The sequence below is a fragment of the Mercurialis annua genome, linkage group LG1-X (genome assembly GCF_937616625.2).
Source record: "Mercurialis annua linkage group LG1-X, ddMerAnnu1.2, whole genome shotgun sequence".
NCBI classification, from domain to species: Eukaryota; Viridiplantae; Streptophyta; class Magnoliopsida; order Malpighiales; family Euphorbiaceae; genus Mercurialis; species Mercurialis annua.
In genome coordinates, this window is record NC_065570.1 from 8,948,046 (window position 1) to 9,008,137 (window position 60,092).

Here is a 60,092-nt window from a genome sequence, read left to right on the forward strand (position 1 = left end):
GAAGAAGAAGAAGAAGAAGAAGAAGAAGAAGGAAGAAGAAGAAGAAGAAGAAGAAGAAGAAGAAGAAGAAGAAGAAGAAGAAGAAGAAGAAGAAGAAGAAGAAGAAGAAGAAGACGACGACGACTAATATTAAAAAAATTCTTAAATTCTAAAATAATACAAGAAGCTTTTGTATAGACTAAGTTAATTAGATAAGTAAAAGATTAGACTACCCTTACATAAGCATAATAATTACTTTAACAAATGCATCCCTGTAAGTGTAGCACTGGTTTGGGTTTAGTACTTTAAAAGAGTATATCAAAGGAAGAAACTGAAACTAGAGCCACCAGCTGTGCTTTAAGGCTACTGAATAAAGAAGATGTGCAGTATATTGCTTTTTTATCCTATGAATGTGTGCCAGAAATGTTAATTAATGTGACAATTCATATGACTCATAAATGGAGAATGGGTTTCGTTTCAGAGCTTATTTAAAATTCAAGTCAATTCTGCCATCTAACACTTGCATGGGTTTCATTTCAGAGCTTAGGTTTTTGCATGAACCCACTGCCTATAGAAAATGACAATGCTTCAACTGCGTAATTGAAGATCGAAGTGTGTGCCCTAAATTTAATCGACAGAATGCATGCATGCATGCAGTTGACATTTCCCTTCAATTCCCAATTGGCATAGCATGGATCGTGCATTGTTTGGTAAATGAAAAAAAGTAGTGATAGATTCATAATTATGGTGACTTCCATCAGAGAGAATTCTGAAAGTTTTGAGAGCCCAATAAATGAGAAACGGTCGAGAAATGGAATGTACACCAGCTTTACTTAGTGACATTCGATACTTTTCTACTCAATTTCATCATTTAGAGCTTTTTTAGAAAAAATGTTTTGTAATTAAGTTTGAGATATTTTTATTTATCAATATTTTTATTTTGCAAATAATGTTAGATTTGGACAAATTTTGAACTTTAATATATAAGTTAAAAACTTTATGTTTAGTTGAGTCTTTTTTGATAAATTGTGATTTGAGAGTTTTGATTATGTTTGTTGGTCGACAAAACTTAAATACTCCTGTATAATTTTTTATAAGAATTAAAAAACTAATTAATTTATTGTAATGTTTTTTAATACTTTCAATTTTTTTAAAGTGAATAACTTTAGATTATATTATTGATTTAAAAAATAGAACTTAGTATATTTAAGGCTTACATAATAAAAATATAAGGGTGATTAATAATTTTATTTTTGACTAATATTAAAAGGACTACTCTATATGTTCCAAATTGATAGACATTTTTTTTCCAAATTATAAACTATTTTTTATAACTTTATTAGTTATAGTAAAATGAATTAAAAGAAATAACGTATACTATAAGATAAAAAAATTAAATACTATTTCAAAAAAAGATAATTGTAATTTTTTTTAAAAAAATATTAACTTGTTTTATCTAGATAAATATTTTTTATATATATTCATGTCTTGAACTATCTATCAATTTAAGATGAAGGAGTAATTGTTTCTATAGGGGACACTAGAAAAAGTAATTTTTTTATCTTTCAATGACAGAGAGTATTTATTTGTCCTAGCAATCTATTAATTAAACATTGATATCCGATGCATAAGGTTTTAAATTACTTAATTGAATGACTAGTTTCTTTGACGTTGTCATTATGGCTGCTGATATATCTATAAAACTGAGATGAAGTAAGGCATATAGAAACATAAAGCAATGGAAGAAGATATCTACACTAAAGATGGAACTACAGATTTTCAAGGCAATTCCGCCATCAAGAAAAGAACAGGAACCTGGAAAGCCTGTCCTTATATTCTCGGTGACTATTCTGTATATTTTTACTTTTTCTGATGCTATGTTCTTGTTTTTTTTTTTTGCAAGTACTTACTTGAACTTGGTGTGTAGGAAATGAATGTTGTGAAAGATTAGCATACTACGGAATAAACACAAATCTTGTGAATTATCTGAAATTTAAACTGAATCAGAGCAGTGTTGAAGCTATCAACAATGTCACCAATTGGTCAGGCACTTGCTATGTTATGCCTTTGCTCGGTGCTTTTTTAGCTGATGCCTACTTGGGAAGATACTGGACCATTGCTAGCTTCTCTATTCTTTATGTTTTTGTAAGTTATCTTCAAATTTATCGCATTATTAGTTTATTTTTTACTTTTAATTCGGGAGCTCAAACCGGAGATCTGACAATCCTCGAAGACCAGCCTATGTAGCACGAAATCGCTTAAATGAGAAATGTAAAATGACTATAAATATGGAATTTTAAACTTTTTTGTTCTTGAAAAAACTCTGAAACATAGGAATCGAGGAGTTTTTGTGCAACATTTTTTATATACGAATTATAGTGATGAGAGAACAGATTACTAAATAAAATAAACTAGTTTAACCGATCTATTTCGGTCAAATTTGGTTATAAGTTTTTTTCGTTCAATTATTTTTGTTTGGTCAATAACTATTTTAGTTTGGTTACAGTTAAACGTTATAAAATTTTGGTTAACTAAATTAATCAAATATTTTATAAATTTTATTTACTTTATTTATTACTCTTTATATTTCTATCGTTTGACCGAAACTTTTGGCCGATTTGATTTTATATTTTTTAAATTTTGAAAAACTTGGTTAAATTGGTTCCTTCTAAATTTGATTAATTTTATTTAATTAAATTAATATTATTTAACTGAACTAACAGTTTGCTCGCAGGGCCAATTGGTACGAATTCTTTAGTTAGCTGTAACTGTTTGATAATTCCTTGGCAATTTCTAAAGCTTTGGATTTTTGTTTCAGGGAATGACATTGTTGACACTATCAGCATCTCTTCATGAACTAAAACCATCATGCGATGTTCATACAAATGTCTGCCATCCGACAGGACAACAAACAGCAGTGTTCTTTCTAGGGTTATACCTCATAGCACTCGGCACAGGAGGAATCAAGCCGTGCGTTTCTTCATTCGGAGCCGATCAATTCGACGATTCTGACGAAACCGAGAAGAAAAAGAAAAGCTCATTCTTCAACTGGTTCTACTTTTCGATTAACATCGGCGCTCTTGTTGCTTCTTCCGTGCTCGTTTGGATACAGACGAATGTGGGCTGGGGCTGGGGGTTCGGGATTCCGGCGGTGGCGATGGCTATTGCAGTGGTCAGTTTCTTTTCAGGGACGAAATTGTATAGAAATGTAAAACCTGGGGGGAGTCCGTTGACTCGGATATGCCAAGTGATTGTTGCGTCGTTGAGGAAATGGAGTGTTGAAGTTCCGAAGGACGAGGCGGTTCTGTTTGAAACTCCTGATGAGGAATCTGCTGTTAGAGGAAGCCGGAAGCTTGACCACACAGAACAACTCAGGTGAAGTATTGTATAAAGTTAATGGTTAAAAAGTCTTTGCGGTATCAAACTTTTATCGATCCTATGTTTCAATTTGGTCTAGAATTTTAATTTTAATTTAATCTTACAATAAAGTTTTTAGGTCAAAATAAGTTGATGTGGCAATCAGTAACGCCTAAGATTATGATGCTACGTAAGGCCCGCATTACATGACGGGTGATAGAAAATGTGCATTTTGGTTTGAACCGAACCTAATGTTTTTAAAAGAAAATCGAATGGAATCAAATTTATTTAAAGATTCATAATAACTAGAGTCGAACTAGCCGGTGCAATTGAATTTTTTAATTGGGTTCAGCTTTTTAGATTCAGTTTGGATCAAGACGCAATTTTTATTTTTATAAAACTGTAGCAACACGATTTCTTTAATAATGTCAAACTGGATGAATCAAAATTATTGATTCGGTTTTTGTACACCTAGCGACGTGATAATATATTTTGTTTGATTGCTATATAAAATTGAAAAGTGACGAAATACCTTCACCTCACTGAAAATGAAAATTTAATATTTTGATATTAATTTGATACGAATTGAATTTTGGTATCAAACCGAAACATAGGGAAAATATTAAGTACCACTGGGGCTTTTAACCCTACATTCATTACAAGCTTTAATATAATCTTGAAATGTGCTCACTGTCTGCGACTGCAGTTTCTTTGACAAGGCAGCAGTGGAGACTCCATCAGATCGAGTCAAAGGCTCAATAAACAAATGGACCCTTTGCACTGTGACTCAGGTCGAAGAGCTAAAATCCATCATCAGATTACTTCCGATATGGGCAACAGGCATAATATTTTCAGCTGTATACAGTCAAATGGGAACCTTATTCGTCTTACAGGGCAATACAATGGATCTTCATATGAACCGCTCCTTCGAAATCCCCTCCGCTTCCCTTTCGCTTTTCGACACCATCAGCGTGATCTTCTGGGTACCCATTTACGACAGAGTCATCGTGCCAATCGCCAGGAAGTTTACGGGACATAAAAACGGGTTCACCCAACTCCAACGAATCGCAATCGGCCTTGTTATCTCCATATTTGCAATGATTATAGCAGGGACACTCGAGCTTATCCGCCTCCGCGAAGTTCGGAGACATAACTACTACGAACTCAAGCACATTCCGATGTCCGTATTCTGGCAGGTTCCGCAATATTTTATCATAGGATGCGCCGAAGTTTTTACTTTTATCGGACAATTAGAGTTTTTTTACGAGCAAGCACCTGACGCGATGAGAAGCTTATGTTCTGCTCTATCACTAATAACTACTGCACTTGGAAACTACTTGAGTACACTTCTGGTTAATGTTGTTACAGGTTTGAGTACTAGACATGGTAGCCATGGATGGATACCTGACAACTTGAATTACGGTCATCTTCATTATTTTTTCTGGCTTTTAGCTGTTTTGAGTATGGTAAATTTGATGTTTTACCTTTTGGTTGCTAGGGTTTATACTTATAAAAAACCTGTGATATGATCTGCTAGCTAGCAATTGACAAGAATCTCTAAATTTTATTTGTTTTATCTGATTTATTAAGTCAATTCTTTTCATAAACACTTCATGGGCATGGAGTAGTTTAGTTGTCTACCAATTGCAATGCTTCTTTTAGACCCCATATAATAACAGGCATGATTGTAATATTGTTTAAGTGTAATGCAATTAAAGTTTTTCTTCATTATATTGTTAGATTATTATTATAAATTTACTATATATTTATTTGCATTATAGTATCATATTTTCATTCTAATAGTTATAATTTTCAATTTTTAATGTTCTCTTTCATTTATATTTTTTTTCTTTTGAATTAGATATTGATAGCGTAGTGGTAACACGTCATAGGGGCGAAGCAACCTCACCTGTGTAATGTCACTAAGTCAAACGAGTAACCGGCATATTCTTGATAGAGGATATTAAACTCCCTGGGTCACTAGAGTTACCTCGAATTACATAATGATCATTAAACTTGATTTTGTTACAAAATGGTCACTGAACTATACCTTTTGTTACAAAGGGGTGTCACTCATATAAAACGCAACGTTTTTGCTTACATGGCAAGCTTTAATTACAAAAAGGTACATAGTTCAGTGACCTTTTTGCAATAAAAAGTATAACTCAATGACTTTTTTGTAATTCATGAAAAGTTTAGTATTCTTTTTGTAACAACTTAAGCATGAAAACGATGCGTTTTATATGAGTGACACCCCTTTGTAATTAAAGGTATAGTTCAGTGACCATTTTGTAACAAAATAAAGTTTCGTGATCATTATGTAATTCAAGATAACACTAGTGACCCAGGGAGTTTAATATCCTCTTGATAGATCTACCGAGATACCTCACATAGCTAGTATCAAGGTGAAGGTCGTCCGAGACATACCCTAAGATGACCGAGATATAACGCGCAGCTATCATCACGTCATCATAAACCGAGCAACCGAGACATAAGAGAATAACAAATGTCTTGGTAAGAATCGTATCTCGGGTAAACATGCGTCCTAACAACTTTTGGGGACCACATAAGAATCTCTGACACACGAGCATGGCTCCTATATTGTGCGCATTTGACATTCCACTCGAGACACAACAGAATGTGCCACCTTAACTAATAGAATGTGGGGAACAAAGAGGAAGAAAAATCTCAGCTCAGGTTTGCACGGGGCATATATAAACCAACTTATGTGCAAACACTAAAGGTATTTCTTATTTTTTAAATTTTACACTCTTTTTTTTTTCTTCTTCTTCGTTTCCTCCCTTCAACTGATTTGAGCGCCACCACTAGAGGTGGCCATGGGCCGGGTCAGCCCGTAAACCGGCCCGGTCAAACCTGGCTCGGAAACGGTCAAACCCGGAACCGGACTAAAACCGGCCCGAAACCGTATAAAGGGCGGTTCCGGGCCGGTTCCATATTTGTTGAACCGTGAACCGGCGGTTCCGGATCAGAACCGGCGGTTTAAGGGTCGAACCCGTTAATAAAAAATATATATTATATATTTAAAATATATACTATATCTTTATCATCTAATATACTTACTTTTGCAATAAAATATATGTTATATTTGTTTTAATTAAATTTTTGGTTAATATTTGAATTTAAAAAAAAAAACTTTAATTTCTTGTATTATCTTTGTGAGTTATTTTATTGTCAAATTATATTTTTTAGTAATTAAATTTTAATTTTATTTTTAATTTTTTTTCTAAACCGTCCTAAACCGGAACCGGAACCGTCATAGAACCGTCTCTTAGGCGGTTCCGGGCCGGTTCCACTTTTTCTTGAACCGTGACCCGGCGGTTCCAAACCGGAACCACCGGGTTATGAACTGTGGCCACCTCTAGCCACCACGAACGGCTGGTGTCCTCTAACCGTGTTCCTTCTAATTTCTATTCTCGTGTGCTCTAGGGTAGCTCTGAGCTCGGTTTCATTTGGTGATTTATGACATGGCGTCGTTTGTGAAAAACGTTTTTCATTCCCAATTTTGTTGGTTGTGTTTATTTTTCTTTTGAAGTTTGGAGGAGTAAGATAGAAGACGATGATCCAGTGATTGAAAGGGTGGGTTTACTGATTTCTATCGGAGCATATAGTACTAGGGTTGTTGCTGATGATGAACAACAGAATGCCAGGCTACCTAGAGTAGTTGGTATTACGCCTGTTGTTAGTCAACAAAGTTAAAAGATTTATGGGTAAATTAATTTCAAATTTGAGGGATGAAACGGTAGATAAAAATAAAAATGGAGGACCAAATCGTTTTTTGTAAATTAATTTTTTTTATTTAATCCTATGACTCGGTTGACTAACACCAAAAATGGACAGAATGACTCAACCATTGACGAAAACAAAAATGAGAGACCAAATTATTTGATTTTCAAACAAGAGGGACTAAAGTATGAATTATGACATATGTTATTCTCTTATGTCTCGGTTTCAGAGTAATTTGCTCTAATATTTTCAATAATTTCCAAATTAAACCTTTTAAAATTTTAAATCGGGAACTCAAATACACTTTTACCTTTTTAATAATTAAAATTTTCTTTTTTTAAAATCATCTTCTCCGGCAACCTGCTCCACTATCGGCCGGCGAAGGGACTTCATCGGGTCTATTCATTGAGAATAGACCTACGGGTCTTTTCTCGCCAGATTTGTTCTCTAAGAAGAAACGTGTCGAGCTGGTGGTTTTCGGATCGCCAATGGTTTCGGGACCGACGATGGTTTTAAGGCCGACGGCGGTTTCCGAAAAAGGCTGGTGGTTTTCAAAATAGATTTTAATTAGATTAAATTTGGTTTAATTATTTTAATTTGATGTAATTAGATTTTTATTGATTAAATTATGCTTAATTAGGTTTTATTAATTGAAATTTGATTAATTTAATTAGATTTAATTAATCTGGTGTAATGATATTTTGATTAGTTTAATTGTGTTTTATTAATTGGTTTTTGTAGTTAATTAGATTTAGTTAGATTTAACTTTAATTTTTTTTTGGATTAATTGGGTTGAGATTGGCCTAATTAGGTTTGATTAAATTTAAATTGGGCTAATAATCACCCATGGCACCTCAACTTTAGGGGTACGGGTGCTAAACCCCCTGATGTTTAAAAACGGGCGCTAAACCCCCTAAACTTTTGTCACGACCCAAAATATTGAGCCGCAACCGGCGCTAGGGAACGGGAGTGGTAGCTCCGGAACCCGTAGCAAGCCTAAATTCACAATTTATTTTTCGCAAATAATATAAACAAACAGCGTAACACAACAGAAGCAAATGTATAACACATATAAATATTTACACTAACTGTTCCGTTAACCTCGCGGGCTCTAGTTACCGTACCCTGTACGAACTGGCCTCGCGGTACTATATACATCAGTTAGTGTCTCAAAACATCACACCGGCATCTGGGGCCGTGGATCATATACAAAACACGTAGCCTATCAAGAAGCATATAAACAAATACAGCAGTTGATATATACAATCAAAATGAACTGCTGACTAGGCTACTATTCTGTTGACACAGGACCACTACTGCAGCATTAACAGAAGTCATAAACTAACATATACAGATGACTTCTGCACTCCAAAATTGGCCTCTAGCTAAGTCCACAAGCTAAGCACCTGAAAGACATCAAAAGTGAGGGGTCAGTATTTGGGGAAATACTGAGTGAGTTGACATTTACTAACAGTATTAATATAAAAACATAGCATCGCATCTCAAGAAAATGTTAATATAAAACATATAACCATGTATTTGATCCGTACGAAACTAATATCCTAGCATGCGACACATCTCTCGAATAATCATATATCATTCAACCCAATCGTAAATATCAATTGCGAGTCCAACTCGCTGGTGGCCCAGCCACTCGATACGGGGACTTCCAGGCTACACCGTAGCCGAGTTCACTCTGCGTATCGAAATCACAACCCAATTGTAAATATCATATTCATCAACAGCTCCCAGCTGTGTCAAGTCATTTCTCAATGCAAACATACTAGACTGACTCGATACTGGTGATCACACAGCCTATTGACACCCAATAGGTAGCTAGTTTCTTCGGATCGCATACTAGTTCTCATATATAGAAATTAAATAAACCTATAACATCCAATCAATTGTATATAATGCGATGCGTGAAAACAATATATATATAATTTCATAAAATAATTTCAATATATATAATACATGAAAGTAAAAGTACAACTCACAGTGACCGCAATCCAAGAAATGATGTGATCGATCTGATAATACGCTCTCGCTAGTCTGCCTCTACTGACTCCACTACTTGCTGACACGTCTGATAAATCGTTAATAGTTAGACGTGATTCTCGCATTCTTATTCGTATAATACTTTTAAGTTTTAGGATTTAGTTTTGTTTTATACTTGTTTACGTATTCGATATCTCTAGTCGTATAGACGACTTAGTGAATACTATTTCTCATAATTGAGAATTGCTTAACGTCCTCGACGTTTTCCATTATTATAATTCATTTAAAACGTCGAGCTAATCTCGAGATTAATGATTCTCAAAGTCCGAAACCCGTCCTTTAGAGTCAAATTACTCAAAACGTCAAATACCTAGGTCAATTACAGTTTGTATACGCGTGGGGGCGAGTTGGGGTGCACGGGTGTGCGATTTGGTGGGTGCATGATCGTGCAACCAAGTACACGTTCGTGCACCTCAGGGGTACACGTTCGTGTACTAATTGTACACGTTCGTGTACCATGAGAAGTACACGTTCGTGTACTTCAGTACACGATCGTGTACCTTGTTAGGTGCACGTTCGTGTACATCAGTACACGTTCGTGCACCCGTGGTACACGGTCGTGTACCACGTGCACAGCCCCGGAAATCAGATTTTCCGGGGTTTCGCCACAATCCCGACGTGCTAAATATACCCACGCTCAATACCCATATCCCGGTTTCTGCATAAACGCTATAATAACCTCAAAACATCAAAATTCAATCCAAAATCATACTCCTATCCAAATCAGCCAATAAATCCCATTTTTGACCTAATTCTCGAGATATTTACCTCGAAATGAAGCTTAGGATCGATAGAGGGCAAGATTCTGGAGAGTTTGCCGCTTGAATCGCTTGAATTGGACGTCGGACGGAGAAACGGCGGCGAAACAAAGTTGATCGACGGAAAATGAAGCTTCTGGACTCCCACCCTCTGATACTTTCCTTCATTCAAATGGTTTTCTCTTATATTGAATGGCTAAAAGTCCGATTTAGTCCTTTCTTTCTTTCCTTGTTACAATTTATCTTTCAAACTTTTCTTTCTGACGATTTAGCCCATAGCTAAATCGTTAAACTCTTTTATTACGACTTATACGTATTATTTATATCCTATAAATAATACAAAACTCGATATTAATACTTTCCCGTCAAAATCCAAAATTTCCATTTTCGACGCAAAGTGGCTAAATTACCACTTTGGTCCCTGTACTTTATTTTGGACTTTTCTCGACACTTTTCTTTTAATTCCAATTCTAACTTTAGAATTGAAATATAACCTTAATTTCTTCATAATAAATTTCCCGAAACCGACCTATTTTAAATTTATTTATCTTATCTTTTCAGAAATTCTTCTGAAATCACCACTCTGGCGAATCAAAACGGGATACGTGGTCCAATTAGCTAATTAAATATTTTGGGGTATTACATTCTTCCCCCCTTATAAAAATTCGTCCTCGAATTTTCATAAATCTTGTTGGGATCTTAACTTATCCTTACAGTTTCCTTGACGTCCATTAATACGTTTTGATCACAGCTTTTCTCTTTATTTAACTCTTAGTTTTCCATGCACAACTATAACTTTATACTTATTACTGATTGTGATCTTTCTTCTATTCCTCATTAGCGTCGATTAATCCTCACTTGATACTTTCCCAGTCTACTGTTTCATTCTTAATCATTATCGGGTCGCTACTTGTCTCCTCTGTACGTGACTAGTCACGACGTGTCAGTTACATCTTTAATGATGTACTTACCTTATTCATACTCCCTATGGGTATTTTCTCTTGTAATCATAATTTACGGTTATGATCCTTACTATCGTCTGTATTTGTCGCTTTTCTTTCCTAGCGGGTCCTCGTCATTTCTTACTCCTTTTTATCATTATCTGGCACTTCGTTCCTTTCACGTTACTTTCGGTTATATAGCTTGTACAGTTGCCCTTATTACTAATACTATTCGTATTCTTATCCTTTTCAGTTCCCTCTCATTACCCTTTTGAGGTACGTCTCGAGTCTTTTATTGACTTTCCAGTCAAATCTATCTTACCTTTGCGTTACCATTCCTTTTTCATGATGATCTCATAAGAATCTTATATATTTCTTTAACATTTAACTATTTCAAGAATCCTTATCGTTAGTTAACCTTCGCTTAATTTCATCTTTACCTTTAATCTTTAACAAATTCAGTAAATCCTTAATAACTTATTTACTTTCTTTATCGTTATTCTTCCTTACTGTATAAACAACTTTCTCTTTCGTCTCACATTTCTGTTTCTTACTTTCAAATAAGTTTACGACTTTATTCACACTTTTCAAGGTGTCGTCTTAATACTAGTCATGATAATTTCTTAGTTTGTCCTACATTCCTTATGCTTCTTTAGCACTTATATCCTGATTTTAATTGTCTCCAAATAACTTGATCCCTTTATATTAGTATCAATTTTTGTCTTGTCTTTTACTTGTTATATTCGTTACGTCTTTCCTGCTTTTATAGTAGTTCCATTGCTGCTGTTCTATTCTGACAATCCTTCTGACGTATCTCTAAAACTTTCCTCTTCTCTAGTCATTTTGCTAAATCTTAAGGGTATATGAGCTTCCTCATTGTACTTTCTTTCATATTATCCACCATTCTTACATTTACTGACACGTATGCCTATACGTGTGCCTTTCTCCTTATACTAGAATTTTACAACTTAACTTTTCTCCTTTTAATTAACGCAATCTATAGCTCTTAATGTTGATATTAGTAACTTTACTTAATATCAGTCATATAGCATCATTATCTCTTTTGATCTATCAAATTTCTAACTTTCATATCTTGCAAAATCACCTTCACATTTTACAAAATCGTCTGCCTCATCATTTCGTATCCTTTCTCTTTCTACTTCTGTATTTTCGAACACTGATATTGATAAAGTTATATCCTTTAAATATCACTTCATGTTCATCACTCATATTATCGTCTTCTCGTCCCTTATACTTTCAATTTCTTTCTCTAGTATATTTCTCGTTCGCTACGTTACTTATTTCAACATAGAAATAATCCTTATACTCTTCATCCTTGCGTATTTGTTACGTTTCTTTCATCTAACATGACTCTCCATCATTTCATCCTTTATTTTATCATAAGGATATTTACTATATCCTTAAATATTGCCAGCGCATTGCATCTTGACTGCGTTCGCTCTCCGGCAATAACTCCTCGTTCACATTTCACTGTAGCTCCCTTAACATTATTGCAATTATCGTTAACAAGGCTTTATTCTGTTATTGGGATTTGCTTTTAAATTTTATTCTTATTTACTACGAACATTTTATTATTCGTCGCAGAGTTTCACATCTGAGTTCACTTACTAACAAAAGATTTCAAAACATCCTTTGGCTGGCCAGCTCTTTTAAATCACTTTTCATAAATCGTTTGAAATCATTAGTACAATTGTTGCTCAGAGTGATGATATCTCTCATCACTAAGGAGTTGCTCAAAATCGCAGTTTCTTTTTCCATTACAAAATTATGATGCATGATCTAAAATTTTGAAAATCATTCTTTTATGCATTCCTATCGTGGTTATGCAATGTCATATGCGATGCCTGAGCACAATTGTACCTTGAAAAATCATAAAAACTGTTAAAATCTTCATAAAATCGTAAGTCTTACTCCAGATTATACGCTCTGCGACTATTAACGGCTTTCTTTATACTTATTGAGTATATTTTAAATTTTTGTACTGCTGTCATATTTTTGTATTGCTGTCATTTACAGACTGTTCGTCTGTCACATCACTTCTTTCTCCATATCTCCGATAACTCAATTAAGTTCAAAATTCTATATTGCTGTAATCATTATATCCACTTCTGCAACATTCTCTTCTATGTCAGATACAAACGCAAGTGCCGATGTTCCACATCGACTTCTTGTAAGCAATCCATTTATTTCTTCAAATACTAAAACGTAATATAGGAATTACGTTTGCGATAATTATGTGTTGTGATGTTTATTGTATTATTGTTTTTGTGTGTTATGCTTATATGTTCTTTTATTAGGCGCGTGTTTAACTACAACGCTTCCTATAGGTTCTCGCTTTCCGAGGTATTATTCTAAAGGCAAAACCTATTACTGACATTCCACTATGCAATGCAGCAATTATATAAACACAATAATGCAAACACATAAACACAATACTTAAAGCATATAAATTGCTAATACCTGGGGGTGCCTGACGCGGAACGTTAGGTTCCCTAATAACTATGCCTGTATGACGGCCCCTAACTGTTCTACCTGAGTTTCGTCCACCTCTTTGCACAAAATAGGGGTTGGTTGTAGTTCTGGAGGACGTACTGACATAATCTGGGTGGTACTCACGTCTAAAGTAATAAGGTCGTATCGGATCACCCGACCATTCATGCTCTGTTTCAATCCTACGGGCCATTGTAGTAAGCGTGCTGAAATGTTCGTCCACGTGCTCATACAGCTCATCAAACTGAGGTCCTAAACCCCTGACATATCTACGATTAATGGTCCTATTGTCTTCGTTCAGATTAGGGACTCCCTCTGCCATCCGCAGAAAATCAGTAGAGTACGCTCCTACAGTTAACATCCCTCTAGAAAAAGAACGCATTTGCCTCCTAACCTGATTTAGGGCTATCTGCGCCTGACCATTAGCTATGTCCGCATCTTCCCTCAAATTGCGGTATCTCCGCACACTTGACCAGAAATAGTCACCTCTGTATTCCTCAACGTCTAACTCATCTAACTCTTCTTCTTCATACTCTTCTTCCTGAGGATTTTCCTCTTCTACTTCTTCTTCTAATTCTTCTTCTGGATCCTCCTCAGGATCCTCCTCAGGGTCTTCCTCAGGATCTTCTTCAGGATCCTCTTCCGGATCTTCCTCCGGTTCCTCTTCCTCTTCTTCGCCGTATTCAATCTCCGGCGAATGTTCTCTAACTCTGTTTCCAGAAGAACTACCTATCTCTGACACGGACATAAAACCATTTTGATATATCTCTGGTGATGCTCTAATATTTGCGTGGAATCCATTCTGATGGACCCCAGATGGTTCGCCTACTTCATTATGAAACCCGTTTTGAAATATAGGAGGCGCTTCCTCCCGTTCTTCATCAGCATGCGACTGAGCTCCGTTTTGCCCAGACATGCTGAAAAGAAACAATTTCAAACGTGAGCGACCATCCGAGTTCCTTTCCACACGCAATTCCAGTCTCAACTTATAAAATGCTGTAAACATTTAATACTTAATCCAGCCATACGTCATTTGCGATCAAATAATTACTTAACAACCTCAGTGCAAGTATTAAACACTTAACCATCTCAATCGTTCATAATTTGCAAACATATCATCACTTTCTATTTCTTAGTGCAAGCAACAAATACTTAGTTGCCTTAATCGTCCATATAAACAATTACTATTCACTTACCAACTTAACAGTCCTGGTTCGCGCGCGTCATACTATATATTACCAATGCATATATCACACAATAACAGACAACTACGGTCTGACTCTTGCTGCAGCAGTTCCTAGGTATACTTACTGACAAAATACTTCCAGTCAAACAGACAATCAGACAAATTTAGCAGTGGTAACTGGACCAAACTGCTCTCAAACAAACGCTGAAACAACTTGCAGTGGTAACTGGACCAAACTGCTCTGATACCAACATTGTCACGACCCAAAATATTGAGCCGCAACCGGCGCTAGGGAACGGGAGTGGTAGCTCCGGAACCCGTAGCAAGCCTAAATTCACAATTTATTTTTCGCAAATAATATAAACAAACAGCGTAACACAACAGAAGCAAATGTATAACACATATAAATATTTACACTAACTGTTCCGTTAACCTCGCGGGCTCTAGTTACCGTACCCTGTACGAACTGGCCTCGCGGTACTATATACATCAGTTAGTGTCTCAAAACATCACACCGGCATCTGGGGCCGTGGATCATATACAAAACACGTAGCCTATCAAGAAGCATATAAACAAATACAGCAGTTGATATATACAATCAAAATGAACTGCTGACTAGGCTACTATTCTGTTGACACAGGACCACTACTGCAGCATTAACAGAAGTCATAAACTAACATATACAGATGACTTCTGCACTCCAAAATTGGCCTCTAGCTAAGTCCACAAGCTAAGCACCTGAAAGACATCAAAAGTGAGGGGTCAGTATTTGGGGAAATACTGAGTGAGTTGACATTTACTAACAGTATTAATATAAAAACATAGCATCGCATCTCAAGAAAATGTTAATATAAAACATATAACCATGTATTTGATCCGTACGAAACTAATATCCTAGCATGCGACACATCTCTCGAATAATCATATATCATTCAACCCAATCGTAAATATCAATTGCGAGTCCAACTCGCTGGTGGCCCAGCCACTCGATACGGGGACTTCCAGGCTACACCGTAGCCGAGTTCACTCTGCGTATCGAAATCACAACCCAATTGTAAATATCATATTCATCAACAGCTCCCAGCTGTGTCAAGTCATTTCTCAATGCAAACATACTAGACTGACTCGATACTGGTGATCACACAGCCTATTGACACCCAATAGGTAGCTAGTTTCTTCGGATCGCATACTAGTTCTCATATATAGAAATTAAATAAACCTATAACATCCAATCAATTGTATATAATGCGATGCGTGAAAACAATATATATATAATTTCATAAAATAATTTCAATATATATAATACATGAAAGTAAAAGTACAACTCACAGTGACCGCAATCCAAGAAATGATGTGATCGATCTGATAATACGCTCTCGCTAGTCTGCCTCTACTGACTCCACTACTTGCTGACACGTCTGATAAATCGTTAATAGTTAGACGTGATTCTCGCATTCTTATTCGTATAATACTTTTAAGTTTTAGGATTTAGTTTTGTTTTATACTTGTTTACGTATTCGATATCTCTAGTCGTATAGACGACTTAGTGAATACTATTTCTCATAATTGAGAATTGCTTAACGTCCTCGACGTTTTCCATTATTATAATTCATTTAAAACGTCGAGCTAATCTCGAGATTAATGATTCTCAAAGTCCGAAACCCGTCCTTTAGAGTCAAATTACTCAAAACGTCAAATACCTAGGTCAATTACAGTTTGTATACGCGTGGGGGCGAGTTGGGGTGCACGGGTGTGCGATTTGGTGGGTGCATGATCGTGCAACCAAGTACACGTTCGTGCACCTCAGGGGTACACGTTCGTGTACTAATTGTACACGTTCGTGTACCATGAGAAGTACACGTTCGTGTACTTCAGTACACGATCGTGTACCTTGTTAGGTGCACGTTCGTGTACATCAGTACACGTTCGTGCACCCGTGGTACACGGTCGTGTACCACGTGCACAGCCCCGGAAATCAGATTTTCCGGGGTTTCGCCACAATCCCGACGTGCTAAATATACCCACGCTCAATACCCATATCCCGGTTTCTGCATAAACGCTATAATAACCTCAAAACATCAAAATTCAATCCAAAATCATACTCCTATCCAAATCAGCCAATAAATCCCATTTTTGACCTAATTCTCGAGATATTTACCTCGAAATGAAGCTTAGGATCGATAGAGGGCAAGATTCTGGAGAGTTTGCCGCTTGAATCGCTTGAATTGGACGTCGGACGGAGAAACGGCGGCGAAACAAAGTTGATCGACGGAAAATGAAGCTTCTGGACTCCCACCCTCTGATACTTTCCTTCATTCAAATGGTTTTCTCTTATATTGAATGGCTAAAAGTCCGATTTAGTCCTTTCTTTCTTTCCTTGTTACAATTTATCTTTCAAACTTTTCTTTCTGACGATTTAGTCCATAGCTAAATCGTTAAACTCTTTTATTACGACTTATACGTATTATTTATATCCTATAAATAATACAAAACTCGATATTAATACTTTCCCGTTAAAATCCAAAATTTCCATTTTCGACGCAAAGTGGCTAAATTACCACTTTGGTCCCTGTACTTTATTTTGGACTTTTCTCGACACTTTTCTTTTAATTCCAATTCTAACTTTAGAATTGAAATATAACCTTAATTTCTTCATAATAAATTTCCCGAAACCGACCTATTTTAAATTTATTTATCTTATCTTTTCAGAAATTCTTCTGAAATCACCACTCTGGCGAATCAAAACGGGATACGTGGTCCAATTAGCTAATTAAATATTTTGGGGTATTACAACTTTGTGTCGGCGCTCACAAAACCCCTTTTGGACAAAAATACCCCTGACGCCGTCTTTTGTTTGGCGGCTGTCTTTTGAAACAGAAAAAAAAATTGACAGCACCAAGTGTCAGATGACATGTCATCAAAAGACAAAAAAAAAATGAAAATATCTAAAACACCCCTTAATATAATATCTGATAAAATGAAAAAACCTAACCCAAAATCCAACCACCCATTTAAATCCAAACCGCCACTGATCTAACCGCCGCCACTCCACCACCACCAGAAAATTTTCCGGTCATCTTCTCCGAGTGAATGATGACCGGAAAATTTTCCGGTCACCAAAATTTTCCGGGGTCTGAGGAACGGGTCTGTTCCTCAGAGGAACAGAGCGGCATCTGTTCCTCTGAAAGGCAGACCGCCGGATATGTTCCTCTGAGGAACAGACCGTCGCGATCTGTTCCTCAGAGGAACAGATCGCGAATCTATTCCTCTGAGGAACAGAACAGACCGCCGGATCTGTTCCTCTGAGGAACAGGTCCGGCGATCTGTTTCTCAGAGGAACAGATAAAGATGACCGGAAAATTTCCGGTCATCTTCAAAATGGAGAAGATGACCGGAAAATTTTCCGGCGGTGGTCGGGTGGCGGGTCGGTTGGTGGGGTGGTGGTTGGGTCGGTTTTTGGGTTGACAGATTGGTTTATATTAAATTGGGTTGGTTTGATTTTTTTTCTAAATTAAATTAGGGGTATTTTGGGTGTTTGAAATTTTTAAGATATATTTCTGACGTGTCAGATGATATGACAGTGTCAGAATTATTTTTTTAAAATGTCAGTTGACTGAAAAAACGGCGCCAGGGGTATTTTGGTCATATTTCGTCCAAAAGGGGTTTAGTGAGCGCCGACACAAAGCTTAAGGGGTTTAGCGCCCGTTTTTAAACATCAGGGGGTTTAGCGCCCGTACCCCTAAAGTTGAGGTGCCATGGGTGATTATTAGCCTTTAAATTGATTTGAATAAGAATCTTAATTAGTGAGGGCTAAGTAGGAAGAGGGGTGAATAAGTGTTAATTTTTTTATAAATTTAAAATTAGTAAATAATTTAAACATTAAAATTATTCTTAAACCTTTTTCCTAATGCCGCATCAAGTAAACGGAAGTTTGTCAAAAGTATGGACGGAAAGGCTTCTTTTGTTCAATCTAAATAATAGAAGGGCTTATTTATATTCAAAAAGTTTAAGGGTTCATTTATTTTTGGAGAAATATTGAGGATTTTTTGTACCTTTTTCTTGATTATTTGATTACTTTGTTTTCCATAATGTAGAACCGCGGGTACTAGTGGAGTCAAGGGAGTAGAATCAAATTGTTCAAAATGAAACTAATTTTTGCATGCTAATTTTAAAAATATTACTATAATTAAGTCATCTTGAGTATAAATTACTCAGATTGTAATGGAGTTAAATTTTTTTACTTGATTTAATTATTTATTAAATAAAAAATTAAATTATTTCAATTCTATGAATTAAACTTCTGAAAAATTATTTATTCTTGTAAAATTAATTGCTTTCGTGCTGCATTTGAACTAATTTAATTCACATTGGTTACACGAATATGATGTATACTAAATTCATCTCATAAATTCATTTATCATATATTTTATTTTTTATTTATCAAACCTTGAGAATATTCAAACTATCGGTTTTTTTATATTTTAGTGATTAAATTTTGATTTTTTTTATTTTGGTTACTAAACTTTAATCTTATTTAATAAAAATTCCTCCGGCTAAAATGCATACGAGACAATCAGATTTCGCTACATGACAATCAGATTTTGCTAGTTTTTTTTTTTAAATTTGCTACGTAAAATAATTTGGCAAGTTTTCACGTAAAAAAGACTAGTAAAATTCAATTGCCACGTATGTGTGGTTTTTCGGAAAACCTCCTTTTAAAATAAAAAAAATTAAAATTTAATAATCAAATCGAAAAAGAAACTAAAATTTACTAGCCAAAATAAAATAAATCAAAATTTGTTCGCTAAATTGTAAAAAAAAAAACTTCAGATATTTTCAAAATCAATTACACCCCAAATTAGAGTGGAAGTGTTGGGTTGGTACTATAATACATACAGAAAAATGGCACAATTCATTGATTCATCTCCCTATTTTTTCTGATAATTAAAGAGTACCTACACGACTCGACTTCTTCTCACCATACCCTATACTTTTGCCTCCCTTTTGGCTTTCTCTACCTCATTATCACATCTCTTCCTTCCTAGGTATTGCTATATTCTATGATCCATCATTTGTTTAATGTAAGAAAACCAAATATTTTCTTTTTTGCATGTTCAATGCCGATCTTGAATATTAATTTTCTCCTTTTTTGAGTTAAAACTATATACAAGTTTTGGATTCTTTCAACTAATTGCATATCTACCATATACGGTTAATTCTGATTCTGAGTATCTTGTTTGTGCTATTTTTATATCTTTATGTGGAATCTTTTTGTTTCTTTTCCATTTATGTGAATCTGCCAGAATTATATAATTTGTCTACTACGTTACGTCCGCTAATAAAATATGACCACATTATTAATAATTTTTGTTATTTAATATGGTAGAATTCAATTGATATTGTATGAAAAAATTTACTCAAATCTGCTTATGAGAGTGAATCGAAACCAAATTTGCTTTCTGTTTTAGAAAAACTACCAAATTTGCATTGTTTTGCTCTTTTTGTTAATAAAATTATGAAGTTTGCCGTATATAATTATTTCTAAATTAGCTAGTGTTACCTGCTCAGTACTAGCTGGATACAACCAACCTACAAAATTATTTCTATGATAAATGTGATATGATTGATTCATTATGCAGTCACATGAACCCCTAATATGCATATTTTTTTTTCATTTGTTGGTGAAGTATTGAAGTGAATTTCAAGTGTCATCTTGTTCTGTTGGTTCTGCAGAAATTATGACGGAAGACAACGTCTATGCGCAGGATGGGACAGTCGATTTCAAGGGAAATCCGGCAAATAAAAAGGAAACTGGACACTGGAAGGCTTGCCGTTTCATTCTTGGTATGATTATCTTATGATGAGTGTTTCTTAAAGTTTCGGAGTTTGCGTTGACGTAGGACTCGACAAGTTTTCGCTCAATATAGATCTAATGTATTCAATTCTGTTGTCGTAGTCATAATCTTAGAGCTTGTTTTGATCAAAATCAGCAGTGAAAGGGACTCTAGAGTGTCTGAATTATTTCAGAGTGAAATCTAAAGAAATATGAGTGTTTGTTTTAAGAGAAAATGTGAGAATATATGAAAGATAATTTTTTTTCTTGTAGGTACTGAATGCTGTGAAAGATTGGCATACTATGGAATGAGTACCAATTTGGTAAACTATCTTCAGGAACGTCTCCACATGGGAAATGTCACTGCATCAAACACTGTAACCAATTGGTCCGGAACTTGTTACATTACTCCGTTGATCGGAGCCTTTCTCGCCGATGCATACTGGGGACGATATGGGACAATTGCCACTTTTGTTATGGTGTACATCTGTGTAAGTGCACTTCATCTTACTTTCTTATTATCCAACAGTATTCAACAGCAAATTATCTGAAGTATTTTTTTTTTCTTGTAGGGGATGACACTCTTGACAATTTCTGCTGCAGCCCCTGGACTTAAGCCAATATGTGATAACAATAATTCTTGCCACCCAAAAACAATGCAAGTTGTGTTAACCTATATTGCACTTTATTTCATTGCTCTTGGAACCGGTGGAATCAAGCCGTGTGTCTCGTCCTTCGGTGCAGATCAATTCGACGAAATGGATGATGACGAAAAGAAGAAAAAGAGTTCCTTTTTTAACTGGTTTTACCTCTCAATTAACGTTGGTGCACTTGTTGCTTCTTCTGTTTTGGTTTGGATACAAATGAATGTAGGTTGGGGCTGGGGATTTGGGATCCCAACGGTTGCAATGGCAGTTGCAGTTGTGTTTTTCTTCTTAGGAGGCAAGCAATATCGACGTCAAAAGCCGGGAGGGAGTCCCATTACGAGGATTATACAAGTTATAGTCGCGTCGTGTAGGAAATCGAAGGTTCAGGTTCCTGACGACAAATCTCTACTTTACGAAATTGAAGATGAAGAAAGTCATATCCAAGGGAGTCGAAAGCTTGAGCACACCGACAAGTTCAAGTAAGTAGTATGCATACTGATCAATTTTTAATGAGAACCGTTCTTAACAATATAAATTTTCAGGTTCTTCGACAAGGCCGCCGTAGTGGAGACTCAATCCGACATTAAAGAGCCGACAAATCCATGGATGCTTTGCACAGTGACTCAAGTGGAAGAGCTTAAGAGTGTTATCAGGTTACTTCCAGTATGGGCAAGTGGGATAGTTTTTGCTACTGTCTATAGTCAAATGAACACAATGTTTGTTTTACAAGGCAATACCATGGATCAACATATGGGTCCAAATTTTAAGATTCCATCAGCATCACTGTCCCTGTTCGACACTCTCAGTGTTATCTTTTGGGCTCCGGTATACGATCGCCTCATCGTAAAATATGCAAGGAAATACACCGGAAACGAACGAGGATTCACGCAGCTACAGCGTATGGGCATTGGTCTCGTCATCTCGATTTTCTCCATGATCGTTGCTGGAGTGTTAGAGGTGGTTCGGCTTGGTTATGTTCATAAGCATAATTTCTATGATCTTGAGTACATTCCAATGTCGATATTCTGGCAAGTTCCGCAGTATTTTCTGATTGGATGTGCGGAAGTGTTTTTCTTTATTGGTCAGATGGAGTTCTTTTATGACCAAGCTCCCGATGCTATGAGAAGTTTGTGCTCAGCTCTATCACTTACGACCGTTGCGCTAGGAAACTACTTGAGTACCGTGTTGGTTACGATAGTAACAAAAGCGACGACGAGTCACAGAAAACTTGGGTGGATACCGGACAATTTAAATCGGGGTCATCTTGATCACTTCTACTGGCTATTAGCGATCCTCAGCTTGTTGAACTTCCTTGTGTATCTTGTGATTGCTAAGTGGTATATTTACAAGAAGGCGACGGGAGTAGCTCGTTGAGACGACGAAGAATGGTTAGTGACTGTTGATGAATTCTTGCAGTCAATTAGTGATTTCATTTTCTAGGAAATGTTTTTAAGAATTTTTTTTTATGTTCAGTTTGGTTGTGTTGGTTGGAAATAGGAAGTGCATGTAAATACAGATGAATATTTTTTAATGCGGTTTATGATTATGATTTTTAGTTCTGCTCATCAATAGCATCAATCTGAGAAATCATTATCTAGTGCTCCATAAAATTGTCTAATGTATAAGGTTTTCAATTAGTGGGATGGCTTGCATCAATTTGTGAAGCTTTGAGGTTTCAATATCAGAACTAAACTTGGAACATTTTCTGTGCTCAAACTGACTTGACATCGTAAATTTTCTGCAATTCGTTTTTTGGTGAATTTTTATGCAGTAATTGTCTTAGAAAAGCATACTCATGATGAATTTCCAATTTAAATAAAATATTTATTCAATTTCTATAAAAATTATTAATACATTATCTTTTATTAATTAGTTTTCAACTACGATGAAATAACTTATTTAATTTCTAAAAGCTACTATCAATAGATAATTGTCATTTTATAATAAAAATTTGTAGTATTATCAGGTTACTTTTTAATTTGCTGAATTTCTATTATAAAAGTTAGTAATTCTAAGAAGTTATCATTCATAAACTATTTTCATAAGTTTCAAGTCTTGTTAATTTTAATTTTTTTTATTATAAATTTTGTTCATCAAAAATTATTTAATATCGAAATTAAATCAATATTCTTGCGCTTCCAATCAGCATATATAATTGTTTCAATTTATTTTTAATTTCAATACAAAATTTATTATTTCTGTTAAGTATATTCTATACAAATTATTTATTTAATTTTTTTATAAAAAATCATTTTTAAAAATTAATGTTTCTACATGTATTATTAAAATAATAATAAAAATGTATTTAAATTCATGAGTTTATAAATTTGTAAAAAAAATTATAAAATTACTTAATTTTAAAATTAAATTAAATTATAACTATTAATAATGAGCTAATCAATAATAAATTATTAATTAATTAAATTTAAATCCGAGTTTATAGAGAGAAAATAATGATTTCGCACTAAGACTATTAATATAATAATATAGAAGCATGCACCTTTAACTCATAAAGATTAAAAATAAGAGAGAAAAGAACATGATGGAGTAAATAGATGGAAAAATGAAAAATTTAAAGTAAATTACTTGCAGTAAGGACCTAATTGTCTCAATTTATTAAAACTGACATTAAAAAGGGATAATGCCCACTAAATGAAAGGCTGACAATTTATCAATTTGTCCATATAACTAAACCCACCAGCTTCAGCACATCCTTTCTTTTCCTTTTCCCTTCCCTCTCTCACTCTTTGAACTACTAAGGAGAAGAAGAGTAAGAAGAACATGATATCACTCAAAGCCATTAACACCTCCTATGTCCCTACAAAACATGCCCTTTTCCACACTAGAAGAACACTCAACCCGAAGAACCGGAGCATATGCCTTTGCAAATCCAATAATGATTCTAATTCTAATTCCGAGGCTTCCCTACCTGAAGGCGATATCAACAAGCAAGAACTTCTTGCCAGAATAGCTATGCTACAAACTGAAAAAGTCCGTCTCACTGATTACATAGATGAAAGTTCCAGAAATCTAACTCAGTTCACTGAAGAAACCAATGCAGAGTTTGATAAAATTGGCGAGGACGCTCTGAAAGAACTAGATGAAGCTAGTGCCAGGGTCTGTTCCATTAATTTATCATCAATGCAGTCATGTAATGTATGGAGAGTGAAATTCTCATTATAGCCCCCTTATTGTTTTGCTATTTTTTGTTAGCAGATAATGGAGAAAATAGAAAGTCAGATGCAAGCTTTTGAAGAATCTGCGGAATTAAACAGAACCGAAATTGAGATGAATGAAGATAAACTAGCAGAGTTTGAAGGTCAAATAGTGGAAGACAGAAATGAAGGAATGTTCTTCAAGAACCTAGGTCAAAAACCTCCTATTATTGATAAAGCCCAAGCTAAAGTGGAAGCAGAGAAGGTTAAAGATTTAATGAAAGAAAAGGCTGGTTCCAAGAACAGAAAGAACATTTACCTTGCTTTAATTGCTGTGGTAGTCATTTCGATTGCTGATTCTTTCGTCAATTCACCTGATTGGCGGAAAGTTGCTGTTCTTGGAGCAATTTTAGCGGGTTTGATCACTCAGTTCAGCTACGAGCAGAAATTAGCATCAGAGCTTGAAAGTAAAGAGAAGACAGATAAGGAAAAGAAGTAAAGTGTTTCTTCCCCTATTATCTACTGAAACTATGCGGTAAATTGTTTAGTTCTTTTCAAAAAAAAAGAACATAAAATGTTTGATGATAATATTTTAAAGGAATATAGCAGGAGTAATAACCCCAAGTTTAAACTTACAACTTGGATCTGATATATCAAGCTAGTCACTGTTGCATCATGCAGTTTAACCTTGGAAATATTACTGTTTACCAAGACAACGTAAACGTGTTACCATGCTTGATGCTTTGGCTTAAACAGCTTCAACACAAAGAAAGGAAAAAAAAATTGATGTCCTGCTTAAAATCAATAAGGTAAGCAAAAGAACCTATGTATACACTTCCATAGTCGAAGCATTCACTCAAAAATAAATGACATCATTGAATGTCGTCTAAGAATGAAACACTGGATAAGTCCATCTATTTTGGAAGGATCATATGGTCACTTGGCCGCATACTACTACTGTTCACTGGTTTTCTAGAGAAAGTACCATTAAATCAAATTATTCATGGTTACAGAATATGCTCCTAGGTTTATAAATTATAACATATTAGATAATTTTTGGCAAAATTTTGTTGAGATTTGAGAATGAAAAATAAGATTACAGATCTACAGTTGAGCTGAACAAGATACAACAAGACTCAGTTTGGAATTGGCAATTATAGAACTGCATACTCACCATTTCAAAAAGTAAGCTCAAGGAGATTTCCGAGTGCGAACACTTGCAGTCATTGGCACAACATTAGAAATAGTGTTTGCAAAAAGAGGGCTTCTTCCTGACAAAATTAAGAATAGTGCACATGTTAATGAATCACTCGCCTCATAGTAGTCCGTAAAAAAAATTCTCTCTTCAAAAATTCATGAAATTTCCTATAGAAATATAGTGATACCTTATAGACAGAGGATTCAATTCGCCTGATTCCAGAATGTAATAGAGATCTTAGCATCCCTTTCAACTCGTCTCAAAGACCTCGAAAAATATCTTGTCAGAACAAGTTTCACAATCCTCCATGCCTGTAGAAGCTTATTAGTTTAGTGGGTTTGATCACTCAGTTCAGCTATCAGCAGAAATTATCGTTAGAGGTTGTATGTAAAGAGAAGGCAGACGAGGAAAATAAATGAAGTGTTTCTTCCCTATTATCTACTGCGATTATGTTGTAAAATGCTTAGTTCTTTTCAGAAAAAAGAACATAAAATGTTTGACTATAATCTTTTAAATGAATATAGCATGATTAATAACCCCAAGTTTAAACTTACAACTTGGATTTGATATGACAGGCTATTAACTATTGCACCATTGCAGTTTGACCTTGGCAATATTACTCATTACCAAAGACACTGTAACTGTGTTACCAAGCTTGATGCTTTGACTTGAACAGCTTCAATAAAAAGAAAGGAAAAAGTTTGATGTCTAGCTCAAAATAAAAAAGGAGAGGAAAAGAAAAGAAATCAAGTTTACACTTCCATAGTCGAAGCAATCACTCTAAAATATAGGGCATCGATGTATGTCAGCTAAGAGTGAAAAACTGGATAAGGCAATCCATCTTGGAAGGTTCATACTACTGTTCACTAATTATCTAGAGAAAGTACCATAAAATCAAGGTATCCATGGATGCAGAATATGCTCCTAAGTTTCTAACATGCTAGATAAATTTTTGGCCAAGTTTTGTCGAGAATGAAAAATAAGATCACAGACACAGAGTTGAGCTGAGCAAGATACAACTAGACTCAGTTTGAAGTTGGCATTTATAGAAGTGCATACTCACCATTTCACAAAATAAGCTCAAGGTGATATTTGAGTGCAAACAATTGCAGGCATTGGCACAAAGGCTCCTTGCTGACAAAATTTAGAATAGTACCCATGTTAAGGAATTACCCACCTCATATTAGTCAGTCAAAAAGATTATCTTTAAATATTTATCAAAGTTTCCACTGCCAGATATAGTGATACCTTGAAGAGGACAGAGGATCTCTTTCACCTGAATCAAGAATGTAATAGAGATCTTAGCATTCCCTGCAACTAGCACAAGGCTGGTACAGAAAGACCTCAAAGAATATCTTGTTAGCAGAAAGTTTCACTATCGTCCATTTACCTGATGGAAGCTTAATAGTTCAGATATTAGCTTCCAGTGTTTTTGAACTCTACTGAATCATGAAATCCCAAATTTAGTGGCAGCTCTTACAAGGATATCCCATGTAACAGCCGTTGGAAGTAGTCCCCTTTCCAAAGCCTGATTCAAAAACTCAATTGCATTTGATATGCTACTGCAAGAACATAGTCCCTTAATCATAATATTATAGGATATGATATCTGGCTGTAGGCCATCTTCTAAGATGCAATCCCAAATCTGTAATGCTTTTTCACTATCTCTGACTTTATATAGCCCCTCCATTAGAGTATTGCATGTCACAAGATTGGGAAGACAGGTTGACCTCTTCATATTTGAATAAAGCTGCAAAGCCTCTTCAACTTTGCATGCAGAGCAAAGCCCATGCATCAAAATGTTGTACATAGTTATATCAGGCTTGAGACCTTTGCCAAGAGCTTGCTGCCACAATTCGAGGGCCATGTCAATCTTCTTATCTTGACAAAGTCCATCCAACAACAAGCTATATGTTATCATGTCTGGCTTCATCTCTTTCCCTAGCATCTCCTTAACCATAGAATATGCGTCACTAAATCTTTCTGCTTTGCATAAACCATTTATAAGTGTATTATAGGAAATAATAGTAGGAGAGCAACCTTTACGTTCCATTTTCCTGAAAAAGCTTATTGCCTCTTCAAGTTTGGAAGTTTGAACAAATCCATTGAGCAGGGGATTACATACTTGAGGATCCAACTTATAGCCTTGTACCTCCATCTTAGTGACTATGCTAATTGCTTCATCTATTCTCCCTTCTTTGCATAACCCATCGACCATTGAAGAATACGCAAAAGCATCCAGCATACCATGTCCATCTTCAGCCTCTTTGAGTATCTTCAAAGCCTTGTTCAACCGGCCATTCTTACATAAACCATGAATTAAAACACCATATGTTGTGGAATCAGGCCTATAATCCTTCTTACGCAAGAGTTCCCAAATAGAAATCGCCTCTTCCACCATTCGATTGTCAAACAACCCTTTAATCATTATGTTATAGCTCACCACATTCTGACAACTCTCCTTAGCCATCATCATCCACAATTCAAAACTCTCCTTAATCTTCCCTGCTCGACAAAACCCCGTAAGCAACGCATTATAAGTGACAACATCAACTGCTATACCACTATCAACCATTTCTTTATAAACTCTAACAGCTCCATCAACATTTCCCACTTTACACAACCCATTAATCATACTAGCATAACTAAACACATCTTTCCGACGTTCATTCTTCGCCATCCTCCCCCATATCTCCAAGCTCTCATCAAATCTCCCACACTTACATAACCCATTAATCATAACATTATAACTAACCACATTCGGATAAACCGACGAGTCCCTCACCAACCTTTCCCAAATCTCTATTCCCTTATCACAATCCCCCGTTTTCAAAAACCCATCAATCAGCATATTATAACATGTAACATCAGCTACAATTCCTCTCACAGACATTTCATCGAACACCTTAAGCGCATCCAACAAATGTCCACCTTTAACCATCCCATTAATCAAAGTACCATAAGTAAACACATCAGGCTTCAAATTACTACTCCACATCCAATCCAATAGCTCCTTAGCCTTCTCAATCTGCTTCTTCTTGCACGAAATCTTGATCAACACGTTATAAGTCTGCAAATTTGGTGACACGCCCATTGTTTCAAAATACCCAAAAAACCATTCAGCTCTATCCCACTCATGGTTCTCAACAAAAGCGTTCAATAAAGTGTTGTACGATCTCACACCAGGGTTACAACTAAAAATATCGTGCATATTTTGGAAAGTTTCTAAAGCTTTATTAGACATTTTATTCTTTGCGTAGGCCTTTATAACGGTCAAAACAACATCTTCCGAGCAGGGGCTTTTCTGGGTTTTGATTATTTCGAGAACTCGTGGTATGTGTGGAGTGAGCCGTGAATCTGCGGCGAGGCGGCGGAGGATGTGGAGGAAGACGTGCGGTGAGTGGGATTGTTTAGTGTAGCGAGAGGCTGACTCGAGTAGATAGATTGCGGAGATGGGATTTTTCTCTGATTTTAGAAGGTTCAAGAGTTGCTTTGAAGAGAGAGGCTTGGTGAGCTCTGCTGCTGCTGCCATGGCAGTGGCATTCGATGTAATTTTAGTAGTTCTTGTGTCTCATTTTACAATGACGAATATGTTGGTACTGGCCTGGTGATGGTAGATAAATACAATTTGATAAGTGAAACGACGTAGTATGCTCATACATTAGGCATTTTACCAAAACGTTGTACCAATCCAAATAACCGTCCCACAAATCTTCAACGGAAAGAAAACGGAGGAAGGATCAGTGGGTACTTGATTCGGAAGAAAATAGAATTTTTAATTGGGTTTTTAAGATAAATACCAAAAAAAGATAAAATATTCTCAAGAATACTACCTCAATTTTTTTTTTTGAAAAATACAATCTGTACTTTTTTTTTTGAAAAATAACTTTTGTTATTCTCAAAAATATCCTTTTTAATCTCAAGAATACGATTTTAGTTATCCAACGGTATACTAACACTGTTGGTTAACCAACAAACAAAACTATTATAAATTCAAACCTCCATCTTTATTAAACTAGTTGAAAATTCTATTACAAATCCCTCCACCTTCATCGCCGCAAGAATAATTATCAAATAAAACCTAAATCGTCTTTTTAAAATCTAAAATTATTGATTAACCATTTGTTAACCAACAAGGTACTAAAAACAAGGTCATTGGTGCACTATTAGTACATCATGGGTTAACTAGCAACAAACATAAAATTCAGCGACTGTTTACTAACGATTTTATTAACGATATATTCAAAATAAAAATTACAGGTTACCTAACAGTTTATCCAATATTAACCATTGGTTACCCAACATCCAAAAATATTATAATTCTCACAAGCATTTCTTCAAACACCTAGAGTTCAACATATTGTGCAACACAAAAAAATCGAACCACAAACATAAAATTCAACAACTGTTTACTAACGATTTTATTAATGATATATTCAAAACAAAAATTACAGGTTACCTAACGGTTTACCCAATGTTAACCATTGGTTATTCAACACCCAAAAAATATTGCAATTCTCACAAGCATTTCTTCAAACACTTAGAGTGCGACATGCTGTGCAACACAAAAAAATCGAACCACCATTCATCAACAACATCGTTCACAAAAGAAAAATAAAAAATGGATTAAACAACACACAAAATGTGATTAACCCAAAATATTCACATTAACAAAGGATTAGACTGAAATCAAACTTCGGATCCGCCCATGAACCCTAATTTCCTTCACCATTTTTAATGATTCTGCTGTGAAAAAAGCATTTGTAATTTTCTGGAAACGTAGGCAATCTCTTAACGAACGGCGATGGCGGGCGATGGCGGGCGATGGCGGCAGACTTACGACGGCGCCGATGGTTTGTTGACGATTGAATAGAGGAGAGGAGATCTCTAGGGTTTGGAGATTGAAGATGAAGAATTGATATGAGATTAGAGATAGAAATGGATTGATTTTAGAATAAAACAATAATAGAAAACGTAAATATCAAAAGTAGAAAACCTAAAACTCAAAAATAAAAGATGGAAATTGTATTACTCAAAAAGAGAAAGTTCAACCGTACTATTCTAATTACTTTTAATTTTTTCATTTCTATCAATAAATTAGTATTTTTTTTATCACTGAACTCCCTTTCTTCTATTTTGATATTTTTCAGTTAAAAATGTTTAGATGGCAGCCGAAATTAATTTTTTCAACCTGAAAACTTGCCATATATGCATAATTTAACCTAAAAATTCATTTTTAAAGTGAAATTATATACATATGATAAATTTTTTAAAAAAAAATTAGTAAAATTTGGTTGTCATATGCCAACTTCCGACTGCCAGTTAAGCATTTTTGAACTGAAATATCAAAATGAAAAGAAATGAAAGTTTAATCATCTAAAAGAAAAAAATAGTTCAATGACTGAAATTAAAAAACTAAAAAATTCAATGATAATCATAATCAATGATCTAAGGATCACTCAATCCCTGAACTTGATACAAAGTGTCAAAAACGTACAAATTAAAAAAAATGGATCATTTTTATCCTAAATTTGGCAAATTGATATTAACCCCCCCCCCCCCCCCCCCCCCCTCTCTCTTCTTCATACTCTCACCCAAGAGAGTAAAACATTCTCCGATTTTGGTAGTGGTTTTTTTTTCTAGTTAGTTCTTTATCGCAAAAGGTTTAAAATGATTCCAATTTTTTTAATATTGTATGAATTACATCCATAATAATTAAAAAATAATTTAATTTTAAAATTTTACATATCAAATTTATATTCACTAAATATAAAGGATTTTTTTGTACTTTTTTCAAAATATTTTCAATTTTTTTGTTCTGATGAGCAGCTGTCGGAATTCTTCACCGGCAGCTGCTCGTCGTCGTCTTTATGAGAGACGAAGAGCTTCGTCTCTAACGGAGACAAACCGTTTCTCGAACCTAAATCTTGATCGTCTCAAAACTTGACATATACAAACGTCTGTTCAAAGCATGAAAACGTTTCGTAAGAATCTGGGTCTTACCATGCGATATCTCACATTCTTGCACAGCCTGTTCCAAAATAAAACAAACGGTTTTAAAAGCGAAATTCAAACACATACATACTTATCAGAGTTTACACACATGAAAACCGTTTTACAAACATACAAACGGACTAGGACTCAGCTCTACTACAGCACTACTACAGCACTACTGATCATGTACATACTTCAGACTTCTTGAACAAGAGTAGAAGTCCGGCTTGCCAAAACTAGACACCTGCACCAAACATTGTTGGGGGGTCATTCAAGACTGAGTGAGTTCGTTAGTTTACATAAGAGCATTTATAAAAACATTCAAATCAATGTGAAACCACTCAATTTAATGCATCCATGTATAAGCATTACAGATGAAACCCTAACCGCAATCCACATATATCAAAACATAACATAAATCCACTATATAGACAATCCTCCAAATCATCCAATAAGTCTAGACCATGTACATTGGACCGTTGTCTCAGACTTTCACTTATTACAGTATCTGGGCCGTGAACTATGTTACTGTCGCCTCATATTTGTTTCGGATTCTAGGCCGTGAACTATGAAACGTCGCCTCGGACTTATCTCATAATTATTCCTTACTTCTATGACAATCATATACTTACTCTATATTGATTACTACTGGTGAGAACACAATCCTATTGACACCCAATAGATAGATTGTTTTATCGGTTCTATACTAGTTTTCAAACTATGATGTATGCATTTCAAAACAAAGCATTCATTTCAAAACAATGCTATGAAATTTATCTAACATATAGCTTATAAGGAAATGCATTTAAATATTAAAAATATAAACATTCCACATAACAAACTCACGGCTTGCTATTTCCAAAATCTTCGATTTATACCGTAAGCTCTCTGAGCTCATTTTCTGCTAGTAGGTCGCCTTACCAAACCTAGGACAAATCATATAGATATCGAGTTAGATTATAACTCGAGACGTATAAGGCTTGACAACAACAAGTATATAACTTGTATTATAATCGACCCGTAGTCGACTACGTTTGGTAACTGTAAAATAGTCCGACCTTTAAATGAAACCAACATTCTTAAAGTTCAGAATGTCACCTACAACTTGCGTTCAGGTCTCGGACTAATATTAGCACCCGAATGTATCGAAAACTAGCCCGGAAGTTACTCCTTTGGGCTGTCCAAAAACTATAGGGCCGTTTACGCAACATAATGTTCTACCTAATTCAAGCATCATAGAGATTGAATTAGCAAAGATTTAAACCTAAACAATTATAGACAACATCTTCAAGTTTTTGTACCAACAAACAGAACTTGATTTGGAGCTCTACAGATCAAGATATTGCCTTCACAACATGGTTGTTCTGCATAACAGTTTTCTGCAAACATCCAACTAGTTTGCGTTACTTTGATTCTTTATTTATCAACGTGTCGAGACTCAAAAGCCCTATAGACTTCATATATTTATACCTACCATGTCCAGCCCTCTACATACAGATTCACAATTCATGATTCAACATTCATTTCGTGAACTAAACACTATGGCCGAATTATATGCACCATTTCTATCCAAAACTTCAAACAAACTTTCATCAATCATTAATCATCAAAACATCCTTCAATTCAGCCCTAGGTTATTAATCCAAGCACAAGTTCATCAATTGAACTTCGTATCTTTTATATTAACATATGGCCGAATATCCTAGGACAATCCCATGTCAAGATTTCAATCAACAACATACTTATCCATAAGCTAAACAACAATCATCAACAAAACTATAGCAATTACCGAATCTAACATCACAAAAACTCATCCAATACACCACTCCATAGCTGACCAAGTTCAGCAATCAACCTTATCTTGATGATTGTTTATGCCGAACCCTCTATCTCCATGATTTACCATGAATTTGCTTTACACAAGCTCAAGATCACTTAAACACGTCATAATCACAAAAATCCCCAAATTACTTCTCAAAACAGAACTGAAATTTTTGAAACCCTCACTAGAAATGCTAAACCTTACCTCAAATTTAACTCATAATCCAGTATAGGATCCTTTCCTTGTTCTGTGGCCGCGAGAATCGCTCAATTCCGTTGAGAAACGAAGAAGATATAAGATTTTAAAGATTTTGCTATGAAATTTTCATGGAGAAGGAAGGGATACGGGATTTCCTTACTGAACTAAATGGATTGGTTGAGCTTGAATATTAATTCACTTGCCTTATATATTTATGGCAAAAGATCTTTTTTAGTCCTTAAAGAAATTGACTCAAACCGTTTCGATTTCTATTTTAAAAATTGTCTGTTTTTGTCCGTCAAACACTAAATATTTTAGGTTTGATTAATTCCATATTATTTATTTCCAAATAAATAATATTAGTCACATATCATATAATTTTTCTTTCTGATAATTTATTTTGGAAATTTTTGCCAAAAAAGCTCAAATTCTAATTTTGAGCTAACTTGCACTTTTTTTCACTTTTTCGTCCAACCGACTTCAGAAATTCTTTTTCTGACTAATCCTTATTTATTATTAATATATTATTTCCATTTTAATTATTATTATTTTTCGATACAGTTTAATAATTCTTATACCTATGTCCATTTCCGACCTATTTGGTCCAATTTACGAAACTTTATGACTCGTGGTACGATTTTTTATTTTAAATTTTTTGTCGTTATTACAAATTATTGTGTTTTATAGTGTAACAATAGTGTATATATGATATTTTTGTAGTGTGTTTATAATGTATACCATAAAAATACACTACAAAATACATCATAAACATTAGATATACTAAAAACGGTAAAAATACACCGAAAATACATAGATACACCGAAAAACACCAGCAATACACTATAAATACACCAAAAATATACTATAATATAAATACATTATAAAACACTGCAAAATACACCATAAATCAATTCGTTTTTTTACAAAATCAATAGCATTAAAATAAATAAACAAATCTATAAATAAGAGAGAGAAAGTAATTCTATGAATAATAAAACAATTTTGTAAACAAAACAATCATAGATCTATAGTAATTTATTTACAAAATTTTTATCACAAAAAAATATAAAATATTATAAAAAATCTAAAAACGATGTCGAGAAATTCATAGCGGAAACGGAAAAGCGCGAACGGAAGGGCCGAACGGAAAAATGCGAACGAAAGAAATGAACAGAAAAGCGACTGAAAGAGACGAGAAATTTATCTGAAGTAGACGAACGGAAGCGCGAACGGAAAAGCGAACGGAAGAGACGAACGGAAAAGCAACCGAAAAAAAATGGAAATAAAGAGAAAAGAAAGATAGACGAGAGAGAAGAGAGAGAAAAAAAAGTGTGGTTATGTCAAATTTTAATCTAAAATGAGATAAAACTTTTATATATAGTAGGTAAAGTTTTTATTATTAATATAGAGTGTGAAATTATGAAAAGATAGACATATTTGTTGTAAATATGTTTAAAATGAGGTATTTTGAAAATAACTTTATATAATATTAAAAAAGATAGATAAAAAGAAATTTTTAAAATTGAAATATTAGGTGTAAATAAATTTAAAATTAAAGTTTTATCTGTAAATTTATCTTCTAGAATTAAGTTAGTGTGGGCTTCGAAGTAAGCATGTAAGACTTAAAATCAGAATTTAGTTGGGGCATATTGAAATGATCTATAACAACATATGATTAAAGCCCTCATTCACCAAAAAGAACATATGATCAAAGCCCTGATCCTGTTCCATAGAGTTATTAATCACTAATCAATGTCATTTTATCTTATATATAATTTTATTGATTTATTTTTATAGTTTTATTAGGATTTATATGGAACTTTCACATTATTCCATTATTTTAATGGAGTTGGGACTCTTCTTTTTCTAGTGAATGTTAGGAAAATTATACAGGGAATAAATAAATTCTCATAATACTATAATTAAAAGTTGAAACCAAACAATGTGAATTACTTTATTTTAGTAATTTAAATTTAATATTTTTATTATTTTATTAGGAGAAAATACAAAAAAAAAACATAATTTGTGTTCACCTATGGATAAACTAGTTTGCTTTTTTACTTGCTCAATTAAATATTTTACTATCAACTGTATGCTAACATTAATGTGATGACATTTTCTTTTTCACTTTTATACATCGGAGTTTCACCTGAAATTCTAATAATGTCATAAATTAAAATTATAAGTATTTTATAATTTACCACAAATAAAATGTAAATTTTAATAAATAATTTTCTCTTTAATATAATTTTCAAATTTAGATAAAAAGAGGGATTCGAACCCTCGGTACGAATAACTCGTACAACGGATTAGCAATCCGACGCTTTAGTCCACTCAGCCATCTCTCCCGATTGTAGATATAGTGAAACTTATTTGTAATTTATTTTATTATTTATTAAAATTTAAAAAAAATAGCAGTAAATAAAAATAAAACATAGGGTATTAAAGTGAAAAAATAAATATATATATATATATATATATATATAAAAAAAAAACCTGAGGAGGGGAGCGCTTGTGGAAGGAAAAAAATCAAACCTACGACCTAACAGTTTGTTGCATAGCGCTTATACGATTTGAACTATTATCCATTTTATCAGAAATTAAGCCATGAACCCTATTATTTAATATTAATTTAAAATATAATACCCCATAAAGGCATCTACCATGTGAAATTTAGTATTAATATAACATATAATAAATATTATTATTTAATTATTATTTCTTATTTAATTATGAATTCGTTACTATTAATTAATTTTTTACATTTCCACACGTGAAACTAATAAGATAATTATTATAGTAATTAATTAGATTACCTCTGTTTGTCATTTTGTATCGACGATAATATTAAAATTTTATGATTTTTTTTATACTATTAAATATAGTAGAAATAATTTCTTTTTTGATAGAATTAATAAATAATTTTTATCACAAGAAAATAGAAATAATCACATAATTACCACTCCACTTCCTAATTTCAAGTTTTCAACCATTAACGGGAGTAGGCATATTTATGGGATTTCGAGCCTCTTTTCTTTTTCTCTTTATCTTTTTTCTCTGTGTTTTTTTTTTCTTTTGATCTCTCTCCTCCATGAACGCTACCATGTTGGTATGTTTTTCATACTCACTTTTTGACTTTAAGAGCCAAAACTTTGGTTGATCATTGAGACCTTGCTTTTCAATTTTTACAGAAATCAAAAATTTAAAGTAGAAAAAAGCATCCAACTCATTTTTATGAACATTGTTCATTGCTTTTCATTCCTTTGGTATCCCTAATTTCTCTCATTTCATATGATTATTCATCTGGCTTGGCTTCTATTTCCTAGTGCCATTTTAGCCCTACTTGCTTCCACATTGCCAAGTATCGAATACGGCATTAACCGAATCGAGTCAACTCACGAGTTATTAAAAATGTACGAAAGAACACTTGATATTGACTCGATATTAACCGAGTCAAGTTCAAGTAACTCGAGTTATTTACCAAGTCAAGAAGCTCGCGAGTCTAATAGAACTTTAATTAATATAAAAAAATTAATTGATGTTTTCATTTTTATATTAAACTTTAATATTTAAATATTTATACGATAATCAAATTGAACTCAAGTCTCGATTATTCTATCGAATTTGAGTTTGAATTCTTAAAATGAAATTCAAATTTCGAGCTTTACGTTTTAGAGTCGAGCCAAGCTCAAGCTTGGCAGTGTTTCAATTCGTCCGACTTAATTACACCCAATTTCAAGGTTCAAAATCGATTGTTCCTACTCGATGCTTAACAGATAGTGTGCTAAGTTGGAACTGAAAGAGCTCAACTTGAAATACTATCACTAAAAAGGAAAAATGACAAGCAAAGTCATTTGATTAAATCTTGTGCTTAAGATGCAAATTATTGTTTCCAAATCCATGAAAAAGAAGATATAAATTTGACAAGAGCATACATACATAAAGAAAATTCAAGAAAAAACAGAGTAAAGAAAGGAACTGATCATTGTACATGGAGACATTTCATTTTCATGTCCAGAACTTACAGTGTCAGAAATTGCTTCCTTCTTATACCTGATTACTCAGGCAACTACATCACTATTCTCATTAAAGTTCAGATCAATTCCTTCATCACCAAACCCTAATTGGATACCACATTTTACAAACAGTAAAATGGGTTTTCAAAAACAGGAGCAAAACAACAAAAACCAAAGGTTTTTTTGATGTATTTTGATGGCATAATCTCAGACAATTCCTTTTTGTCCTAAAGAGTACTATGAAATATGCCAAATTTATAGGCTTATCAGTAAAAATTCTATGTCGGACAAGAATGAAAACATATTCTCTATGTCCTAGCCTGTTATGCTGGGAAAACTAACCAACATAATCTATGTGCATCTCAACGGAAACGCTGAAATAGAAAACGTCGAAACGAAACGAAAAAGGCGGAAAAATCTTGTTATTCGAATTAATAAGAAGAAGAAATGAAACTCACATGAAGGAAAAGGAAACAAATTTAGAGGTGATTAGTGTTTTTGTTATCAATATCCCAACCAACCAACTGATGATGAACAATTACATTAGGCATGTATGCTTTTACTGCTTACACAACAAATGCATCAAAATTAAGCCAAAGATGAAAAATAAATAAAAACACCTTATGAACCTCCCCCAACCAATATTAATTTTTCAGTACAATCGCAATACACTCCTTGCAATAGACTGTGCATGACTGGACTTACTCTTCCCCCAACCGGCCACTCTCCGGCTACCCCGTAACGGGGTCAAATAGAATCTCAACAGTCCATTATCAATGCTGTTGTTGTTTGGAGAGTATCTTGCACTTCTGTTCCTCTCTAACACAAACTCATCTCTCTTCTTTCTACCATTAACACTGCTCTCTACATTGCTTTTTCGAGCACTACCGAATGATCCTCCTCCTGCGAACCCATTCGAGTTTCTCCAACTCACACTGCTATTACTCCTCATTAACTTCGGATTACCATTCCGTTGTTCCCCTCTTAATTCCGGCCACGACTCCGAGAACGACCTCTCGACTCCATTTGCTCTGCTATACCGACTATCGTCATCTTCGTCTTTGTTTACGCTAACGCTTCTCCGGTGTATAAATCCCCAAATATTCCACGCCTTACTCCATCTCCGTGACTTCTTAGCCTCTTTCCGTTCGCCATTGCCTACCACCGACGACACACTGTCTCTAAACCCCATATCGAAAGTCTCCGAGTAATCATCCCTTAACGAATTCGAGTACGCATCCCTCGAATCCCTGTCGGGAACAACCAATTTTGGTCCGTGGATATAATCCACAGGATTAACAGTAGTACTGGCTGGTGAAACTTTAGAATTACAAACAGAAGCAGCAGTAGCAGATTTATACTCATCAATCTCAGCAACAACAGCAGCTGCAGTTTTCCTAATCGAATTAGACCTATCAAAACTCTTCCTCCTCCTCGAGGACGAATCGGAGTAATAATCTCTCGTCTGAACAGAACCACCAGGAAGAGTCTCACCCTCATGAACAGAATTTACAGGCATTGCCTGTATGATCGGTTCTTCAACCGGGATTTGCGCATCGGACCGTAAAACGACATTCACCGGAGCATCTTCAACAACAGATAACATAGTAGGCATTCTTGGAAACGTTCTACCAATCAAATACCCGTCCCAAGAAGCACGCGGCTCATCAAAAGAATACCGAGGATCATCAAAAGAAATCCTCCCAGCATCAAGCGAAAACCTTGGATCCGTATCACAAGATCGTCTGCCAAATCCATAATCCGCAATCTCCGACTGGGTTTCTCTATATTGCCGGCTAATCGGCTTCTCAACCGGCAATGTAGCTGACCCAGGCCCACCATTTCTCCTTTTTTTACTATTATTCTTCTGTTTTTGTCTCCATTTTTGCAGTTTCTTGCTGAAAACCGAAGCCGCTGACCAAAAACTACCAGCGATTTCTTTAAAGTCCCGACCCGAACCTTTCTTGGTCTGCGAATCAAGATCTATATGGTCTTTCATAGGCTTAATGGTAACCTCCTCCGTCACTTTATCTTCTTGAAACTGCTCGAATGCCGGCTCGATAACAATCCCGTCGTCGTCTTCTTCTTCGTCGTCTTCCTCCTCGTCCTCTTCAAGAATTTCTTCAATTGGGTTTGCGTTAGAATTTCTCCCAGTTAAAATAATTGGTTGTTGTTGCTGGTGGTGGTCGTCTATAACCCTTATAATGTCGCCGCTATCTGTATCGTAGTCATTACAGTCGTCGCTGTCAAGAGCACCGCCGCCTCCACGGAGGCTCGAGCAAGATTTTCTTGGCTCTGTCTCGACTTCGGGATTCTTCGCCGCCTCTCTTTTGGACGGGTTCCGGTGCTCGTCGTCTTGATAAAAGAGAGCCCAGAGAGTACTCCGAACCCTAACGTCGCAAGATTTTCTCTGGGGCTCAAACACGCCGGAGAATCCTTCGTTCTTGGAAGCGGAGAAAGATTTGGTACGACGGAGCTCAGGGAAAAAAGAAGAAGAAGTAGCGGCGGTGGAGGAAGAAGAGGGTTTGAAAATGGCTTTAAGGGCGGCGGTGGCGGTGATAGTGGTGGGAATAGGCGGAGGTTTCTTGGAAGAAGTGGCGGTGGAGGAAGAAGGTTCGAGAACAGCGAGACGCTCGCAGAGGCATGAGGGGCAAAAGCCAGTGAAATGCTCGTCGGGGTGACGGTCACAAGAAGTGGAAAGACGGTGAGGCTGCGGCGGAGGTATTGGTGGTGGTGGTTGGGTGGCGGTGGGATTCATAACCGGTGATCCACTACTGAGACTGATAATGTAATGCAAAGTTGGCTCATAATTTGTAAAATCAAAAGCAAAGCAAGACAAAGCAGAGTGAAGTGAACTGTTTGGTTCCAACGGACAGTGAGTCTGAGCAACAAAAAAAAAGGAAAAGAGAAATAAAAATGTTTGAGGGTCGAATTTTAATACCCCACTGGGACCCTTCTCTGTGTTTTCCTTTTTCTTTTTCTTTTTTCTTTTCTTGGGGCACTCGCTGTGGGTTGGTGAAAAGACCATTTTAGGGCTATAACTCTGTTCGTTTTTTCCAGTGATCCTATAAAGCCTACGCTCTCTTTGTTTGGTGATCTGTATATTATTGGTTTCTGTAGTGAACAATGTTTTGTTAAACCTGTGTGGAGTATTTTTATTCTTGTCTAGGCTGTCCATAAAACGTTTCATTCTTACAATTCGGTTTTTCTTTTTTAGCAAATTACTCTCCTGCCCCATATGTGTTGGTGATTTGTTTTTTTTAATTTTTTATTTATAAATCTAACGATATAGTTTTTTTTATTCTATATTCGTATTTCTATAAAACTCAACGACTTAATATATATAATTTTATTTTTTCTAAATTTAAAAATAAATAAAATTATATTATATTTTTTATCGATACTAACTTGTGATTGATATATGATGTCAACATCGCTAATTTATGGTAACGAACTTAGAAATTTTACATACAAAGTATTTATTAAATAAAATTGGATTGAATCCATTTTTAAAATAAAATGAATTGAATTTTAATTTAATTTACGAGAGTAGTTAAAGTTTAAAATTAAAATATTTGAACTTATTAAATTCATAAATTCAATTAAATATAGTATATCATATTTTATTTATAAATTGAACTAATGTTGTATTAAATATTTTATATTTAATTAGTATTATATTAAAATATTTTAAATCAAACACTATCTACCTATTTTTAAGGTTGTTATGATGATTTAAATTTGTATGCGACCATGAAAAATTTATACATTTTTATGCATTTTTTATTTTCTTAGATTTAATAAAACAAATTTTGTCCTAAATTTTTTATATTTATTTAGTTTTTCTTTTACTTCGTTCTTAGGTGTTTTTGTTTATTTACTTGGTCATTTTATTTTCGAAAATAGTTTTATGAACCCTTTTCACTTTTTTAATATGTCTGTAATTTCAAAAATAATATTACTTGGTCCCTGTACTAATAAGAAAGCCATACTTGCACATTTCTATTAATAAAAAGTCTTTTTAAAACTATTTTTAAAAATAAAGGATTCAATAAATAAATTAAAATACTTAAAAACAAAATAAAGAAAAAATAAAAAAAATGCTGAGACCTTAAGATAGATTTTGTCATTCAGTTGACTATCTTAATATGCTTTTATGAAGTTGGTTTAAATGAAAATTTTTGGTAAAAAAATAGGTCAAATTATCAAAAAAGGCCAGATTTTTCATAAATTTTTTTAAAAAGTTTAAAACTTTCAATTTTATCAAATTATTACTACCTATTAAAATACATAGTATCATAACTATATAGTAGATGATGTAAATATCATTATAAATTCAATAATATATAAAATTCTAAATTTCCTGAAATACATGTTTCGGTAATTTATTTAAACTTTTACCTGTCAAGTTTTGAATTTACTTTTCTGACTTTCTTATTTACGAAAAATATCTTTTTTTTTTCATTTTACAAATACCTTATTCGGTTTCCAATTTCGGTTTTCGGTTTTTTTGGTTCGGTCGACCGAACCGACCGATTGCACACCCTATTTTTCAATTTTTAATAATTTATTTTTTTATTAATTTTTTTCCTAATTTTTTTTATTTTATTATAGTGTAACAATAGTGTGTATATAGTGTTTTTATGGTATTTTTGTAGTGTAATATTAGTGTATATATATTGTATTTATAGTGTATATATAGTGTATTTATAGTGTATTTATGGCATTTTAAGTGTTTTATGGTCTATACCATGAAAACACTGTAAATACACAATAGATATACTAAAAAACGGCAGAAATACATCAAAAAAACATAGATATCCTGAAAAACACCAGAAATACACTTTTAATACACCAAAAATACAATAAAACGTAAATATACTATAAAATTATTACAAATACACCATAAATTAATTTATTTTCATTTTAGGGTAATCATGTTGCTATTTAGACAGACGCGATCTATTTGTAATCCGAGTACAATTTCTTATATCTTTTTAGGGCAAGAAAATAAGAAGAGAGAATTTAAAAAATATGTTAAATGTTTTCTAACATGTGGTTTAGAAAGAAATGAAAATAAAAAAATATATTTTATTCTATTTAAATAAATATTAATAACATACAATAACTAATATTTTATTTTTATCTCTATAAAATTAGTATATATTTTTCATAAGGATAGTTTTGTAATTGTATACTTATTTTCATTTCTATTTTCGGAGGAAATTTCTTTTATACTTTATTTATTTTTGTTTTGATTTTACTTTTCGTCTCAATTATGATATTTTTTTAAATGGCCTCTTTTTATTCCTCCAGAATTCCCCATTCCAAACTAGGGGCTAAGGTCAAAAAATAAACAAAAATTAGTAAGATAAGACAGTGATTAGGTAACAAAATGAGATATATGCCAAGTGTCATCTAAGTAGAGAAGGAAGGATAATTACGATGCAGCTCATGCCTACTCAAAATATGAACTGTCAAATAAGAGAGGCAGCATCAACCGTGCACCCAACCAACCAAAATGCCACTTGGCAAATCAAGGCAAAAATAAAACCAAAATTGAAGGTGCCCAATACCATTAATAATTAGGCCAAATGTCGTAAAACGTCCAAACCTTTCACAAAAGTTTCACAAAAATCTTGACCTTTTAATTTTGTCGATTTTGACCAAAAACCGATTATTTGATTTCACAAAAGTCCTGACCTAATATATATGCATGCCACGTATGCGTCACATGGGCAAAATTGAAATCAAATTGAGAGTTTCCCACAATTGAAACCAAATAATCTGTTTTTGGATAAAATCGACAAAATTAAAAGATCAGAATTTTTGTAAAACTTTTATAAAAGGTTTGCTCTTATTACAACATTTGGCCTAATAATTACCATAAGTTTGTTTAAAAAATCACTTTGAATTGAGATATAGTATTATTTTTTATAGAATTCATATCAATGATAAATAGCACAAATAAGATCACTTCTAAAAAAAAAAAAACTATTTAGTAGAGTTTTGGTGTGAGAACTACACATATATATACAAGGCCAAATGTCGTAAAAAAAGTCAAACCTTTTATAAAAGTTTCATAAAAATTCTGACATTTCAATTTTTGTCGATATTGGCCAAAAACTGATTATTTGATTTCACAAAAGTCCTGACCTTTCAATTTTGTCGATTTTGGCCAAAAATAGATTATTTGGTTTCACAAAATTCCTGACTTTTCAATATATGTGCATGCCACGTAGGCGCCACATAGACAAATTGAAATCAAATTGAGAGTTGGCCACAATTGAAACCAAATAATCTAATTTTGGCCAAAGTCGACAAAATTAAAAGGTCAGAACTTTTTGTGAAACTTTTATGAAAGATTTGGTTTTTTTACGACATTTGGCCTAAAACTAATCCAAACTCATTTAGTTTTGCATTATAGCATATCGTTTAAATATGTCATGTTATAAAAGAATATTGGCAAAACAAATTTATTTTATTAAACATCAAATTTAAACCAATAAAAAAATGAAATGTTAAAATTTTTTTTTTATCCTTTTTTATTTACGAAAAATACCTTTTTTTTAATTTCACAAATACCTTTTTCGGTTTTCAATTTCGTTTTCGGTTTTTTCGGTTCGGTCAACCGAACCGACCGACAGTTTTTAATAAATCTTTTTTATAGATTTTTTTCCTGATTTTTTTTATTTTTTTTATAGTGTATATATAGTGTTTTTATGGTGTAAGATTAGTGTATTGATGGAGTCTGCCTTCTGAACCGGTGAGTGAACCTGCAAAACAGGGTAGAAGCTAACCGGACGGTGGTTGTCCGATTAACTCTCCGATGCTAAAGTCAGTCTAGAGCTTTGAGCAGCGTTTTGAGTATATGAATGTAATTGTGATTCTAGGCATATCTCGTGCTCCTTTTATAGTAGTCGAATATACCTAGTAGAGTTGTATTAGGCAGGTGAATCCTACTTTATAGGGATTCGGCAATATCGTAGAGATTCTCCTGATTTGTCGGGATCTACCTTAATCTGATAAGAGTCCTATTTAGGAACGTCTTCCTAAATAGTCTTATCTTCCTAAAGTAGAGCTTATCCTTCCATATGTAGTGTTTGTGTCCGAATAGGACAATATTTCCATACTTAGTCGTTTACCCGAATCCCGGACCTGACGCGCTCTCGGCTGATCATGTGGGATTCGGTCTTTATTAGCGTGTTACCGAATCTTAGAGATTCAGCATCTCCTTCATATCTTTCGGTCTTCAGGGGGAGTCCGGTGTCGCCTGAGAGTGGATCTCCTGCAACTCGGCTCCATTATACTTACAGTAGGATTCGGTATCCATCATTAGCCCCCCCGCAAGTGAGCTGAAGTAGTTTGGCATTTATGCCTTAGTGGATTTTAGCTCTTTTGGAGCTGAGTTCTTTTATATGGGCGAGTCGTTTTGTATTCCGGGCGAGTCGTTTCATATGTTTGTGGGTGACGTTTCTTTTTCAGTAAGATTCTGTGTTGCCACGTGTCGGCATTTGATGATTGAACGGTTAATGATTCAAAAACCTTTTGTATTTAATCTCTTTGCATTTCTTCTTTTCCCTCTTACTTACTTTTCGAATTTACTCTTATTTCTTGCAGCTATTTCCTTTTCGCTCTTTGTTTGATTATTTGATTCTTCGTGACTTGTTTCCTCCAGATTTTTCAGGTATGTTTTCTTTCGTCGTTTGGATGTTAATATGGCTTTCTTCTTTGTATGTATTCTCCATGATTTATATTCTGGAAATTCCTTTTCTGTACTTGGTGTTCTTCGATGTGTTCTTCAACGTGTTCTTCAATATATTTTTTGTTTGATCCTTATTCTGTGTTTATGTTTGTGATTTCTTGTTCTAGGATGCCTCTTAGTCGAGTGGAAGATGCATGCGCTGCTATGGCTTTTACCCGATCAAAGCTTCGTAGGGATGAAGTCTTAGATATCTATTTTAAGTATAGCTTTCCTTTTGATTATAGGGTAATATTACCCGGTGCCGATATGGCTGCGTCCGATTCTCCAGGATCTTCTTGTAGGGCGGTTCTCTTCGAAGAGCAATTTGCTGCTGGTCTTAGGTTTCCTTTAGATTCATTTTTAGTAGAAGTGTGTAGGGATTTAAAGGTTGCTCTGGGGCAACTTTACCCTGGTACGATTAAAGTAGTGCTCGCCTTTTCGGAGGCATGTAGGCTCCTGTTGATATCCCCCTAGCTCCCGCCGAGATAGCGTTGCCTGAGGTTATTGTTGTAGATGATGATGATGATGATGACTCGGCTGATCCAGTAGGTGACGAGGCGGTTCCGTCGCCACTTCCCCCTCTAGCATCATTTACCGTTTATGGGGGAGTTGGGGGTATGACTTCAGAGGGGTTGGTTGTTGCTGATTCGGGAGAGATTCCTCAGGGTCGAGACCCGGATTCTCTGTCTAGGAAGAGGCGTCGAGTTGGCGATGGTTCTCCATCGAGGGAGAGTTTTCCTGGAGACTCTTCTTCTGCTCCAGATTTGGTGCAATGGGTCGAAGGTCAGGATCCTGCCAGTTTGCTGAATCCTAGAGTGCTAGCGGAATATATCCGGACTTTGGCGATTCCTGATGATGTTACGTGGTTTTGTGGTAGGCCGGGTCAGGAGCTTTCCGATCTGGCTTATTTTCATGGTTTCTCTGTAAGTGCTTTCTTTCTTGAATATAATATGTTTTTTGTATTCAATTGTTTCCTTATTTGTTTGTTTTTGGTGCTTGTAGGCTCTTCAATCTGTTCTGGTATTGAACGACCGCCGACAGTGTGCCGAGGAGGAGGTTGAGCGTCTGTCCTCTCTTTTGGCGACTTCCGAGTCTGAAAGGGCCAAATTGAAGGCTTCTTTGGAAGAGCATGATTCCCTTCTGGCGCAGCTTAAGGCGCAGGATGCGATTAATGATCGCCAAGTTAAAGTGATCGAGAAGAAAACTGATGACTTGACTCAAGAGATTGAGGAGCTTATTCGAATCAATTCCCTCGTTGGTGGGGAGAGGGACAGTCTAAGATCGGAGGTTGAGAGTCTTCATATCCGTCTGCTAGATACGAAAGCTTTTTACTCTGCTTTGATAAGCGAGTATCGTCTTGCGATTGGGAGGAAGCTTCTAGAGCAGAATCCTGATATTGATCTTTCTGGGGTTAACGGGTTGGATCCCCAAGCCATCGCTCGTGATCTTCTTGTCAAGATGTCTAAAGACCGTGTCTAGTAGTTTATCTTTTGATTGTATTTGCTGATGTACTAATTTTGCTTTTTGTAATTCGCAATTTATGAATATATTTTCTTCGTGTTTCTTCGAAATGTGCTTTCGCCTTATTTTTATGTATTTGTCTTGCCTCGAGGGTTATTCTAAATCCTGTTCTTGGCGTTGCTTTTTATAGAGTTAATCTAAACTCTTTTTGTTTTTGTTTCGAGTTAATCTAAACTCTTTTTTGGCGATTTGCCTTTTCTAAGTTAATTTAAACTCATTTTTAGCCTTTTGTGGCGATTTGCCTGGTTCGGCGATTTTGCCTTGAGTTAATTTAAACTCATTTTCTTGGCTTTTAGCTTTTCTTGAGTTTGATCTTTAATTTATTTTTTCTTCTTTCGTCTTTGATTTAATCATTCGTGGCTGTTCTTGATTTTTATTTCTTTATTGGTTCGTCTGGCTAATCAGATGGTGGCGAAATTGAATTTTTATTGATAAAAAGATGGCATACAAAATATTAAAGATAGATTTGACGCCATCTGGTAAGACGGAAAGTCGTTGCCGATGATGGGTCGTTTTTCATTCCTATTCTTCCTTCTTTTCGGTCTTGTTTTCTTGGAGATCCACCACTGACTCGTCATAGCACTTCTTGGCTATTCCTTGGTCTCCTCTCAGCGTCACTACTCCCTTTTCGGTTGGTACTTTCATTGCCAACGCTCTTATGCTGGTTACTGCTGCCGAATCATGGAGGAAAGGCCTTCCTAGGATGGCATTGTATGTCAGTTCCATGTCCACTATGTTAAATAGTGACATGATTTTCTTATTTATTCCTCTTTCTGGGCCGATTATTACTTCCAAGGTGACTGCTCCCAGTGGAGTGATGGAGGGGCCACCGAGTCCTGATAGCGGAATTGGGACTCGGCGTAGCCTTGACGCTGTTCCTCCCAGCATTTTGTATGCTGCGTTTGTCATCAGGTTTACCGCGCTTCCTTCGTCGATTAAGATTCGCTCCATGTTCCAATTTTCAATGATAGTAGTTACTACCAAAGCATCGTTGTGGGGTGCTTTGACGTGCTCATAGTCTTCTACATCGAAGATCACTGGCGGCATGTGAGTTTCTCGTATGTTCATTACTTCCTTCCTCTGCTTCCTCCTGATCGTGGAGCTGCTATGCCCTCCACCGTTAATCATGTGTATGGTTCCCAGAATTTTGGATGGGCGCTCGTCTTCCTTTTCTTTCGGCTTGTCTTCTCTGTTTCTTTTTTCTCCCTTGTCATTGCTCTTCTCTTTTCGGGCCACAAATTTCCTCAGCTCGCCTGTGTCAATCATTCTTTCGATCTCGACCTTTAAGTCTCTGCAACTATCCGTTTCATGTCCATAATCGTCGTGAAATTTGCAGTACTTTCTGGTGTCTCTTATCTCTGCTTTCATTTTTGGTGGCCATACCACGTTTTTGACGTTTTCTTTGATCCACATGAGGACATTAGTTCGGCTGGTGTTTAGTGGAGTGAAGTTATTCTCGTCGTCTCTGGGATCATATCTCGATTCATATCTTTTCTGGGGGGCGAATCGTCTGCTCTCTTCGGGTCTTCCTCTCCTATCATCAGGTTTGGACTTGGTTTTTTCTCTGGATCTCTCTTTTGATTCTTTTCCTTTTGCTTCCTTTCCGCGAATCGCCCTTCGTCCTTCGTCTAACTCGAAGTATTTCTGGGCTATGCCCATTAGGTTCGAGAAAGTTGTGGGTTTATTGACTAGCAGCTTGTCCACCAGCTTTCCGAATCGCGTTCCTTCTCGCAATGCCTCTGTCGCCATGTCGACGTTCAGGTTGTCTATCTTCATAGCTTGCTTGTTGAATCGTTCGATGTAGCTCCGCAGGGTTTCTCCTTCTTCTTGGATGCAGGCTCTCAGGATACTGGTAGTGGTTTTAGCTGGGATGTTTGTGAGATATCTGTTAAGGAACTCTGTTGAAAGCGAAGCGAAGCTTTTGATCGAGCCCGGTTTTAGTTTGTTATACCATCTCTAGGCTGTGCCCGTGAGTGTGGTAGGGAAAATCCTGCAGAGGATGGCGTCCGATACGCTGAGTAGCCCTATGGTCGCTGTGAACCTAGAGGTATGGTCTCGGGGGTCTCCTTCCCCATTGAAAATTGGAAGGATCGGCAGCTTCATGCTGTGCGGGATGGTTTCCTCCATGATTTCGGGCGAGAGGGGTGATCCTTTCAACCTGAGGTCGTCTATGTCCAATTCTTCAGATTTTAGTTTTTTGAGCGCTTTGGCGATCTTCTCTTCTAAATCTTCTTCCACCACATATGTGGCTTTGCTTTTTTGGGGTGTCTCTGACGATTCGCCCTCTCCTTCTTGGTGTTTTTTCTTAGTTTGCTCTTTCCCTGCATCTCTTTCTTGTCGCTTACTCCTTGGCGGGGCGTCTTCTTTTTCCTTCTCCCTTCGTTCGTCTCTTTTTGAATTCAGGCCGCTCCGGGCGTCCTCCTGGTTGTGCTCATTTCTGGGTGTCTCCGGTGATTCCTCGTTAGATTTGTCTCTGTTCGGACTTTCCTCGTCGCTGGTTCTGTTTTCTCGCTGGTTTCTTGCTTCGTTTCTTTCTTCGTTCCCTCTGGTTCGGGGTTCCTTGCTTTTATTGTTTTTCGCCCTTGTCTCTCGTCGGCTTGGGTTTGCATTTTCTGTTCTTTCTCTTCTTCTGGGAGCTGTAGGGCTGAAGTTTTCCCTTAGGATTTTCATAGTTTCCTCGTGCCTGTCGTTTGTTCTTTTGGCTTCGCTAGCCAATCTGTCAAGATTTGCCTGTACGGATTCTAGTATCTTTTTCAGCATTTCGTTGTGTGGATCTTGCGCTGCTGCATTTGGTGTTTGTTCTTCAGTGCTTAAATTGAAAGCAATTGGGTTGCTTCCCCTTATTGGATTAGTTTGGTACTGGGGTGTTGAGAAAGAGGGCCCTCCGGTGTTGCTTTTTTCCCCGGAGTTGTGAAGCCCGTCTTCCGTCACGTTGATTATCTCCGGAGTGTTTTTTGGGTCCATTGGCTGTTTGTCTTTCAGGTTTACTCTTTCAGAAGTCATCTTCTTCAATGAGATTTGTATTTGAGTTCAGAAAAGCTCCTTCTTTTGAAGTTTAGTTAAGCTTTTCCCACAGACGGCGCCAATTGATGGAGTCTGCCTTCTGAACCGGTGAGTGAACCTGCAAAACAGGGTAGAAGCTAACCGGACGGTGGTTGTCCGATTAACTCTCCGATGCTAAAGTCAGTCTAGAGCTTTGAGCAGCGTTTTGAGTATATGAATGTAATTGTGATTCTAGGCATACCTCGTGCTCCTTTTATAGTAGTCGAATATACCTAGTAGAGTTGTATTAGGCAGGTGAATCCTACTTTATAGGGATTCGGCAATATCGTAGAGATTCTCCTGATTTGTCGGGATCTACCTTAATCTGATAAGAGTCCTATTTAGGAACGTCTTCCTAAATAGTCTTATCTTCCTAAAGTAGAGCTTATCCTTCCATATGTAGTGTTTGTGTCCGAATAGGACAATATTTCCATACTTAGTCGTTTACCCGAATCCCGGACCTGACGCGCTCTCGGCTGATCATGTGGGATTCGGTCTTTATTAGCGTGTTACCGAATCTTAGAGATTCAGCATCTCCTTCATATCTTTCGGTCTTCAGGGGGAGTCCGGTGTCGCCTGAGAGTGGATCTCCTGCAACTCGGCTCCATTATACTTACAGTAGGATTCGGTATCCATCATGTATAAATAGTGTATTTATATTGTACATATAGTGTTAATTTTTATTTTTTATATATTTTTTTTTCTGGAATTTTTTTTATTTTTTATAGTGTAACAATAGTGTATATATAGTGTTGTTATGGTGTTTTTATAGTGTATGATTAATGTATATATAGTGTATAAAAAATGTATATATAGTGTATTTTAGTGTATTTATGGCATTTTGTAGTGTTTTTTTGTGTTTTACACCATGAAACACTGCAAATACACCATGAAACACTGCAAATACACCATAAACACTATAAATGTACCACAAATATACTAAAAATGGCAGAAATACACTATAAATACACCAAAAATACACTAAAACGTAAATATATTATAAAATTATTATAAATGCACCATAAATCAATTTGTTATTTACAAAATCAGTAACAATAAACAAATTTATGAATAAGAGAAAGACAAAATAAATAATTATATGAATAATAAAACAATTTTATAAACAAAAATTTATAGATCTACAATAATTTATTTACTAAATATTTAAATCATACAAAAACTATAAAAAATTACACAAATCTAAAAACGAGTTGAGAAATCCATAGCGCGAATGGAAGAGACGAACAGGCTAGCGCGAACGGAAAAGACGAACAGAAAAGTAACCGGAGGAGAAACACTGAAAATCAAACGAAAAAGAAGAATTAAAGAAGAGAGAACTTTAAGAAAGGAGAGAAAGAAAAAAGAGTGGCTATATAAAAGTTCAACCTAAAATGTGATAAGTTTTCTTTATATAGTGAGTATTTTTGATAAATAAGTTAACTTATTAGGTGATGTAGAAAATAAGAGAAAAATTGATCAAAATGATATAAATACTTTACCAAAAAGATATTTGGAGAATAATTCCAACATTTAACCTTATTTGTATATATGTTATATAAAAATTAATGTAATTTTATTAAAAAATTTCTTTTAATTGTAATATTATTTCAAAAGAAATTTATATTAATGATATATAGAATAAATAAGAACAGTTTTGTAAAAAATATTTATTAGAGTATATATATATATATATATATATCATTTTTATAAGGCTTAATCACCAAAAAAATGCCAAACCTATACGTTTTGTGTCAATTATAGCCAAACCTTTAAAAATCACCAGATTTAGCCAAATCTTATATGTTCTGTTTCTTTTTTAGCCATTTTTGAATCGAATCGTTTTTTTTGACACCGTGTCGTACACGTCACCGCCAACTAAGCAATTGGCTGGCATGTCAGCTGAAATATTTAAATAAGATTTGGCTATAACTGGCACAAAATGCATAGGTTTGGTATTTTTTGATGAATAAAACTAATTTTAAAATTAAATAATTAAATAATTAATTATATTATAATAAAATTCATATATATTTAAAAAATCATAATTTTATTTAACGCTAATTAAAATTAATTTATTTTTACTAAATTTAAATAATTATAATATTTTTTTACATATTTGAGAGATATATAATTAATTTAAATTCTAATAAAAACAAAAAATGTCATATTCATCTTAAAATTTATTTTTTTAAATTCCAGTCGTCGATTCTTTGACACCGCCGCCGTTTGAGACCCAATTATTCGTCTTCCAACGAACAATCTGAGAGTAATATACACAACAAACATACGACAGTGTTCATAAGTCAACTATACACATATAAATATAAAATAATTACTGAATAAACTGTTTATTTAAAGGACGAGTTTAATTATTTTCTCATTTTTTTTCTTTAAAAAGTGAAGCTCATTGTGGTGTAATCAATATATATCATGATGTTTATAAGCATAAACGCATATGTCATTTTACTCGATATAGCCAAAAAATTACCTTAATTTATACATAACTATTTTATTTCTTACCTAAATCCAGTCATAACAAGATCTCAACAACATTAAAAATACTAAATCAAGTTCAAAATCATCATAAACATTAAATCCTTTCACCAAATTTAATTCAATATTAATTCCTAAGTAATACGTTAATTCATTTTTTTAATTACATATTCATTAAAATTTATTATAATATAAATTTATTAGATTTAATTAGGTTTAATAAAAAATTAAAATTAATTTTAATTAGTATTAAATAGGAAATATTAATTATTTTTAAATATATATAAATTTCATAAATGATATAATTAATTTACTAATTATTAAATTTAAAAATTGGCTTGAATTGAAAATTAGGTTTATTCATCCAAAAAATACCAAATCTATATTTTTTGTGTCAGTTATAGCCAAAACTTATTTAAATATTTCAGCTGCCATGTCAGCCAATTGCTTAGTTGGCGGTGACGTGGACGACACGGTGTCAAAAAAACCGGTTCGATTTATAAATGGCTAAAAAAGAAACAGAACATATAAGTTTTGACTAAATCTGGTGATTTTTAAAGGTTTGGTTATAATTGACACAAAACGTATAGGTTTGACATTTTTTGGTGATTAAGCCTTTTTATAAACCCTTTGCAATATTGAATAATTTTGTTTAAACTTTGATGTGCTCTCAATTTTTCAAAGATTCGTGTGGAGAGCCAAAAAGCAAAAGCAAACCACGCCATCACTTGATAAATTTTGTTTTTCTTTTCTCTTTCTCACATTTCGCTTTCTTTCTTTTGATCTTTTCTTTTTTTCCAATTTGAGGGCTTCTTTTCTTTTTGTATTATTATTTGCTTCGAAACAAACATTCTGAATGTGTTATGTAAGTATTATGGTTTTTGCGATTTGGAATTATTTTGGGTATTATTTGTGTCTCAATATTGGGTGCACATTTTATGTGCTTTCCCTTTCACCATTTCAATACTTGTACGCTCATTAAAAAACGGAACCCGTAACTGGCCGGTTGAACTAGTTGACCCGGTAATCGGCCAGTTATTCGGTCAGATTATCCAAAAATTGATAATTCTGCCTGTTGAATCAATAGTTCAACCGACTATATCCTAACTCGTATCTTGAAATTTTATTAATTTATTCAACCGGTTGAAACGGTCAAATTCTAAATTAATATAATTAACCTAATTTTTTTAGATTAAATTCTAAATTTGTATATTAATTTAATTTATTCATGTTGGTACAAAAATTGAATTTGAAAAGATAAGAAAAAGAAAAGTGCTAAGTGAGAGTAAAGAGAGTATTGTGGAAATCCCACATTGCTTAGGAGAGCTCATTTAATTGAGCTTATAAGGGTGATCTCTCACACTTGGGTTTGGGCCCCAAGGGGTACCCAGTTTTGTGAACCGGCTAGGAGTTACATCCTACCCGATTTACCACGCGCGCGCCGTCCGTCCGTCCGGTCGGCCGGCTGGTCCGGTCCTAGCACTTAATAAATTTTTTATTTCTGAAATCTTTTTGTAACGGTTTTATTTTTGAATAAAACACAATCCCTGATTTTTCTCCCACGTTTTGACTGACTGCTTTAATAAAGGAAAACGTTTTGATTTAATTTTACCGTTTTCAGTTTTATTATTGCTATAAAACTGCTGTCTTCCCCATCAGATAAAATAGTTTTACAGAACAGCTATTTTCTTACACAAACAAAACTGAGTTCTTGAGCAATAGACAGAAAGGTGTAATTGACCGCTGAATACAGTGCAGTATTCATCGGAGTTCGGCTGTTTTATTCTGGGGGCGACGTGGTACGTACGACTGCTTGCACAATCAGAGGCAGAGCCGCGAAACGTTTTAAAGAGAGCGACCTAGTCCGCGACTCAGCCAGAAACATTGTTTGGTAATTTCGTTCCATTTCATAAACTGTTCCAACAATTTTAAGACGTATACAGTTTCTGCGATGGCTAATGATGATGTTTCTGGTTTAGATTCTGGTCGCTTTGATGTTAACAAACCGTTCCGTTTTGAGGGTCTCCATTTCAAAAGATGGAGGCAGAAAACTTTATTTTTCCTTACTATGAAAAATATTGCTGCTGTTCTTACTAGTCCTTTACCTGTTGTTGCTGATACTGCTGATGGTGATGAACTGGATAAACAAACTGCTGATGTTCAACAGTGGCTTAACAATGACTATTTATGCAAAAATTATATTCTGAATGCTTTATGTGATGATTTGTATGACTATTATAATTCAGATAATTATAAGTCAGCTACTGAAATATGGGAGGCGCTGCAAAGGAAGTATGATACAGAGGAGGCTGGAACAAAGAAGTATGCTGTCAGTCGCTATCTGAAATATCAGATGACGGATGAAAAATCAGTCGAGGCTCAGTCACATGAATTGCAGAAAATTGCACATGAGATAATATCTGAAGGTATGGTCCTTGATGAACAGTTTCAAGTTGCTGTATTGATTGATAAATTGCCCCCTTCGTGGAAGGATTTTAAGAATTCTCTCGGGCATAAAACCAAAGAATTTTCGCTGGAAAGTTTAATTACTCGCCTTCGTATTGAGGAAGAGGCGAGAAAACAGGACCAGAAAGATGAGGTGCTTGTTGTTTCTAACAACACCAGAAAGTTCAGTTCTGCGGTTCTGAAGCCAACTGGCAAAAATTTTAAGAATCAGAATCGCAATGGGAACTCGAACCAAAATGTGAACCGTAACAGAAATAATCAGAATGGTAATCCTGCTCGGAACCATAACGTGAGACAGCAACCACCTGTCAGAAATGATCCGCCACAGTTTCTGTGTTTCAACCGTGGAAAACCGGGTCATATGGCACGCAAGTGTCGGAACAGACCAGGGGCAGCCCCTCAGGCTAACCTGACTGAAGAGCCGTTTGTGGCTATGATCACTGAGGTGATGGCTGAGATCAACCTTGTTGGTGGATCAGAAGGGTGGTGGGTAGACACGGGCGCATCTCGCCATGTCTGTCATGATCGTGCTATGTTTAAGACATACACTGCTGTTGAAGACAAGAAAGTGCTGTTGGGTGACACTCACACCACTACTGTTGCTGGAATTGGAAGTGTCGAACTGAAGTTCACTTCAGGGAAGACATTGATCTTGAAGGATGTAATGCATACTCCTATGATGAGGAAGAATCTAGTGTCTGGCTATCTTCTCAACAAGGCTGGGTTTTTTCAAACTATTGGGGGTGATTTGTACACCATCACTAAGAATGGAATTTTTGTGGGAAAGGGTTATGCTTGTGAGAATATGTTCAAGATGAATGTTGAAATTAATAAAGTATCTACTTCAGTTTACTTGTTGTCTGATTTTAATGTTTGGCATGCTAGACTTTGTCACGTTAATAAACGGATAATTAATAATATGAGCAATCTAGGATTAATTCCTAAAATGACTTTAAATGATTTTGAAAAATGTGAATTTTGCAGTCAGGCTAAAATAACAAAAACGTCACATAGATCAGTAATTAGAGAATCTGAACCATTAGATTTAATTCACTCTGATATATGTGAACTTGATGGAACTTTGACTAGAAATGGCAAACGTTATTTTATCACTTTTATTGATGATTGTTCTGATTTTACTTTTGTGTACTTGATGAAAAATAAGAGTGATGCACTTGATATGTTCAAGTTATTTGTTACAGAAATTGAAAATCAATTTAATAAGAAAATCAAAAGATTTCGCAGTGATAGAGGTACTGAATATGAATCAAGCTTGTTTATAGATTTCTATAACTCGCATGGTATAGTACATGAAAGAACTGCACCTTATTCTCCTGAAATGAACGGTAAAGCCGAAAGAAAAAATAGAACATTTACAGAAGCTGTAGTGTCTATTTTATTAAACTCAGGTGCTGCTTCTTATTGGTGGGGTGAAATATTATTGACTGTTTGCTACGTGCTAAACAGAGTACCAAAATCGAACAATAAAATTTCACCTTATGAGATTTTAAAGAAAAGACAACCAAATTTGTCTTATTTGAGAACATGGGGCTGTTTAGCCTATGTTAGAATTCCTGATCCAAAACGAATAAAATTAGCAAGTAGAGCCTATGAATGTGTGTTCATTGGGTATGCAGTCAATAGCAAGGCATACAGATTTTATGACTTGACTGCACGAGTGATTATTGAATCCGTGGATGCTGATTTTTATGAACAGAAATTTCCTTTTAAATTAGGAAATAGTGGGGGCGAATCATCTAGTAGCATTCCTGTTGTCAGGAATAATGAGATTACAGATGATATAGAACCAGAGATCAGCAGGAGTAAAAGAGCTAGAATCTCGAAAGACTTTGGTCCAGATTTCCAAGTCTATTCTTTAGAGGAGGATCCTGCAAACCTCCAGGAAGCTCTAACTTCTTTAGATGCTGATCTTTGGCAAGAAGCCATAAATGATGAGATGGAATCTTTGGAGTCCAATAAGACTTGGCATTTGACTGATTTACCCCCCGGTTGCAAGACCATAGGTTGTAAGTGGATTTTGAAAAAGAAAATGAAACCTGATGGCACAGTTGATAAATATAAAGCTCGACTAGTGGCTAAGGGTTATAGACAACGTGAAAACGTTGATTTCTTTGATACCTATTCACCAGTTACTAGAATAACATCCATTAGAGTGCTGATTTCGATCGCTGCACTTTATGATTTGGTAGTACACCAAATGGATGTTAAGACCGCTTTTTTGAATGGTGAATTGGAGGAAGAAATTTACATGGACCAACCTGAAGGTTTTGTGATACATGGACAGGAACAGAAAGTGTGCAAGTTAGACAAATCCTTGTATGGTCTAAAACAGGCACCTAAACAATGGCATGAGAAATTTGATAATCTTGTCATCTCAAATGGTTTTAAAGTGAATGAAAGTGACAAATGTATATATTATAAATCTGAGAATGAGCTTTGTACTTTCATATGTTTATATGTTGATGACTTGTTGATTTTTGGATCAAATATTCATGTTGTGAATGCTGTGAAATCAATGTTGGGTGCCAACTTTGATATGAAAGATCTAGGTGAAGCGAATGTCATTCTTGGCATAAAAATAACTAGATCTGAAAAAAGAATTTCTTTAGATCAATCTCACTATGTTGAGAAGATTCTAAAGAAATATAACTACTTCGACTGTAAACCTGCATGTACACCTTATGATCCAAGTGTAAAACTTTTTAAGAACACTGGTGATAGTGTACGACAGTCTGAATATGCGAGCATCATTGGCAGCCTTCGATATGCCACTGATTGTACTAGACCCGACATTGCATATGTCGTTGGATTACTGTGCAGGTTTACTAGTAGACCTAGTATTGAGCACTGGCATGCTATTGAAAGGGTAATGAGATACCTTAAAAGAACCATGAATCTTGGACTACATTATTTGAAGCATCCTGCTGTACTTGAAGGGTACAGTGATGCAGATTGGAATACATTGTCAGATGATTCCAAAGCAACGAGCGGCTATATTTTTAGTATAGCTGGTGGAGCTGTTTCTTGGAAGTCAAAGAAACAGACGATTCTGGCTCAATCTACGATGGAGTCAGAAATGATAGCACTAGCTGCTGCTAGTGAAGAAGCAGGGTGGCTAAGAAGCCTGCTAGCTGAGATTCCTTTATGGGAAAAACCGATACCAGCTGTGTTGATCCATTGCGATAGTACCGCGGCTATTGCAAAAATTGAGAACCGTTATTATAATGGTAAGAAACGACAGATACGTCGTAAGCACAGCACTGTTAGAGAATTCATCTCAACAGGGGCTGTTAGAGTGGATCATGTACGCACTGATGATAACTTAGCAGATCCTTTGACGAAAGGATTAGCTAGAGAGAAAGTCCATAAAACTTCCAAGGGAATGGGACTATTGCCTATAGAATGAATCATTCATAATGGTAACCCGACCTAACTGACTGGAGATCCCAAGAAATAGGTTCAATGGGTAATAACAAGTTATGAATGATATGAGCCAGAACATGCAAAATTGAGGCATGATTCCTGAAGCGATTAGAGGATGAGTTAATAGAATCTCTTAATGAAGTCTATATCCATTTGGAGTGGAGTACCTAGCTACGGGAGTACTCTTGATAGCTTCACCTTTGTGAATGTGAAAGTGGGGCCGCTTTCTATGAAATTTGAGGCAAAATTTCTAGAGCGTTCACTAAACTGGGATAGACGTGCATGACCATAAACGCACGGGCTTTTGAATACACTCTTAGAAAAGGTTGTGTGTGGTTAGATGTCCGAGATAGAGTTCAAGACTACGAGTCACTCTTGTTGAATCAGAATCTAACACACTACGCAAAGGTTCAAATAGAAAGATACCTCTGCTTAAGCGCAATCTTACTGGATCAGAAATTGTTCGAGAAATTATTTTTAAAATTCAAAGTGGGGGATTGTTGGTACAAAAATTGAATTTGAAAAGATAAGAAAAAGAAAAGTGCTAAGTGAGAGTAAAGAGAGTATTGTGGAAATCCCACATTGCTTAGGAGAGCTCATTTAATTGAGCTCATAAGGGTGATCTCTCACACTTGGGTTTGGGCCCCAAGGGGTACCCAGTTTTGTGAACCGGCTAGGAGTTACATCCTACCCGATTTACCACACACGCGCGCGCGCCGTCCGTCCGGTCGGTCGGCCGGCTGGTCAGGTTCGGTTCTAGCACTTAATAAATTTTTTATTTCTGAAATCTTTTTGTAACGGTTTTATTTTTGAATAAAACATAATCCCTGATTTTTCTCCCACGTTTTGACTGACTGCTTTAATAAAGGAAAACGTTTTGATTTAATTTTACCGTTTTCAGTTTTATTATTGCTATAAAACTGCTGTCTTCCCCATCAGATAAAATAGTTTTACAGAACAGCTATTTTCTTACACAAACAAAACTGAGTTCTTGAGCAATAGACAGAAAGGTGTAATTGACCGCTGAATACAGTGCAGTATTCATCGGAGTTCGGCTGTTTTATCCTGGGGGCGACGTGGTACGTACGACTGCTTGCACAATCAGAGGCAGAGCCGCGAAACGTCTTAAAGAGAGCGACCTAGTCCGCGACTCAGCCAGAAACATTGTTTGGTAATTTCGTTCCATTTCATAAACTGTTCCAACAATTCAACCGGTTGAAACAATGAAAAGTAACCTTTCTTGTTGTAATGAGTTCTTTTTCTTAGCTGATTAATTTAATTTAATTAAGTTTAAAAACTATCTCAAATTTAAATTAATATAATTAACTTAATATTTCTATTACAAATGTTTGAAGTTTCTTTACATTTTAAAATTAAAAAAATTTAATAAAGTATCAATAATAGTTTATAAAGTTGCTATTTTTAGTTTTTTATTGTATATATTCAACTAATTAAATGTAAAAAAATTCAACATTAAAATAAGTCTAATAAAAATTTACATTTTTAAGTAGATTATTAAAATCAACACTTAATTTTTTTAATATTTGTTATATCAGCAACATATATTTAACATTTCAATTTTAGTTTCATCAAATATTAATCATTAATGATATAATTTACTTGTCCCTCTGCTCCAATTTAATTAAAAACAATTACTTTTTGAACATTTATTTCTATTTATGTTATATTTTTGACTTTTTTTACCCTTTTCTATCATTAATTTTTAAAGGATTTTTAATAAATTATGAAATATTTGATATGATTAAAAGCATAAAAAATTATACAATATATTGTATTTATTTAATTATTTTGAATAACTTGTAAAAACATCCTTATCATAGGACCCTAAATAAACCGAGTCGAGTCGGATTTTGAAATGTTCATCCAGTTTATTATATAAACGTGTTCATTTTCGGTTCATGTTCATTTGAATTTCAGCCAAAATATTCATGTTCAGTTCATTTAAAACTTATAATGTTTATGTT

The 60,092-nt window shown here is 34.9% G+C and overlaps 5 protein-coding genes and 1 long non-coding RNA gene across 11 annotated transcripts; 3 read left to right on the forward strand and 3 right to left on the reverse strand.

The window, feature by feature from the left end:
• Window positions 1-1,599: 1,599 nt before the first annotated feature.
• LOC126666137 (protein NRT1/ PTR FAMILY 8.1-like) lies at window positions 1,600-5,064 on the forward strand. Its single transcript, XM_050359096.1, has 4 exons — window positions 1,600-1,820; window positions 1,907-2,124; window positions 2,798-3,354; window positions 4,043-5,064. The coding sequence occupies exons 1-4, from the start codon at window positions 1,718-1,720 to the stop codon at window positions 4,863-4,865; spliced, it is 1,701 nt and encodes a 566-aa protein (XP_050215053.1). The 5' UTR covers window positions 1,600-1,717; the 3' UTR covers window positions 4,866-5,064.
• A 14,406-nt stretch (window positions 5,065-19,470) lies between these two features.
• Window positions 19,471-22,579, forward strand: LOC126666136 (protein NRT1/ PTR FAMILY 8.1-like). 3 transcript variants are annotated; one of them, XM_050359093.2, is made up of 5 exons: window positions 19,471-19,579; window positions 20,268-20,378; window positions 20,641-20,858; window positions 20,940-21,493; window positions 21,557-22,579. In XM_050359093.2, the coding sequence occupies exons 2-5, from the start codon at window positions 20,273-20,275 to the stop codon at window positions 22,386-22,388; spliced, it is 1,710 nt and encodes a 569-aa protein (XP_050215050.1). In that variant the 5' UTR covers window positions 19,471-19,579; window positions 20,268-20,272; the 3' UTR covers window positions 22,389-22,579. The 3 variants fall into 3 exon arrangements, with proteins under 3 accessions (XP_050215050.1, XP_050215052.1, XP_050215051.1); XM_050359095.2 differs by having other exon boundaries at window positions 19,475-19,615; XM_050359094.2 differs by lacking the exon at window positions 19,471-19,579 and adding an exon at window positions 19,641-19,745.
• A 999-nt stretch (window positions 22,580-23,578) lies between these two features.
• LOC126656128 (pentatricopeptide repeat-containing protein At3g09060) lies at window positions 23,579-29,062 on the reverse strand. 4 transcript variants are annotated; one of them, XM_050350623.2, is made up of 7 exons: window positions 26,758-29,062; window positions 26,616-26,643; window positions 26,431-26,501; window positions 25,555-25,678; window positions 25,344-25,440; window positions 24,489-24,604; window positions 23,579-24,273 (listed from the first exon to the last, which is right to left on the reverse strand). In XM_050350623.2, the coding sequence occupies exon 1, from the start codon at window positions 28,897-28,899 to the stop codon at window positions 26,815-26,817; it is 2,085 nt and encodes a 694-aa protein (XP_050206580.1). In that variant the 5' UTR covers window positions 28,900-29,062; the 3' UTR covers window positions 23,579-24,273; window positions 24,489-24,604; window positions 25,344-25,440; window positions 25,555-25,678; window positions 26,431-26,501; window positions 26,616-26,643; window positions 26,758-26,814. The 4 variants fall into 4 exon arrangements, with proteins under 4 accessions (XP_050206580.1, XP_050206606.1, XP_050206573.1 ...); XM_050350649.2 differs by adding an exon at window positions 24,806-24,869 and having other exon boundaries at window positions 26,616-29,062; XM_050350616.2 differs by having other exon boundaries at window positions 26,616-29,062.
• Window positions 23,796-24,820, forward strand: LOC126656157 (uncharacterized). Its single transcript, XM_050350661.1, has 2 exons — window positions 23,796-24,131; window positions 24,231-24,820. Exons 1-2 carry the CDS (start codon window positions 23,796-23,798, stop codon window positions 24,666-24,668), a joined length of 774 nt encoding a protein of 257 aa, XP_050206618.1. The 3' UTR covers window positions 24,669-24,820.
• A 2,339-nt stretch (window positions 29,063-31,401) lies between the features above and the next one.
• LOC126683918 (uncharacterized) lies at window positions 31,402-33,540 on the reverse strand. Its single transcript, XR_007642624.1, has 2 exons — window positions 33,388-33,540; window positions 31,402-31,605 (listed from the first exon to the last, which is right to left on the reverse strand). It is a non-coding gene; the product is annotated as an uncharacterized LOC126683918 (long non-coding RNA).
• Window positions 33,541-37,856: 4,316 nt separating this feature from the next.
• On the reverse strand, window positions 37,857-40,440 carry LOC126664675 (protein OCTOPUS). The gene has a single exon (XM_050357182.2). The coding sequence runs from the start codon at window positions 40,423-40,425 to the stop codon at window positions 38,050-38,052; it is 2,376 nt and encodes a 791-aa protein (XP_050213139.2). The 5' UTR covers window positions 40,426-40,440; the 3' UTR covers window positions 37,857-38,049.
• Window positions 40,441-60,092: the final 19,652 nt, after the last annotated feature.

What these genes read in the sequence shown, in the direction of transcription:
- LOC126666136 (XM_050359093.2), top strand. Translation starts at nt 20,273, where the DNA reads ATGACGGAAGACAACGTCTATGCGCAGGATGGGACAGTCGATTTCAAG. An exon ending in TTGTTATGGTGTACATCTGT is followed by an intron (nt 20,859 to 20,939) that starts GTAAGTGCACTT and finishes TTTTTCTTGTAG; the next exon opens with GGGATGACACTCTTGACAAT. An exon ending in GAGCACACCGACAAGTTCAA is followed by an intron (nt 21,494 to 21,556) that starts GTAAGTAGTATG and finishes ATAAATTTTCAG; the next exon opens with GTTCTTCGACAAGGCCGCCG.
- LOC126666137 (XM_050359096.1), top strand. Translation starts at nt 1,718, where the DNA reads ATGGAAGAAGATATCTACACTAAAGATGGAACTACAGATTTTCAAGGC. An exon ending in TCTCTATTCTTTATGTTTTT is followed by an intron (nt 2,125 to 2,797) that starts GTAAGTTATCTT and finishes TTTTTGTTTCAG; the next exon opens with GGAATGACATTGTTGACACT. An exon ending in GACCACACAGAACAACTCAG is followed by an intron (nt 3,355 to 4,042) that starts GTGAAGTATTGT and finishes CTGCGACTGCAG; the next exon opens with TTTCTTTGACAAGGCAGCAG.
- LOC126656157 (XM_050350661.1), top strand. Translation starts at nt 23,796, where the DNA reads ATGATATCACTCAAAGCCATTAACACCTCCTATGTCCCTACAAAACAT. An exon ending in TAGATGAAGCTAGTGCCAGG is followed by an intron (nt 24,132 to 24,230) that starts GTCTGTTCCATT and finishes TTTTGTTAGCAG; the next exon opens with ATAATGGAGAAAATAGAAAG.
- LOC126664675 (XM_050357182.2), bottom strand. Translation starts at nt 40,425, where the DNA reads ATGGTCTTTTCACCAACCCACAGCGAGTGCCCCAAGAAAAGAAAAAAG.
- LOC126656128 (XM_050350623.2), bottom strand. Translation starts at nt 28,899, where the DNA reads ATGGCAGCAGCAGCAGAGCTCACCAAGCCTCTCTCTTCAAAGCAACTC.